The following is a 72,089-nucleotide window of genomic DNA, read 5'->3' as shown; positions in this document are numbered from 1 at the left end:
TTGGCTACCACAGCCAGACAACTGGCAGGATCTCAGCCCATCCCTTCCTTATATCTCTCTAGCTGTACCAGAGTAGGCAGAGGCTAGCCTTCTCTGTCTCATGTTTAATTTTTTCTAATCTCTGCTTCTGTCACCTGCAGTTGCCTCTCTCACCTTACTGATCCATTCAGCCTTTTCTGCGCAGACCTGTCCTGGGCACCTGCTGTTGCTGTTGCTGCCACTGCCACCTGCTCCTCCACCCCCAGATGCTACCAGATGCCCTGGTGCTGAACAAGCTTCCAGTGGGTCATGTTCTCAGAGGCACCAGCCACACCTTGAGCTCTGGTGCTTATCTCTCTGGCTGAATGAAAGGAACTCTCTTTCCCTTCACGTGTCTGCATGCTTGAGTGCTTGCATGGCCCCTTAGTGAAATATATTTCCCTTTTTAGCCTACATCTCCCTCATAAGCATGGTGCAGAGGAACCTACACTGGTTGGAGCTTTTACACTAAACCTAACACTTCTGCTCCCCTCTTGCAGCCCAGTTGAAGAGAATGACCAGTAATTTGTTTTTCTCTTATGGTAATTTTCCTTTCCCTTCTTGCCCCCAGTGACATTTTTGTAATCTGGCTTTAAATGTCCCACCCTTCAAATTTGTCTGTGGTATCCCCATACATCCAAAACTTGATTTTGATTCATAAATTCTTACTCCCTTTCTAGTGAGAATAAGATAGATCTATTTGACAGGTAGGTCTTAATAATACTGAAAATCTTTGTTGGAATATATATTCCAACAAAGAGACCATTACGACCGGTCGACCAGTTGTTATGATGTGCACTGACCACTAGGGGGCAGACACTCAACTCAGGAGCTGCCCGCTGGTGGTCAGTGTGCTCCCACAGCTAACCTCCCGTGGTCCCTCTTCCCTGGACTAGACGAGATGGCCCCAATCGCCCCAATCACCAGCCAGGCCGAGGGACCCTCCAGTGCACAAATTAGTGCACTGGGCCTCTATTATTTTATAAACTTAATGGCTTAAAGCAGTTGCATTGGGGTGATTTGTTACATAACAATAGCTAACTGATAGATCTTCTAAGAGTGAATTTACATTCTGATTTTTTGTTTCATTATCTTTTTAGCATTAAATTATTTCATGTATACGGGATTTGTAGCTTATAGGCTTATTTTAAATGGAAGATTCTCTCCCAATGCATACTAACTTCATTTTGTGTGTAACCCTTATTTAATATTTTTATAGCTGCCTTCACCTGGACCTCCACTCCCACAATTCAGAAATAGATCTCAGATGGTGGTACAAATTGAGTGGGGCTTGGCTCAGCTCTTGCCTCAAGCTGTGTCTGTTCCATCCACTTCATAGGGCCTACACATTCCAGGAGCTATAATGAGAAACAGTAGTAGGATGGGTCTTTTCCACCTTCTTTATGAGTTTGGGAAACCACTCCCAGCCTATGACTTCAGTCAGAGGGCTCTGCAGAACAACTCTCTCATGGAGCACTTATATCTTTCCATGACCTACTGCTTGTTTTGAGACCCTAAGACAGCAATGTTGGAACTGCTGTCACACTCACCGAGTGTGTGTGTGTGTGTGTGTGTGTGTGTGTGTGTGGTATGTTTTGTTCCATTTCCTTTTCCTGGACATGATTATTCTGTATTTAATCCTAGGTTTGTTTTTTCAATTTTTCACTTCTAATATATAACCTTCATTACTCTTTGTTTAAAGAATTGGAGGAGGAAATTGAAATATCAAAGTGTTCACTCACAGCACCACCCTGACCCAAAATTCTGATTTATGTTTTTGCAATATCTCCCTGGCTGTATCTGGAAAAAATAAAAAAAGGACTAGGTTTGAATGCAAAGAAATATGTTGGAGGCTATATCAGGCAAGAGACAATGGTGGTTAGGATTGGCATTTGGGTAGTAGAGTTGAGGAGAAATGAACAGATTGCAGGGGTCCTCAAACTTTTTAAACAGGGGGCCAGTTCACTGTCCCTCAGACCATTGGAGGGCCGGATTATAGTTTAAAAAAAAAACTATGAACAAATTCCTATGCACACAGCAGCGGAAAAAACACCCGGTGGGCCGGATGTTTTCAGTGGGCCTCATGTGGCCCGTGGGCCGTAGTTTGAGGACCCCTGGATTAGAGAATATTTTCAATGTCAAAACAGCAGGATTTGCTAATGGGTTAGATATGGGAAGCAATGGGAAGAGCAGCCAGGATGACTCTGTCTTAAGCATTTACATTGGAAGTTGTGACTTTTACTGAGATTGAGAAGATGAGCAAGTTTTTGTTTGTTTGTTTGTTTTTTGTTGGGAGGGGTGGTGGTAATCAAAACTTTCATTTTGGAAGTCAACATTGTGAGATGTCCACTTAGAAATCCAGGTGCATTCGTGAAAAGTCAGCTGAATAGACAAGCTTGGAGCTCAGGTCTGAACGGGAGGCATAAATGTAGAAGTCAATACACATCTTGCCCAAACATAGTGAACAATAATCATTTCACTCTGTCCACAGATTCTGTAGATCACTATTAGAAAAGGCCCAGTGAGCACCAACCCTCGCTGATTCCTGATGCCTGGGGCCTCAGTTGGAGGGGATATAAACAATGGGGGCTGGAATAGCTGGGCCTGGAGAAACCATTTCCATTCCCATGGCTGTGTCTGGGCTAAAGGACTGACTCAGCTGGGAATGTTGACCAGAACACCAACCTATGGCTTCAGGGTAGTCTCTTTCTTACATGACCATGTAGGGCTTCAGGAGTGAGCATTTCTAGTAACCAAATTCCTGACCTTTGATGACCTAGCCTTAGGAAGTCACACAGCATCACTTCCACTGGGCTCCGTGCACCACCCAAGTCCAAAGGAGTGGACATTGACCCTACCTTGGTTTAGATGGCGTACCAAAGAATTTAGGAACATGCTTAAAACTGCCACATCTTTCTCATCATCAGTCTCCCCACTTGAAAATAAGCTTTGTGACATAGGAATTTTTATCTCCTGTTTTGCCACTCCTGTATCCCTAGTACCTAGAAATGTGGATATTTGCTGAATGAATGAATGAATGAATGAATGAGGCATATAAAACCATGGAACCAAATGAGATCATTGAGGACAAACGCACTAAAGGAAAGATAACAGTGCTCAATACTGAGCCCTGGGGCACACTCCGAGCATGTAGGGACTAATTGAAGAGAAGGTGACAAAGTTCTTTCCCATGGATGCCCTTAAGCCCTTGTATATCAGTTAAGGAGACATGCCCACCTAGAACCCATGCTTCAATCTCAGCATGTGGTTCTTGGGATCCTGGAATTCTCTGTCCTCATGTCCTAAAGCCCACTTCCTCATGAGGAAAGGCCATGCCACCAAGAGTGGCCAAGCCCAAAGGTAACTCTTAGGTGTTGCATTGGGATGGACAGAGTTGAATGTATGGACTGAAGAGACATACAATCATGGGTTATAAGAGAAAGGGTATGAGCTATGGGCAGGGGCCCAGGAGCCAGGCACTACCTCTCCTCAGCCATCACATTCCCTGGTGAAGAACTCAGAGGGGCCAAGAATTTGATATTTGAACCTGGCCTTCCAAGTTGCTACAAAGTCATGTTTGTAAAAGTAGAAAGTTAGAACATATTTTATTGAGCAGTTTGTTAGCTTGACTTATAATGTTTACTATTTATACATATAGTACATAGGTAGGTAGTGTTTGGTACGATTGCTCTGGGTCCTGTAACTGTTAGGGTCAGGCATGGCTAAATGTCTGGTGTGGAGTGGACAGTGGTGCTGCTTCCAGAAGCCAGAATATCTGATTCAACTCCAGTTCGCATAAACCCTCACTGCACTTGCAATTAAAATTCGCTAAAATTAGATTATGTGGCCACCAGGGGAACTGTAAGAATGCCCTAATGAAATCATGATCTGAACATCCAGGCTTCTCCCAGATATAATTAACAAAGATCAAGAATTTAGAATGCTTTTCCCATTTAATTAGGAATTTTATGAAGTAGGAGTCTTCATTTAAGCAGCTAAGCAAAAATGTCAATCCCTGCATTACGAGGATGCATAATTTAAGCTTTAAAACCCAGAAGTCTAGCATTTGTGAAAACCTTAGTTTCTATTATATGATGCCAGAGGTGGGCTGATCCCAGAGAACTTTTTGTCCACATGTGTGTCTAAAACAGACCATTTTTATTTTCAAACATGTTTCCAGCTGTGAGTTATTGGAATGGGTCCTGCTTGCATTGCAAATTAAATTTAGGGGAAAACTGGTCTCTGCCTAGAAACTACATGACATGTATAAGCTCTTTGATCCAATTCCTACCACAATTTAAAGTAATTTTTATTATGGAAATTTTCAAACATACACAAACATAGGTTGTACAACGAGACTCATGTATCCATCATCCAGTTCAACAATTATCAACATTCCCTTCAGTTGTGTGTTTGGCGGTAATTCCACAATAGTCTCAAATCAAAACCACTTCTTGACTAAAGGCAATGGGTTTCTTCTTGGTTTGGGCTTGCTTTTATTTTCTTTATTGATCCTGCTACCTGAATGAAAGTCATTCTTCTTCTTTGTGTCATCCGGAAGGATGGGGACCTGCTGATAAATGAATGCCTTCATCCCAGTCAGGAGTTTTCACAGCATTCATGTTTGGCCACTCTTCTCCCCGATTATTGTGCAAATGTTTCCATTGTTACCCAGAAAGGGAAATACTTCTGGGATGAAATTGGAAAGATGACATCAATTTAACACTGCCTTTTGGGGTTAGCACTAAATGACAGGACAGCGGGAAGCAGTTAAAAAGCTTCCTCTGACAAGAGAAACTAAGTGATTCTGAGAGCTGCTCCCAGTCAGGCATGGTATTGACAAGAGACCTACTCTGATAATGACCTGGGAAAGACTGCATTCTGGCCGCACATGGCAATTTGATTTTCTAACCAGGATGTCTTAGTGGGAGTTTGGGAAGACTGCAATGCCCCTGTGTAAACGGCAGTCACATGGCAAATCCTGACAAAGGGGTTATTTTATTTAGGCTTAAGACACCCCTTGCCTTGTCTTTTCTTGTCTCTGGGTCAGGGGTCAGGAATCTGCTCACATTCACCAATTTGTTCCCACCCATCTTCATCACTGTGACCACATGGCATCCACAGGCTCGTCTCCCTGCTTCTCCCTCCCTGTTCTCGCACCTGTTGTGGTCTTCTAGTTGTGAGGTGAAGGCAGTTCTGCAAGAGAAAAGCTTCCTCACTTTTAGCATCTTTGCTGATGAATGTGGAGAAGGGGTGGTATAGGAAATGGGACGGATTGCCCAAGTCCAAGGGCTATTCCTGGAGGCCACTGAGCAGCAGTAGGATGACCCCACTGAGGCAGGGAGTGTGGAAAAGGAGTAAGTCATGCATGCAAGCCAAAAGGACCTCTGGCTCTCCATGCGAGGTTGGCCTCACCTAGCCTGAGGCATGGGCAAAGCAGCACAGTAAGAAAATGTTGACAGCATCCTCTGGGCTCCAAGTATGTTTGAGGCCACCATGAGCAAGACTTATTTTTTTCCTGGCAAAGGGCAGAGCTAGTTTATCTTTCAGCTGCAACAAGGCCTAAGGGCAATACTTTCTGGAGAAGACTCCTGGTTTCCTACCTCACTCCTCAAACCTGAGTGGCTAGTGGGTCTGGTCTGTACTCTGGGCTCTGTTTGGAGTCCCAGAACCTGAAAAGCTCCAGACCTGAGAAGGTCATTCATGGGGCTCGAGTAAAAGGCTTAGCAAACCTACAAAGGCTCTTACAGAGCACAAATGGCAGATCAGGGAGGTCTAACAGCCACTTTCCCTACCCCAGTGGCTTGTCACTATTGAACATCACTTCCTCACTCAAAGTTCCTTCTTCTAAAGACTTTGCATCTCAGACGGAATGGTGAGGCAGGCTCTCTCTCTCCCCTTTCCTTTCCTTCCCTGATTTATTTTGCCTGCACTATGCTATTTCTAGTCACCTTCATGCTCAGTTCTGAAGCTATCTTGAGTTGGAGTTGGAGGCCAAGGTGAGTTGCATATTTGGAAATTGGGTTTTGTCAATCTAATAAGTGAACATGAAAACATGGGTGTTTCTTTGCAAATACAGGGACGAACTCAGTTCATTTCCTTCCTGCCTTCTGAACTCTGCCTAAGTAAGTGTCACATTAAAGAATGGCAGTGAAACCCACCAAAAACATCTAAACCCCGAATAAAGTTTTCTTACACATACAGTCAGAATGTACCCTGGAGTCTTGTTAGAGATGGATGCTGTTCCTGGGCGTGGCTATGCTCTCCTGGGGAGCTGTCTGTACAGGGAGGTGGGAGGAAAGGGAGTGAGGAGCTTTCACATTCTGTACCTGGGAAAGGTCTGGCCTGGGAGATGCTCTCATTCAGCCCTGGGTTCTGGTTGGGGTGGATGACAGAGCCAATACCTAGGATGCCACCATGTCTCATGGCTCCCATGTACACTGAATGTTACCTCCAACCAAACTACACTTACAATCATGGAATGTTATTTTATTGTTGAAAGTATTACAGCTGTCCCCAATTTTGCCCCCCTCCAAGCAACCCCTCCCCAGGCCTTTACTGCACTGTTGTCTGAGCCCATGGGCTATGCATCTATGCACATGTCCTTTGGTTCATCTTTTCCATTCCCCTGGAATTTTTTTAAAGGAGTAACCACACTAATTGGTAAACAAGGACATATTTACAGTATATCACAACTGTTCTATTTTCGGTATTTAAGGAAAATAAATGTTGGAAGTGTGAGCAAATGAAGTGGCTTGGGCTGCTTTTTTCTTGATTCCCGATAAACCTACTGACAAGTAAGTGTGAACTTTGGGGAAGGAGTGGAGTGATTAAGCGTCTCTTTCAGCAGTCAGGATTCTGAAACAGTAAACAAGATTGATTCCTCGGAAAGGAATGCAGGATCCAGGACACTCCCGCAGTTAAAACTTTCTATACTGTGGGCGAAAAGCAGGACCCAGAGCACCGCCATGTTTCCCCAAAGACCAGGGAGTTCAGAGCTGCCGCACCAACGCATGTGTGAGGTCACAGAGCCGTGTTGGAAAGGTCACAAAAGAAACCTCGTGTTTCTGCTGAGGCCTCGATGGTACGGGCACAAAATACAGTCCCTGTCAAACTGACCTTAGGAGCACTGGTCCCAGGTCAGGGATTCCTGAAGAGCTGAGGAAGTGGGAGAGTAGCTCCCAGTAGACAAGCTGCGTGAGGTTTTCGGCTTACCTGACACCCCATCATTTCTCCCTGCTTTGGCCAACCCTCTTTCTTCACTGCCCCCTGGTCCAAGGTGTTGGCTGAGCTGTTATATCAAAGTCCATCTCCCTCTTCCCTTCCTGACACTCTGAGAGCCAACACTTAGTCTCTCCCTACCTTCCTGTACCTGGAAGCAGCTCATGGACCATCTCAGGCTTCCTAAGGGTGTTGCTTTTAATGATGATGCAGAAACACAGAGGGGGAGCTGCTTCCTACCTACTTCCAGCATCTTTCCCTGCTGCACTAGGGCCTGCTTTTCGGAGTGACACTGTATAAGCATGCTCTGTGAGAACGGGAGCCATGTAAATGACAAATGTAATAGAAGTGAAGGCTCCAGGGTGAGGAGCTGGAGCCGGGGGGCTGGGGGGGGGGGGTGCGGGGGGGATGTGGTCTGATGAGAAGATACAGCTGTGCCTAGGGGTTTGGAGCCAAGAAGAAACACTTGTTAGCAGAACAAACTAGTTACATAGGAAAAGGACCTGTTAGAAAGATATGTGGGCAGTTTATCCTGCATGAGAGATTCCTCCTCCTTTCCCCTATAAAAATCTTCAGTGAAATCTTCATGTTCACTGATGCCTTTGGGAGCAAGTAGATCCTCTGTGGTAACTTTAAGTGGCACTGAATGCAGGGTCCAGGTTCAGAAGGAACACAGTGTCTACTGGAGGCACCTCCAACACTCAGGTGAAATGCTGTGGCTTCCTGATGCCAAAAATGACGCCAATGCCACACCCCTCTTTGCCATGTGACTTTGCAGCGCTTCTCAGTAAACGGGCCCAGTTTCATTCCTCATCCCTTGCATCTGGGTGGCTTATGACTTGTTTTGGCCAATAGACTACAGCATAAGTGAGGGCGTGCAAGTTCTGAGCCCAAACCCCAAGAAGTCTTGCACGTTTCCTCCTGTGGCAGGTGCTTTTCTTGTGCCTTGACCATCACCATGAAACCATGCCTCATCTAGGATGAGACAATCAGAGCAAAGTCACCCAACCAAAGGCTGCCACCCCCCACACGTGAGTGAGCCTGGTCAGGTCCACAAGGCTGGCAAGACAAGCTCTAGCTGTTCCTAGATGTGGGAGCTTACATGTATTGCTGGGTGCTACTGAGGTTTTATGTGTTTGTTACATGGTATTTGGGCAACCGAGGGCTGTCACAAATGTATTTCATTCTGGAGATCAGGTCTGCGATAAGAAGAAAGAACAGGGAGTGGGGGCTATGAATAGGCTGGGCAGGAGGCTCCATCGAGACCAGTGGGCAGAAATTTCAGCCAGCGTTTGGAGGCTAAAAGAGGAGCCCCTGAAGGTCTATTGGACATGGTCAGTGCATATCTGAAGGAAGTAGAAGGGTTAGAGACAGGGCTCGGAATCAGTCCCAAACATGGGCAGGCACTGAGACCAGCTGATAGTGATTGGGACTTAAACATAGTCAAGCAGACTAGAGTTGGGAAGAGGACACTGCTGTAAGGACTGCATATATGGGCTTTTGAGGTGCAGATGGAGGACCAGGGTGCAGGGAGACTGACAAGGGCGAAATCCACAAGCAGGGGTCACATCAATAAGTTAGGGAGTTAAGGCTGGGTCTTCAGATACCCCTGGTTTATTTCATCCACTAATGCAGACTGTGATTTTGTCCAGGGCTCATGGGGTCAGGGCACAAGCCCCAGACCGATATCTGAGAGTGTGGAGCACCAGGGTCCACAACCAGGTGCTGAAGCTAGGTGTTCCCGTTGTATAAAGCTAGGTGTTCCTGGAGCCTTTACATTGTGAGTAAAGGCTCCAGGAGGTTTGCCTACACCAGCGGTTCTCAACCTTTCATGTGCATCAGAATCCCCAGGTACCCACTCTGGGCTTCATATAAAAGTGACTGCCCCTGAGTGAGGTTCTCTGGGGGGTGAGGCTCCTAAAAGCTTAGTTTGCAAAACAGAGCATTCAGAACACGGGACCAGAAATGAACTTCCAGTAAACCAGGGCCTTTGTCAAATGAGGCCCCAGCGCTGGCTCAGGACAAGGTGAGCCTGCAGATAAAGGACATTTGTGGGGAGGGCAGCAGAAGGGAGGTGAAGTGCCACCAAGAGTGGGACACACGGACTCAGAGTCACCAGTACCTCTGGCATACCTGTCTGCTTAGATAGAAACAACTGTCCATTTAATATTCACATCACTCCTAATAAGGTGCAAACCTGCTTTTCAGCCACAGACTGATTTTAATCCCAAACTATTTTGAGAAGGGTTTATATACAAAATTGTCTAAGACTTGGGCCAAGAAAAGGGAGCCTATTCAACGCTAGCAGAACTAGAGCTCGTAAAGGGGTCATTCTTTTACCTGCAAAATAGACTCTTCTTAGAAATGTCTTCAAAAGGCTTCTCAAAAACTAGTTATGTGCTCTCACAGTCAGCTTTTACAGAGCAATTTTCTGAGAAAAATCTAGGTAATATCCTAGCACAGAAGGCATCTGATATCCAGAATCCATCTACTTCATGTCTCTTATTAACATGACAGCACTGAAATACTTCTTAGGAATTCGGTTAAAATATAGGAATTTCCCAACAACACAGCTCTTTGTAGTTTTATATACTCCCTTGCTATTGACCATAGCGATTTAAAGGGACAGCAACAAAGCTACTTTTTTTAATTGTGTGCATTGACAATTTGTTAAAAGTGTGTGCAAGCTAAGAGTAAACTGGTTTTCATACGGGCATATATGAGGAAAGTGCAGGGTGGCCTTTTATATCATTTCACTTAACACTTACTTACATGGCACTTTCTGTTTGCCAGGTACTGTTAGAAGTGCTTTAGAAATGCTGATTTATTGAATTGTCAGAATAGGCCTGTGAGAAAGGCACAACTACTACTATTGTCTCTCTTGAGAGAACAGGCTCAGAGAGATTAAGCAACTTGCCCAACATCACACACAGCTAGAGCTGACCTTCAGATCCACGCTTCTCACTCCAGTCTTTTATTAACCAGTCCGCTCTGTCAACGCTCTCGTTTTTCCTTCTTCCTAAAAGAATCTTAAAATCAAGGCTGGGTACTTAGAAACCAATTATCTACAGAAGATGGTAGAGTAAAAATGTATTTTTCCCCCTCATAAATGTAAGGCAAGAGGTTTCACTCCAACTTGAGGAAGTCCCTTCTTAACTGGGTGTGACAGCCATGCAGCCTGGGTATTTCCCCTAATTTCTAGAACTTTCCTTCTTCTCTCTTCCCTCCATTCCCTGGCCCCTTTGGTCTTCGTCTGTGTTACTCACTGCCCTAACCTTTCCTCCTGCCTCAAGACTGATCCAGTCTATTCTTCTCAGAGTTCAAGAAAAATGTTTCTAAAACAGGAAACTGTCGTCTCATCTATCTCAAATCTCTTCAATGTCACCGTTTTATCCTGTGGATAAAAGCCAGATAATTTAGCCTAACAGATGAAGCGCTTCATGTTCCTACCCAGTTCATTATCTTGCTCCATACCTGACACACAGTAGGTAGCCTTGTTCTTCCTCATGTACCCTTGACTTGAGCCATATTGAGCTGAGCTGTTTGCCATTTTATCCGTCCAGCTGCTTGCCTTCTGAAATTCCCTTCATCCCTACCCCCCTCCCTCCAACTGACATAGCCAGTCTTTACTAGATAATTCTAATGCATCCTTCAAAACCCAGTCATTTTCCTCCTACCCAAGAACTGATCTAGTTGCCTCTTCTCTGTGTTCATGTAATAGCAAACGCATTTTTCTGTACTGCCCCTTAGCAGTACAGGCTCCTCCCCCCGACCCTCACCCCACCCCATTGAGATCCCAGGATTACACAAAGTGTGATCTGCAAACGGCAGCATCAGCATCATGTGGAAGCTCATTGGATATGTAACTTCTCAGGTCCCACACAAATCAGAATCCTGAGTGCTAAGAGCAGAGCAGCACTGCACTGGCCCATACGCTTCTGAAAGCACACAGCACGTCTTTCTGACTGGTCTCTGGCTCGCTAGCGCCTGTCTGTCTACCTGGGATAAAGCACAGGATCAATGAATAAACGTTGGGTAAATCTTTTGAGTGATTCAGTAGAGCATATGTTGTGGGTTTTTTTGGCGTTTTTTTTTTCATTTCCTTCCTGGGGAGGCTAAATTATCAAGTAAACACTAAATATTCTTTAGCCCATTAATACCTCCAAATATTCTCAGAAATGGATTTTTTCTTTAATTTTAAATTGGTTGAGACTCAAGTATACTCTTTGTTTCAGGACTGTTATATATAAGGAGTACTGCAATAATTTAAAGTTTAGAGGTGGTTAAGACAAGCACAAAAATGAAAATTCCGTAAGATGCACAGAATGTCTCTCAAAAGTACATTTTTATGTATTCTACTGTAGAGCAGAAAGTGATGGCCTCTGCTTCAGGCTTTCAAAGATTATTTGCAGTTTCTTTAAATAGTCATTTTCTTTCGACTATATCTTGAGTACAGTAGTTTAGGGAGGAAAATGCAAATTGCACAGCCACAGTAAAGACTGCTACATATCAAACTATTATCTCATAGACTTCACAAAAGCCTGTATGCTATATGCTGCTCATAAATATCTTCTGCAGCACTTCAAGTTAGAATTAACAAGACCATTAGTATGACTTATTTTACAAATATTCAGGTATAATTCCACTCCTCTAAAAGAAATCGATGTAAAAGAGATAGTCTATCAAATATAAACTACTCACCAAAGTCATAAAAACAAAAAGTATGCTTTAATTTTGAAATATTTTTATGTAGTCTTGTTACATGAAGTAAACAAGGACATCATCCTTGAAATCTAACACAGCCCCTCCTCCATACCACTTAGACTGGTTACTACCAAGAGCAGCTTAAAGAGAAGTCAGTAGGAATAAACTAATGTTTAAGTACTAGTAGTTTAATAGGAAACTTATCCTGTACACAGACTTAAAGTACAGATTTGACAAAGTAAAGAGTGGGTGTTGTGTTTAACTATGTATCATGAAGTTGGGGATTTTTTTAGATGATAGAATATAACATGGCAGCATCTGCTATGAAACTGCTGTCCAGTGGACACTTAATAGGCAAACAGAAAACAATTATAAAGATAGCTAGGGTCTGTGTAAGTGAAAATTACAACTCTTCCCAGCACCCTCCCTCAAAGCTCAGAATAGGCAAAAGAGGTGAGATGCCAAGTTGGGGAAATGCACCCAAAGATTCTTCAGAGGTGCATCTACAGCTGCTGGTGTCTTATATTGCTTGGTGTGTGCAAGCCAACCATTCATTATCATCATCTCTTCCTCACAGATATTTTCATCTCAATTACCTGACAATGTCTTGGTTGAGATGCTCTTTTCACTAATGCATATGTTGGTTATGGCTAAATAAACTAGGAAATTCTGTTTTTGAAATTTTGCCCTGGTTTTAGTTTTGTGGGATGATATATTCTAAAAAGGGGAGGATAATAGGAAGTGTTGAGCACAGGGAGTAGCTGGTCAATAAATATAAATGGCTCAGAAAAAAAGGTTGAAACGTAAGAATTAGAAATCAAAAGTGTAGTCATCTATTGAAGCATCTCAAAGGCAGGCAAAGCCCTACTCTACCACTCAAGATAACCGCAGGTTTTCAGGGCCACTTGCTCTTATTTTGGCCTCTAAGTTTCATACTATTTAGTTCACCAGGGATGTTTTCCTCCTTTCTGTCTCCCCCCACCCCCATGTAAGCCCTTGCCATAGAGTTAACTGAGTGCCAACAATAGAGGAAGATAATTTCCAACTGTTTGGGGATTTGGAAAACAAACATCTGTGGATTAAGTTTAAATAGCAATAGAGAAGAGAGAATGGCTAAGACTTTCCTGGATTAAAGATCTTTCCAATTCAGGCTGTATCTGTAATTAAGCTGATGAGAATGTGTACATCCAGTTCCCTTATTCTTGGAAATGATCCCAAAAGTCTTTTGAGCAGGTGTGCTGTAGAAACTGAAGTGGTTAGCAAATATACAAGGTTTCACAATACATTCTAGTATGAAAGCAACATAGAAATAATATATGTACATGTGTATATACTTATGTATAAATGTGTGCATATTAATGTACTTGGTATGGGGAAATATAAAACTAATTGAGCACATAAAATTATATTCAAAATTCTCATATGACTTCTTAAACAAATTCCTAGACTTAAACTATTATAACCCGGCAGCAACAAGCAGCACTGGTCACATCCAAAGCTGTAATGCAGTATTACCCCCTTAGTACAGTCAGATTCACAGACAATTGAGCAAATATAGTATCAGAATGCCAGCCAATCCCAAATTCCATCAGGGGAATATAAATGTATCCCATTGACTCCCTCTCATTAACTTAAGAGACAGGCTTGGAACAATGCAAATGATTAACATATGCATTGTTCTCTTATGCTTTAGCTTCAAATTTTTATTTCTTTAGGGATCAGAGATATCTTAGCAAACAAATGCTCCTGACAAACTACCTCTGTACAATGTAGTGGCACCAAGAGCGCCAGCATGAAGTATTTTACTATTTCAAGGGACCTGCAAAAATGCTAAGGAAAACCAATCTATGAATCAGTTTTATTTTTATTTGCATTTAACATGATTATACACATTCATGTGTCTAACAAGATCTGCACTGTTACATTAAAAATACAGTACAATAACATTCAACATGAGGTACTTCATATTTATATATTTTCCTTCATAAATAATGCTGTAAGCTACTAAATTCAAGCACTCTGATGCCCAAATGGCTAGTGACTTGAATTAGTCGAGCTTATTTCAACACTTAAAAAACAAAAAAGACAGTTCAGTGCAATAATTATATAGAAATGAGACCGTTTACTTAAATACTATATTAAGATATGCTTAAAGAATGTTACATTAGAGCTGCTAGCCTAGTTCCCCGTTATCCCCAGTATGAATAACAGCAAAGACTGCCAGATACATTGGAAAAAGCATTTACAGAATATTTTAATAAAATTGTGTTTATACACTAGAGTTGCCTGCCTTGTCGGAACAATAGTTTCTTTCTATGTTTAAAAGCTACAAAATTTAAGATTAACAAAGAAAATAAAGCAAGCACATTAGCCTTCATTCCATGTTGCTCAAAATGCAGAAGGGAGACTAGGATTTAAAATTTCTTATCCTGAATACAATTTTCAAATTTAACCCACAGCTCTCGTCACCAGCCAATCAGGTGGTGTGTCTTTTCTTTAGGTAACAGTAACGATCATACAGGTTCTTCTGCACTCAGTGTACAGGATCTCATGGGGCGTTCACATGGAGGGCAGCTAGCTAACAGGAGCATGGACAGTGAGTGTTATGGAATGAACAATCTTCACTTTAAGGTTGTCACACCCACCTCACAATCTGATATGATGAACTTAGTAATAAACAAAGTTTCTTCTCCTCTGGCTTAAAAATGAGTGCCTTGTTATCAGGTATATAGTCTACCAATTTGCATGGTAGCTATGAATTCCTGAAATGTTTAATCATAATTTAAAAACAAAATCATTTGTACGAGTATTTTTTAAATTGAAAATGTATGTTTATTTCATAGATCCTTTGCCAACACTACTATCTGTTATTTCTCTAATAAGAAATAATTGTTAGATAATTTTGGAAAGTTGTCCTGGGAGTACTCATTTATAATCACCAGTAACAGCTTTTGATCATCTATGCTAACAGATGTAGGTAATGGCAAAGACAATTAAAACATTTCCCATAATCCAGTGTTTTCCTCCATCAGGAAAGCTGGCCAAAAGCAGCAAGCCCTTGTCTACAGGGGAAGAAGCGGCCCAGAAACACAGTGACTTTGGTAAGGGCAGTCACTGACTGGGGCCTTGCTGGGGCCAGCAGGGGGAACATTTCTGTCCCACCTCTCACTGGCCAGGCAGGGAGGAGACAATTCCTGAGTCGGCAAACAACCTGCATGCACATGGGTGCCCACGCACACACACCCACCCCAGGACTAACCCCTGGCTCCAGACAAGCCAGCTTCAGGCTTGCAGAGCAGGAGAAGGAGGTGGCCAGGGACCACACTCTGGGTGGCAAAGGAAGCCATCTCAGGATCACACTGAGCAGAAAAGCTGCCCAGAAACACATAGATACTTCAACTGGAAGTGAACACACTGGATACTACCAGGGTCATGGGCACTCAACCATTATAAGCCATCACTGAAGGAGAATGTTTTGATGAGCTTTTCCCTCCTTTGTTTACATTACCCAGGGACAAATAAGAGAGCTGGATGTGATGATGACGCAGTGACTATTAGGTCTGATCAAGTGCATCGCTCCAGACCATTTTTTTAAAACCCTGCAGGAATATATTGGCACTTTAGGATGGCCAGAGGCCAGATTCTAGCAGTCCAGGAACAAGACAGAATTATAATTCACTAAGAAGACAGCATGTGGTCAAAGTAAAACAGGGAAAGTATATTTCAGATTTAAAAAAAAAAAAATCAATGAATAAAGGTATCATTATAGTAACACGTGGTGCTACAAAACTAATTGTTTTTCATTCATCAAAAGAACTGTTTGGTCCTCTTTTCATAAAAAAAGGGAATAGGAATATATACAGTACGACTTGGAAAACAAGCAAATGGTGGGGATCAGAAGCTAAGTGGGGAGAAAAGTGTTTGACTTTTTCAAACTGTGCATTTTATTGTGCCATCAATTAATCCATTTGTAGTATGGGACTTTTTTAGGTTTCCTTTCTAAAATGTTTTAGTTTAAAATAAATAGGCCTGCAACTTTTTTCTAATGACAAAACTTTATAATTTAGTTACTTCTAAAAAAGTGTCTATACTGCAATGCTTTGTCTTCTCATCTATAGAGAAAATCTGCTTGTGGCAGAAATCATGGTCTAAACAATCATCCAAATTCTTATTTTCACACCCTACACTGACACTTTGCAGTGTTTAATATGTATCAATCTTATGAATGTAGGATTTAAGAAAAAGCCATTCCAGAAGTAAAATGTTTAAAAGGAAAATAAAATAAGAGCTAAACATAATTACTGTCTACTTTCTAAATTATTACTTATTATGAAACAAAACTTCTTTCAAAATTGTACACTGAGGTTTATCTGTTTTTTTTTGGGGGGGGGGCGGTGTTCTGTTTAAAAATAACTCTTGTTATTATTATTTTAGACTATTTACTTCTATTTGTCAAAATAAAGCCCTGAAGGAAATCTGAGGTGATTAAAAAATTTTCTTAATAGGGACAGCACTGGGAGGTCAATGGGGCAGTTGGAAAAGAGCACACATTCTCCCCAGCTGCACAGACAAATGCAAATCTAAAAACCACAAAGCCCTAATAAGAACTTGGCTCTTTGAAGCATAGAGTAAAAGCCGAATGCTGCATTTTTGCCTGTACATAATTAAAAGGTTGAAAGAAATTAGAAACTGCCTACAACTTCATTCATTACAAATTACCTGCGCAGACCATATATCTGCAGATAAGCTAAGCATCAAGCAAGTAGGAACCAGATGTGCACCTCAGAGCCCACTCTGCTTCAGGAAGTGTTTTCAAGCATAGAATATAAGTTCAGGAATCTGCCCTCCCTGTACCCCAGTGCCATTGGTGCTATCTGAGGAGCACTGAAACTGGACAGTCACTTTGCCACACTGAACCTCTGTCATGCCTTCCTGTCCGAAGTAGCTGAGTTCATTGCCGTCCAGTATCACGCTGGCTGTGTAGAAGGTGTCTGGCTCGATCTGCACCGGATACTCAAACCACACAGGGAAGGTATTGCTGGAGCCATCGGAGAAGTACTTGCTCAAGTTCTGCCCCAGGACAACGCCCTGCCGTTTGAGTTCGATCTTGGCACTGTACTCCGCAGAGCCACAGCTGGAGCCATACAGCCCAAAGCCCGCGATGAACACTCTCTTATCCACCGCAAACTGAATGCTGTCACAGCGGCCCCGATAGCGCCACTGGTTGCTCCGATAAGCGCAGGACTGGAAACGGTGACAGCGCTGGGGGACAAGGCCCTTGCGGGCTTTACTCACAAACTGCAGCTCGGGCTTCTTGGCCGCAGTGTACCAGAGGAAGATATCATTGGTCTCATTGAGAGTTAGAACTCCGGACTGTGCAGCACCATTTGCAAAATCATCCAGAGCCATTGTAGGTATTCGGATCAAGTAAAGTGCCTTTCCGAGGACCTTGCGTTTATTTTCAATGCTCAGAGCTAGATCTTGCCGCTGGCATTCTACTTCAGCCCAGTTGAGAGCTGCCTCAAAAACGACGATTTCTTTGGCATTCAGAGTTTCCCTGCGGAGGATACTTTCCAGTGTCTGGAAGTCGATGTCACAGAATCCCTCAGACTTAAGAGCTAGCTCAGCCTGGGCGTCGATCACCTCCCAGCAACGCTGGGTCAGGTCTGGCTCCTCGAACAAGCAGCTCTGGGAGAGAAGCACACAGGCGTTCTTGGCACTCAGGCTGGTCTCCAGGAAATTAACGCAGGCTCTGGCAAGGTGAGGGACAATGTACTTTTTGGCAGCATAAAGAGTAGCCAGCACCGTGTCAGCAGCCAAGTCAATTTCATCACAATAGATATATCTGAAAGAAAAAGGACAAGCACGTAAATGGAATTTTCACAAAATGAGTGTGTCCAGCAAGAAAAGATGCAACTACTTTCAAGCTGGTTCAAAAAAAGTCATCTTAGGTGACAAAAAATGATTAGGGATTAAAAAAACATCTGAAATATGTCCTTAATTTAATATCTCAACTCGGGTTACATATTAAAGACATTAACTTTGTGTTATCATTCTAGCCTCTATGCATTTAATAAAAAAATAAAAGATATTAGAATGGCATATCAGAGATAGTTAATATTAAAAAACTAGCAAAATTCTATTACATGTACTTTTTTATATTTAATGAAAAAATAACTCCCCTGTGTTTTAGAAGCATTACATGTTTTACTTTAAAATTTTTCTGAACATACAGATGGAAACAAATGCTTTTAATACTATAATATTAGCAATGTTTCCATCTTGATACTTTTAATTATGACTTGGATTTCTCCTAAACACAAAATAAAACCTGAGATTAAATGAGATATTTTTCAAGTAGTTCCAAGTTCAATGGGTTATCAAATATGGACTTCAACACTCTTTTCTAGTTACCTTTACATAGAATCTAATGCAGGCTTTGTAATTGGCGTTATTTTTAAACTCTAAACTTTTTGTTTTCTCCCACACACTTTCCACCTTCAGAATTAAAGAATATATTTAATTAAAAGACAAAGTAAGAAAGCCTAAATATGCACTACTCCTGTGATTCTGTAATGCTTCGGGGGACACTGCAGTCTCCTACAGTGGTATGTAAAGGCAGAAATCACATGCTTCTTTTAGATTGCTATGGTTCACCAAGTGAGTCAGAGAGAACTACATATGGGTGAAAAATACATGCTGATAAAACTTCATTTTTAAATCTTTCTAGCTAAGGTACACATACAACGATGGCAATGGCAATAAGAAAAATGTCCACAATCACAAATGAAACCGGCATTTTTGATCCCAGAAAGCCCCTCCTCTTCTCTGATAGGCTAAGCCATCTACCACTGGCAAGACCTCCTGACAAAACCCTGCAGCTTACAGATGTTGTAGCCAGAGAACCAGGACCTTGGGGAGGCTTCTGAAGCAGAGTCACCACTCTGGCTCTTACCCTGAGCAGTCTTCCCTTTTCCTTGACAACCCATTGAAGGAATACTAGCTTACTCACCCAACATGCAGACATGAGGAAAACCTGGCCTCCTCTGTCCTTGAAACAATGCGTTACTGATCAACTACAGCATGACAGCAAATGGCATCTTACTACGTCTCTGATTTTTACCACTTTACATGGACAGCCTAATTTTAAAAAGCTACATCAAGACATATTCTAGGCAATCCATTTATGAGAAAAGATGCTTGTCAATTGACCAATCAAATTACTTAGGTGAAATGTAACTCTGTGATCCTCACTCATGTTTTCTAATTGTGTATATATCTGGAACGACACAACACTCTACTCCACTGTAGTGAAGTCAAAATGCCGAACCAGCAGCAATCCCCTCTGCAACAGATAATATACAAATGGCTTGACTTGCGAAAATAAAGAGAATCTTGCAAGTAAAATTGGTTCCTGTACTTATATCTCTAAAAGATTACAAAGCAGTTAGTTAAAAAGTGGTAGATTAGTTTACATTTTGGTACTTCACATGCTCACTTGCCTTTAACTTCCCTACCTTCCACTGTAAAAGTTTAAGTCAGCAGCAATTAGATTTCAAAATTATAATGCAAATAAATAATTAAATTCTTTTTAAGTTCTAGAATTCTAACAGTAAACTGCTTGGCCTCTCTGGCTATCGTGTTCAAGCCTACGTTGTTCCCATGGCCTTAAGGTTAACGGCTTCTGCTTAGTTTTACATACAGACATGCTCATCATTAGAGGAATTCTGCTTGTGACTTTAGTTGTGCAAAGAAAGCTCCTTGCCGTATACTGCCTCTCCCAAGGAGATGAAGTATGTACAAAAACAATATTTACCACAGATTTGCAGGAACCTAAACTTATGACAGACTCACATCAACTAGAGTCAACAAGACTAAGAACTAAGAAGTTTCACAATCTTTCTTGAACCCCTGCTGGTGCCCAATTGCCTCAGTCATCAATCACCTCTTGCCTCTCCTATTTCCCTCTTCCATAGAAATAAAAGAAGCCCGAATTCTGTGCTTTCTTAAAATGGTTCTTTAGGATGTTAGCATCTTCTTGGCTTTCTGAATGAAGTCACTGTCTTTGCCCCAACTCCTTGTCACTTAACTCACTGGCTGTCATGCACTGAGCTTGGACTCGGTTACAAAATTAACTATACTACTTATTTTTTACTAGGTCAGCAGAGATATATAGTAACATTTTAAACATTTGTGGGATTATTGTCCAACTTGTTGACCCACTTGAATAATTTTTTTCAACAAACATTATTATTTATTCTAGTGAGCTGAAATTCCTATAGCAGCTGATAAGTTTGAACTCCAATATACCTGGTGTGCTAAAGTACTTAACAAAGAATTATATAAATATGATTTAGAATAATTGAATTTTAGTAACATGGTAGGTTATCACTGCCTAGCACCAGTACATGTAAAGAAGTGGATTCTATTTACTTCATTAACATGGATTCTCAAAGACCCACCCATAAGATATAAAACTATTTTTAATTAATATATACCTTATAGCTTTATATTGCTATATTACCAATTAAAGTTATTCTATATAAATATATAGGGAACTATAGAAAACTATTCATCTCTCTCAAAAATTTCTCCTCTACTATCACATGCAAGCGCTTCTTATCTTTGAGAAAGGGTATCTGATTTTATGTAAGAGTATACGTATGTGTATGTGCAAATATCAGATAATATGTTTTATATTTGCGGGTAGGTAACAATAAGTCCTAAAAAACGGAGGAATCTCTTAACTGGTGGAGTTAAACAAGGTATATATTTCCAGAATTGTGAAGCAAAAATGTACTTTGCCTTTAAAGAGTTCTTCACACACAATGCTTTTAGAAAGGACATCCTCTATTAGATAATGCTTATGCCAGAAAGTTATTTTTCCTTAAATCAAATCACAAGCACTTGCCCCCAAATCCCATGCTATGGTGTGATTATAAACGACTGCATCACTCCTCGTTTTTCCAATGAAAGATGCAGTTTTCTCCAAAAACATTTACAAGGTAAGCAGCACCCTCTTTCTTCATCACTCTCCCTTTTCTGTTACACAGAACTTAAATTTAACTGTGAAACCAGCAGAGTACAAATACAGCATAAACAAACTCCCCAAACATACGAATGATGCTTACTTCAGCATAGCGAGAAAAGCAGCAGGTTCGACATCTGGTATACGGATTTCATCTTTGTCCTCAGCAAGTTCTCCGTAAAACATTGCATGGAACACAGAGCTCCCAACAGCCAAAACATACTGTGGAGAAAGGGAAATCTTATTTCATGCTCTAAATTGAAACATTTTCAGCAAATCAACCCAGAAAAACAACTCTAAGCAATCAGGTTTAGTGGACACGGAGCACCTCTACCTGCTCTTTTGTCAAAGCTGAGGTACAGTGTATCTTGCTGTGACAGTATAAGATAGATGTTCATGCAAATCAGTCTCTATGCTGCTAAATATCTCAAGGCTTTAACAGATTAATGCACAAGTTCCCTCATTACAAAATGAATACAAGAAAAGCTTATCTGACTGACTTCTAGGGGAAGAACAAACATATGACTTTCCTAACCTGTCACAACAAGTCCCCATGACTGGAGAGTTAAAAGGGCATGTTTTTTGTGCGCGCTATAAAGCAGGGTAAAAGGAACAAAGAAAAAAAATTAAGCGTGGCCAAAGCCCGTTGGAGAGGCTGAGCTTTCATAGTGATGGGGTGTAACATGCACTGCCTGCCATCAGCAAGCTGCCCACCCCAAATTCCAGGCTGGCAGACAGGGTCCCTCTTTGTGAATCTCAGAACTAAACTGGTAATGCAGCTGTTGCTTACTTTGTGTCCTGGCAACCGCTGAGTCCCACCTGGTGGCCCAACCACAAAATGTACATCTGCCATCAAATCATTATTGAACATCACCGCATTTCTATAAACAGAAGCAATTCATTAATTCACACAGCCAGCGTTTTTAATACCCCCTCCCCAATGTACAAAACCCACAAAAGATTCACAAGCTAAGCAACAATTTAAAAAGTTCGGGGTAAAACTACAAATAAAGGTTCCAACTAAACAACTGTGTTTGTAATCATTGCAAGCACATGGGAAGTAACTGAAGTTAAAAAAAAAAAAGTTATCCAAACTTTTCATCAGACTAAGGATAAATAAAGGGTTTCTGTCTTCTGTGGCCCACAGACATACCCCTGTCACTTAAATGTTACAGCTTGCAAAAACGTTTTTATCTAAGAGGAAAACAGCTGTACTGTTTTGGAAAAGGCACAGGGCAGTTTTCCATTACCAATAAAGCTGCTGGGAAAAGAGGAAACAGAGATTTATGTTAAAATACAGTATGGGTTGTGCAAAAGCAGAAACTTCAACACAGGAAAACTTTTAAAGTAAATATGCTGGCCCGGCACTTACCTTTCCCTGATGGTAGGATAAAGACCCTGCCAATTCGGGGCCGGAATAAGGTTGTTGTTACTGAGGTTCTGCTGGTGGTACTGCTGGACAGTGGTGCTGCTGGAGTTGGCTGGCTTTTTGCGGGGAAATATATCAGCAGCCATCTTCTTCTTTTTAGTCTTCAAGGTAATTATTTCATAACAAACTGGAGGCAACTTGCTGCTGCTGCTGCTGCTGCTGCTGCTGCTGCCGCTGCCGCTGCCGCTGCTGCTGCTGATGGTATTTGTTTTCTTCGAGCTTTTCTTGGACCTGTTCTTTACCGTCTCTGGAAGCATCAAGAAGAAGGTGAGACATTTCATGTTCTTTTCCTTGTCATCTACCATGAGTACAGGATGTCTCTTTAGAGTTAGATATCCCAAGATGGTACAAACATCAAGGAAAAGAGGCTGGCATGAGCTAAGATGTTAACAGAAACCAACAAGCTGATATTTTGCTTCTTTTCTCAGCCAGGCAAGGTGACCTTTCCACTATGTTGAATAGTAACTGGCTTTAAGTTTTATCCAGTACTCGGTCTGTTAAATACATGCCCGTCATGATTCCTGTTTCTCTTACTTGCTCATAAAAATAACCTAGTTTCCTGGATCACCTGAAACTGCTACAGTGAGCGGAGATGACAGGCAGAGAGCCTCAGCACTTGTTTTCTGAATTAGGTTAGCAAGACGTGCTGGAGCCGTGCGAGTCTGTTCAGCCGGCTGAAGTTGTGTGGTGAATGGATCTGAGGAGAGTAGGTATTACAGCCCTGCAGATGGAGTCAGACAGCCAGTGCTCGGAGCCAATAGCTGAAGTCACCAATCATGATTGGACCAAGCAAAACAGTGACACCTATTGTAACGTGCACAGTTCTGGTATTAAAGGAACAGCAGTTGCATTCTCTTGTCTACTGTATTATTGCATATTTAAATAAGATAAGCAACCCATGAAATACATTTGAAAACAGAAAGAGTTTGTGCTCACAGATTTCTCTTTAGTAGATGTACATTTTTATTTCCCCAGTTAAGCAGGATCAATTAACAAAGGGTAGGGACTCATGTCTACTCTATTATCACTAATAAAATCTTTATCCGGCAGCATTTAGTTTCAAATACTTCAAACAAAATTCTCTATCCTACCAGCTACGAAGAATTATTAACAGCAAAACCATACTAAACATACTTATCAGAGCTTAATGGAAAAAAATGTTATTTTTCTTTTTCCAGTCTCTGAATGTAAATTATAGTACAAAAGAGGGAGGGAGGGAGGGAGGGAGGGAGGGAGGGAGGGAGGGAGGGAGAGAGAGAGGGAGAGAGAGAGAGAGAGAGAGAGAGAGAGAGAGAGAGAGAGAGAGAGAGATGAGGTCATGTATTCATTTTACCTCCCAGTGTTTTCTAGCTCCTATGATGATTTTTGACAGGAGTCCCAGATCACAACATACTGTTAATTATACTAAGATTATACCAGTAAGCTTAACAGCACTGAAGCACAGACAAATTCTAGATGCAAAAATAAGATTCAAGTGAGACAAATCTAAATCTAGTAATCAGTGTTTCAAGGTTGTAATTCACTACAGTGTGGTGATTGCAGAGGGGGAGGGAGATGGTGGAGGTGGAAGAGAATATAGGGGGGGATAGATGGTGATGGGAAAAAAAAGAAGAAAAAAGAAAATGACAATAAATGGAGGAAAGGGGTTATAATTCACTAAAAATATGTCAGATGGTGCCCTGTTTAGAATTTCAAAATGCAACTGAAATACTATGGCTACATTTAGCCTTGTCATAATTTTAAAGATTATAACCCACAACTTCTAACACAAAGCAAGTAATATGGCTATTCAACATGATAAATGTTCTGATGCCACCTGGTTAAAAATGTAAACAGGTTCTCTCTACTTTGAATCAGAAGCCTATACACTACTATCTGTTTTTTATAGACAAGAATCCTCCAACAATGTCTAGCTTTAGTGGGCTAAGGAAAAACAAAAACACCTGCTATAGGTTCCACACATGCTTATTATTTCCCAAAGGGGGACTAATGAGGAGATTTAATCTCCCTCCTATCTATTTGTCCCCAGTGCAGCAGCCATTTCTACCCCCCAAGTGAATGCACCCTTTATGGCCACATCCCTGCTGGCTGCACAACATTCATCTGAATAAGGAGTTCAGGACAGAGTGATGGTTCAACAAATGGGGGCCTCGACTGTCATTATGACTGATAATCTACCAAGGATAACATACCAGAAATCAGACTTCAGATCCCTAGGACCCTAAGTCATTAATGGATCCAAGGAACATCATCTTTACTGTCATTGTTACTCTTAAAACTGTTAGCGAAGCCACTGCTACATAAAAGAACCACAGTCTTTATTTAGTAGGTTATTCATCCCCATTTTACACGGACCCTAAAAAGCTGCTTATTTATTACGATTTTCATGTTTCCAATTACATGGCTACCTACACTCATATACACAATTTCAAGTCACCTTCAAACACATTTTAACACACAATGTGTGTGTGTGTGTGTGTGTGTGTGTGTGTGTGAGAGAGAGAGAGAGAGAGAGAGAGAGAGAGAGAGAGAGAGATCTAGAAATTAGCTTTTCAAAGCATGAAAAAGAAACAAACGAGTTTCTATTTGAGCTAAGTGTTCAGGATATGGTTTTTTAAAATCAAAGGATTTCTCTCTTGCTTAACTGCTACTAACCTTTTGACACCACCCTCCTAGGAAGCCACCATGACAAGGAGCTGGTCCTTCTGACAGGTCAGACAGCAACCATTAGAATGGAAAGGGAAACAAGCTGCTTGAGACTAACATAGTATTAACTGGCAGCTGGACAGTCAAAATAGAAAAAGCATAAAAAGCAGACACAAGAACCTAGAAGACTCTGTGGCTTTTACTCATTTTGCAGATAGTTCAACACTCTTTACTAAAAAAGCCTCCAACAAACGCTGCTCTTACACCAATCAAATGAAGAAAAATGTGCACACAGCCCAGTTACGAAAGAAAATAATGTCTTTTAGAAAATGTTCTTTCTGAAAATTGGAAAATTAAGTTTTGTGGAAAATCCCAAATCTGCTAGTTAGATGAAGTAGTGCTAATTCTGAAGCACCTAGAACCGGGCTATGAAGAGGGGTTTATTACTTATAGATGTGGGGACTGACGAGCACGGTTGTTTACAAAGATAGGGTCCTGGCTACAAAAAGTAATCCAATTAAAAAATAAGAATGGCATTTAAATTCTTGCAGCCACTTTGAAAGCATGGAAATGTTAATAAAATCGAGACCATGGAAAACTTATGGAGAGCTACCTTTCCTCACCAAGGTCCTTGCTACGGAAAGTTGGGCCCAAGGAGCAGCAACAGGAGTACGGTCTGCAGGCCCGTTAGAACCCAGATCTCAGTCAGATTCTACATCAGAATCTGCATTTTACAAGACCCTTCAGGTGAGCTTATGACATTGAAGTTTGAGGAAACCTTTTTAGAAAACTAAGGAATGTTGTCAGGTCTACCCAATTATCCAGTATCAACCTCTGGCATCGCATTTTGCATTCAATTATCAAGTGAATGAAGAAATAATTCAAAATAATTTAATTTGGTTTGGACATGAAATTTAATAACCTTCATGTCTTGTTATGAAATTCTTCTGATTAAGCTCTAAGTGTAAACATTCAGGGGTGTAAAGAGCTAACTGAGAGCCCCCCCAAAATTTTTCAATTCTCTGGAAAAGAAACTCAAGTCCAGATTATTTTCAAGGACAAAAACAGAGATGATTTTAGGGGAAATAAAAGGGTCAAAAAATACCAATTGTGAAACAGATGCTACTTGATATTTTTAAATAACCTACTTCACAATTTTATTTTAAAAAATTAGTGCTGTGGCACATCAAAATTAGCAACCAAGTAATCTGGTTCAGCTCTAGCTCAGCCACTAAAAACTAAGGTTAAGTGTGTGTTGGGGACTGGGGGGTCCTGAACAAATCATTTAGCCTTTAAGCGCCTCAGTTTCCTCGGCTACAAAACAAAGAAGTTCATCAAGAATAGATGAGTATTTCTCAAACTCTACACTCAATCCACAGCAAGACATGCATTTTATATTTGGACTTAGGGACACACACAAACACAAATGGAAGGGCAGTTCACAAAATTAACTCTTAACCTGCTATGATATACTCGGAATTTTTCTGTTTTGCTATTTTTTCTTTTCCTTTGTTGGTCTTGGTTCATTCCATTGGTTTCATGGTCACAGTAGAGTCTAAGTAACAAACCAGATTATTTCTAAAGGCTTTTACAATTTAACATCCCAGGATCTTTTTCTATGAAGAATTTGGACTAGGGCCAACCAGTTGAGGAATAAGGCAAGACTGAATCAACTTCATGGAGCCCATGAAACCCCTCAGGTTGCATGCAAAATTGGGAGTGTTGCATTTATTTTTCTGGGGGGAAAAAAGCCATAGCTCTCATCTGTCTTTCAGAGTAATCCATGACCCAGAACACACACACAAAAAAATGTTATAAAAAACATCTAGGATTGATTTGAATACACAAAATATTCATGTCACTTTATTCTCTGCTTTAATTTCTATAGTTTATCTCATTAAACACAAATTATGACTTCTTCCCCCTCTCCTTGAAATTAAATATAAATAGTTAAAGCCTCATTTATTAAATTTGTAACCCAGAAATACCACACACTGGATTGAAGGGTAATAAAGGATACCAGCCATATTATCTATTGTCAAATCTCACCTCTAAAATTTCTTGCCAACTAACACTGTATCAGTTGTCCCTACACTTCCTAAATTTTAAGGCTATTATGAGAGAGCCATGGTTAATCTCCTCTAATGAAGTAAATAGGTCAAGAAGCCCATCAATCTTTTATGAGAGTATTCTCCAAATACAACATGCTGATCATGCAGTGTATTACGTGTTAGGTACACAATGGTGAGCAAATTAGGAATTAAGCTTAAAAGGTTATTAGCTAATAATAGTGTTTCAGATGATGTTTATAATTGACAGAGAATTCAATCACCTTTATCTCTTTTCAGTCAATTCCCAATAATAACAAAATTATAAATTTAAGCTCATTAAATCATCCTCTTCATCACTGGGAGGTTTGCCCAACATCCTACCTTTATTTAGTAGAATCTTGTATGCTCTGTTTGGGGACTTAAGTAAGGTTTGGAACTAAAAGGGACTCCAGAAATCATTTCATGCAAGCCTGCCCCACAAATAAGGTAACTGGATGTCCAAAGATTAAGAGATTTGTGAAAAGTCCACAGTTAAGTAGTGAGACCATGTCAAGACTAGAATGCAGATTTCCTGACTGCTTGCCCAATTTTGTCTGTTCCACTCACTCTAATGTTCACCCATAATCATTACCCTACATCTTTACATAATGCTGTATCTTTTTATTTCTAGTCTTCTTTAAAATAAAAATATATGTGCAAAATTTATAGACATGAAAGTCATGAACAAACTGCACCCTGCAGGAGGCACACTGTAGGAAGAAGGTTAGAAAGATACTTTCTGGAAAGAAATGGAGAGGAAGTGCAACAAGGACCATAAAAGCCCTGGTCCATGAGCAAGCTTCTCAAAAACAGAGGAGGCTCTCTACGTAAAATGAAAGTTTGAAAACCAGCTATTCCCAGTTAACACCAACAAATCCTATGTTGACAATGCTGGCTGCTCTTGTTTAACCAGTTCTAACTCTGGACTCTTTGTCTGGACTTGTATTTGGTTTATTACAAGACACCTCTGCAGCTACAGCAGTGAGGTTAACGAGGTTTAAACAAGGTAGTATGGACTGAAGAAATAAGTTATCACTCCCACAAATTATTAATAGAACATAACAGAGGAGAGAAATTTAACCTGATAAGTCATGATGGAATAGTGTTTTGTTTTTTGCTTCTTTTGTGCTTTAATAGTGCATAATAGTTATGCTTGTGATATGATAGGTAAAAAGGTAAGTGACAAAATGTTGGCAGTCCCTAAAGATAGCAGCTACTGGAAGAGACTGCATGTTTTCTAAATTTTAAAATAAATATGGAGTCGAGCACTGGCAACATGGTATAGTGAAAAGAGCAAGACCCAGTAACAAGTCACCTTACAGTTAGTTACTCAGTATCTGTGAGCCTCATTTTCTCATCTGCCAAATGGGGTAATTACACCCAGTTTATCCCTCTCGGGTTTGTTTTGAAGGCAAGATTACATGTTTGTGAAAGTGCTTTGATAAAAGTTTAAAACATTCTGCAAAGGTAAGCTTTCACTATTATCAACAATCGTACCCAAAGCAGGACAGTTTTGTGATACAATCTTACAAAACAAAACAAAAACCCCAATGATTAATCTGGCTTCTTGCCCTAGTAATCTTCCAGGCTTCACAGCTACTGACATTTCATCCCATTCCCAGGCTTGCTCCAGCCCCACCCAATGGCCAAACAGGTCCCAAGTTGCTTGGATTTGCAGGTGAGGTTCAATAATCAAGATTCGTATTGTACATGGTGATCAGGTTCCCACCCAACGGCTGAATCTGTACCTAGAACTCACACTCCAGGCTGTGTGTCTACTGGACTCCATTTGAACCTCCATGAGATCACCTGTTGACAGATGTCCCGCTGTCCCCACCTTCACAGAGAGCCTGAAGGTCAAGTAGTTCATTTAGCCACTCAGCAGCGTCTACACTAGCAACTCAATTAGGCCTCTCTCAACAATGACCCAGTTTGAATTCTAGCACCAAGGGCAATAACTAAGACAAGCGTTTGACCGAGGCACACCTCAGTGCTGGCCTCAAGGATGGGCTCATGTGCAGGTTCACTAAGTCATTTCCTTTTTACCACACAGATCTCCAGTGAACCTTGAATTGTACCTTAAATTGGGGGGGCAGGGGGGAATGCCCAAAGGTAGAATGTGATCTTCTTTAAAAGCAGGAATGATTCCATTTAAAATTCCATATGGCATTTAACATGATATTTGATTATTATAGCTGTGTCTGTGTGTACCTCTTTTGAAATACTCATCTAAATTCATCATTATCACATGTTAAATGGGGTGATCTTGAAAGGTAATACATAAAATTTATGAGATACTTTAAACATACCTATTTAAAGGAATTCTTTTGCAAAGTTTAAGACACTCTGGTAAACAAGATAATCAAAAAAATTTATATTCTCTAGAGCAGTGGTTCTCAACCTTCCTAATGCCACGACCCTTTGATACAGTTCCTCAATATGAGGTGACCCCCAATTTCATTGTTACAAATTGAACATAATTAAAGCATAGTGATTAATCACAAAAACAATATGTAATTATATATGTGTTTTCCGATGGTCTTAGGCGACCCCTGTGAAAGGGTCGTTACCCCAAGGGGTCGCGACCCACAGGTTGAGAACCGCTGCTCTAGAGGATCTCATAGTAAGTTTCCTGCTGTGTAAGTGTTGACTACATAATCTCTTTTCCAATTCTAGATTTCTAGGATTAGGAATTTATACAATGTTCAGCAGAAATAATAACTTATTTAAAATAGTTTTCTTTACATTTTAATACTATGATCATGTGCAAATATGTGCCATATTTATTGATTTAACACCCCCCCCCCCCATTTTTTAACATAGGTGAAATTGGGCTGCCTCTAAAATTAATGGTATCTCATGACTATAACTATTAGGCTTTTTTTCCTTTTTTGTTGGCACATAAAATAATGGCATGTCTTACAATTGATGGCACCTCACAGACAGTGACATATATAATTCAAGAGATAGAAAGGACTGTCTTCGTTAGGTTGGTTAATTATTCCTCTAACCAGGCCAGAGGATGGCTCAGAATTCCAACTGAACTGCATTAGAATAACTGAGCTTTCATCAAGTAGTCATTTAATAAATACATAATCACAATTCTCAATTGAGACTGCTACTATGACAACCAATGATATGGTAGAAAATCCAGAAGAAAATTCCAAAATGAGAATTACCATTGCCAGGATTGGTAGGAGTTCCAGCAATAATACAATGCATTTCTAGTATTTTCTCATGGCACACAACTATGCCTGTACAAAATCTGACTAATGAAAGCCTATTAACTCTCTGGGTAATATTGCTAAAGATATTTTATCAATCAATCAAAGGTTTATTGACTTGTAACAACATTATACATAGGTTAAACCTGGAGCTAAATGATTCCCTAGAAATTATTGTTTTCAAACAAATAGAATGTACATTAAAATGTTAGCTTAAGAGGAGATATAACAATTATTTTATATATATATGACTTTCTCCTGAAAACAGTTTGCCCAAAGAAAAGTAAAATCAAGCCTCAGAAGGTCTCTTCTGAGAAAACCTGAAGGGAGACTGTTCTGATCCAACAGGGGAGATTATTCTATTAGAAATGCCTGAACAAAACAACTTTGCCCAACAATTGCTGTGGCTTTCTTCTGGTTGTTTGTTGGCATTAGTTCATGGGGAAATAATGTGTTTCAGTCAAAGAAAATTGTTTTCATAAGTATTTTTTACTTTGGCTGGAGATATTTATTTTTTCTGATATTAGGAGGTAATAACTAAAAACATCTCTACAATCAGATCCTTAATATCCAAAGCTCCTCTTCACTTACATACTTAACTAAAGAATGTATTGCTTTATTTGAGAAAGGCACCCTTTTCCAATGAGCACACAGAATGGGAAGAAAAAATCCAGACAACTCTCAAACCACCAGATATTCTATATTAATCCTGATTATTAATGGGGTGTCACAGACCTATTTCCCCAACACCCACAACTCTTAGTGAAAAAGCTCCACAAGATAAAAAAATATATATCTCTAAATACAAGTTGTCTAAATGTGTTGTTTTCTTAGTCACGCCTTAGAAATAAATACTGTTCTCCTATCATTTAACTTAGTTCCACCCCCTAAAACACCTGAAGTTATGACATAAATTATTTTATTACTAGTAGCCCGGTGCACAAAAATTTGTGCACTTGGGGGGGGGGGGTCCCTCAGTTATTAAACATTTATCGGCAGAACACTGACCACATTGGTGGTGGTCTTGTCAGAATGTGTTATATTATGCAGATGAAAATCTATCTAAACAGATTTGATGTAGATATTTTCAAAGATGGAAGAATTGTCCCTGTCAACTATTTTAGTTGATTCATATCTTCACTAATTGTCATCACTGCCAAGTTTTCAGTCCCCATATGGATTGCTGGATATAATAGGTCATGTGCTGTCCCTGTCCTTTGTAGCCTTTGTTACCTTAAGGACTCTAGTTTTCCATTTATATGTTTAAGAACCAACCTTACCGGCTTAAAAATGTAAGCTTTTAACACTGCTCTCTCTGTTCCGTATTCTTCCGATGAAAAGTGGAGTTGAGTTGCAGCACAGGAGAGAAATTCAGAAGGGAAATATTGAAGCGATGACTGCAGTAGGAGAAGAGGGAACCTATTTCCCTGGACACAGGCGCTGGCACCTTGGACCACAGGGCTGGCAGCTTCTCCGGGTGGCTGCAGCCTGGGACCTCGGGCGGGTGGCTTGTCCAACTCCTGGGCTGCAGCCAGCTGCAGGCGCTGGCGCCTGGATCAAAGGTGGGCGGCTTCTTCTTCTGGCGGCTCCTTCTTCTTCTATGCTTCCAGGGAGGGCAGTCAGTTATGTGTATATGTGTGTGCATGCAAACATAGGCATGTACACGTGTGTATGTGGAAATTTGCTGGGCAAGTCAAAACCATAGAAGACTTGTCCCCTATCTCTTGAATCTTCCAGAGATATCCCCCACTTTTTTATTCTCTCACTACTGGAGAGTCAGTATTTGCAGCCAGCCAACCAGTGACTCTCTCTGTATCTATTTCTGACTTCTTTCCCTGTCTGTCATCCAACCCCTAATCATATTTCCACCTGGATGCATCATTTTTACTCCCAATATGCTGTACAGAGAAGGAGTCAGGATGCTGTCTTCACAAGAATAGTACTCAGTAACAAGCCAATTGCATTTTAGTTGGGCAATGCCCCTACCCACCCTTCAAATCCCTTCCACCATGCATTTCTGTTTCCCTTTTTGTTTGTTGGATTGTTCTGCTGCTCCTTCTCCTCACCCCACCACCCTTGGATCGTAATGTAAAATCATTTTACCATGTCAAGAAATTATTCAAAATACAGGTACTTAAAAAAAAAAATACGGGTACTTCTCTGAACACCGGCCCGGGGGGGCAGGGAAGAGGCGACTGCCTCTTCCCTGCCCCACCCAGCTTCTCCAATCACGGATCACCGGCCAGGCAGGGCAGGGAAGAGGCGGCTGCTGGCAGCCGCCTCTTCCCTGCCCGACCTGGCTTCTCCGATCACCGGCCGGGGGGTGGGCAAAGGCGGCCCCGGTTCTCCAATCACCTTTGCCCTGCCACCCGGCTCTTGCCTGCCGCCTGGGTTTCCGATCACCAGCAGGCGGCTTCTTCCGTCCTTCCCCTTTCACCTCCCAGCATTGCATATTGCCCTGATTAGCCAATGGGAAGCGTAGCAAAGGTACGGTCAATTACCATGTTTGTCTATTATTAGATAGGATTATTTTAATGTAGTCTTCCTTTCTTTCTTTTTTTTTATATTTTATTGATTTTTTACAGAGAGGAAGAGAGAGGGATAGAGAGTTAGAAACATCGGTGAGAGAGAAACACCAATCAGCTGCCTCCTGCACACTCCCCACTGGGGATGTGCCCGCAACCAAGGTACATGCCCTTTACCGGAATCAAACCTGGGACCCTTCAGTCCGTAGGCCAACACTCTATCTGCTGAGAAAAACCAGTCAGGGCAATTTCCTTCTTCTTTTGTTTCTTTCTTCATTTTTTCTATCTGAAAAAGTCTTTTTATTTTTATTGATTTTAGAGAGAAGAAGTTGGAAGGAGAGAGAAGCATGATGTAACAAAAAAGCACTGATCCGCTGCCTCCTACACGCATCCCAACCAGGGATTGAACCCACAACCTCTTGGTATAGGGAACAACACTCCAACCAACTGAGCCCCACCAGCCAGGGCACGACATAAATTACTTTAGATTTAAACATTTTAACACTATAGAATGAACAAAATAGGTTTGAAAAAAGCAAGGTCAGAGGGAAAAAAAACAACTTTCATTTCTTATTTTAGCAAAACTACATAGAAAAGATCAGTTACCAATTTTGTGATTTGACTACTATTATACACGTGTGTATTAAAAAGCCTCAATTAATTACTATTTAATGAAACTCCTTCCCTTATTTTTATCATGTCTGGGACTAGAATATGGTTAGTTTAAGCAAACAATACAAGATCTAAAAAATGAGATCTGCTACAGCAAGAAAAAATGTGCTGTAAGAAAAAACAAGCAAATGAAGTTACAGGCACCTTTATAAGATATGTGCAGTGTGCATAGAAATTTAAAGGCACCTTTATATCCAATTTCTAACATCTTTTTCTGAAGTCGAAAGCCATCAAATGAAAATGAAAAAGGCACATGCATTTATTTCCAAACCTAGTCATAAAAACATTGCCTAACAAAAAAATTCAACTAGAACTTAAAGCCAGTGACAGAGGGTTATTATAGAAACCAGCTTCTGGCAAAAATTCAAAGTAAAATCTGTTCTAAGTCTAAATTAAAAAGTATGTTTTATGCTACTTTTAATTACCTTTAAAGTATATAATTCCCCATGACTGTTGTGATAGACACAATATAAAGATGCATTGTCCTGTAAATGTTGGCCTAACCCTAACAATATCAACACCAAGTAACATGCAGAGACTGCCTCCATTTGCTGCAAAAAATAATTTGGCACTGATTAGTACTCCCTTGTTGCTTCCAACTCTCATGCTGGTGTAACTGGGATAAAAGTTGAGAGGCTTTTATACTTAGCTTCACTGAATGTGTCAGAACTAAGAAAATAAGGTATTTCAAATAAAAATTCAATTCGAACAATATATTCAGCAAGTCTTCTTTTTAATTAAAAGCTACTATATAAGTAGGTCGGCACTTGAACTGCCCAGAGGTACAGAATAAAAGACTTTAATTGCTCATAAAATAATGTTAAAATAAGTCTCACTTAGAAAGTCAAGACTATTCATGGAAATATGTTCTTAAATTTGGGTTACCCCAATCTGCGTCATATAACAAACAATAGGTATACAGTATTTACATGTGTATGTACTTTAACTATAATGAGCAGAATAAAAACATTCAAGTCAAAATATATCTTCAGCCCAGCCAGTGTGGCTCAGTGACCAGAAAGTCATAGTTTGATTCCTGGTCAGGGCACATACCCAGGTGTGGCCTTGATCCCCAGTAGGGGGGTGCAGGAAGCAGCCAGCCAACCAATGAGTCTCTCTTATCATTGATGTTTCTCTCTCCCTCTCCCTTCCTCTCTCTGAAATCAATTTGTGTGTGTGTGACGTCAAAAAGTGGCGACTGTTAGTATTTTTTTTTAATAACACACAGAGAAGCAACCATTTCATCATAGTTATGACCTACATGCACTCATACAAGATCCATTGTAATGATGATGGGTGGAAGAAGGCCAAGGAAGAACAGATAGTCTCTGAAAATGGTGATCAATATATAAGAATTTTTTGCTAGCCAGCAGTAAGGATGCCATCATCCACTAAAAAAGTTCATATGGGAGACCTGGTTGAGGTCAGTTTTCTTAAGGTAATACTCTTTCATAAAATTTAAAATACCACAAGAAGAAGAAAATGAAAAGGGATATTGATTAAGGGGCATGTGGTGAAGTCTTAACCAGCTCCTTATTCTATGCTGCTCTTCCCAGGTTACCATGTTAGGTGAGGACGGGTCTATCAGAATCTTGCCGGGACTGCAGACCAAGCATCTATCCAGGAGAAGAAATTCTGCTTCCCTTTCTCAGTGAGAGGAAGACACACGGTTTGTGATGCACCATGACCTTGCCTAGTCCTCGTCATCTACTCACAATGCAAACAAGGCTACAGTTGATCCTTGTACCACACAGGTTTGAAAAAGGTGGGCCCCCTTACATGTGGATTGTTTTCAATGACTACTGTAAATTACTTTTTTTTCTTGTGATTTTCTTAATACATTTTATTTTCTCTAGCTTACTTTATTGTAAGAATACAGTTTATAACAAATTTAACATACATTTATTAATTGACTGTTATTGGAAAGGCTTCCAGTCAACAGTAGTTAAGGTTTTGGGAATTCAAAGGTGATATCCAGATTTTCACTGCACAGGGGACAGGTGCCCAACCCCCATGTTGTTCAAAGGTCAATTATATTCCAATACCGTGAATGAGCTCACTGCCCCTTTTCCTCTACATCCCTTACCTATCAGAAGCCTATGCATCCTTCACAGTGCATTCCAAAGACACCTCAAGGAAGGTTTCCCTGCACTTCTAGACTTCTTGCAGCACTTTCCCACATTCATCTTGCCTAATGTCTGATTAGACTGATTTCTCTGAGGGCTGCATCTCCCAACAAGAGCTAACAGCACCACACCCACACTTGGCTTTCAATCAGTAAGTAACGGGAAGGATAAAGTCCAACACTGCCAAGTCTATCTAGAACCCCAGATTGCATTTGTGGAATACAACTTGTCCTGGGCTAAAATGGTCTGCAACTGAGGTCTATGATGTTTTCAGCTGTCTGAGATATAGGCCTATACAAGGTACAGTAGTAAAGAATCTAGACATTAAATGTGTCCTGAGGCTCTTCTGAACATGTCTAAACACAAATGTGGTTTTAAAATATTGTACTCAACTTGCAGCTAGACCAACTGAAAGTACTAAAGCAGGACTTAAAGCAAGTCTCCACATGTACTGAAAGCAAGGCTTTGCTTCATTAGAAGTCTAAAATTTAATGTAATATATTCACATATTCAAAGAGAAGTGTGGGTCAACCAGGAGCAAAAGACTCCATTACTAGGACAAAGCTGCCTTTATCAACTAGTCTCAATGCATGGTCTGGCATATTTATTTATAGCACCAGTAGAGAATTTTAGTGACTTAATGAACTGGAAAGAATAATAAATGCTCAGCAATTCATGTAAAAGGAGGAAAACAGTCATATGAATAATCTAAAAAATGGATAATTAAAGAGACTTTAATATGTGGCTTTGAAATATGTTTTGTCTGTACTTAACATTGAATGGATGAATTCCCACTACATTAGACACCCCCCTTCTTCAAACAAAGTAATAAAACAGGCTTTGTGTACAGGGCTGAGTATATGAACAGTCTAGAAACTCACACCTACACCACAAACAAGCCTCACTGCTAGGGACGGACAATGTCGCGTTTCCAATTACTGCAGAGCACAGTGCAAGTAGCCGAGCACACTCACACGTGTGTGTCTCCAGTGCTTTACTAAGAACCAGTGTTAAGTTTTTCCCCCTAAAAATTATATATTCTCTTACAATATTAGAGTGTAAGAATAAAAGGAGATGGTAAAACAATAGTGGGGTAGCTGTATGTCCCTAGCCATGGCTGCAAAATCTCTTGCTTGGCTGGTGTGTTTATGAAAGGAAAATTTTACCACCAGCAATAATTTTTAAAAAGTTTAGTAAGGTTCATAATGTAAACAAACTATTGTAAAGTAATGGCTTGAATTGTGTGTTGGCAAAAAATAAAAGACAGCTTGAATTTCCAAGTAAGCTCAACTGGTTTTTTATAAAAGTGTATGTTTTGGAAGGTGCAATGAGGTAAATACATCTGTTTTGCGCCTGTTGTTTAAACTGTGAATGATTTTAATTAGGTTTTGATCACAATAGGTAAGAAGGTATATGAAGCTGGTACAAGTGGCTGAAGCCCTCTGAAGCCTCAGGGCCTCCGGTAGTGGTGAAGCACAAGCAAAAGCCTCACAGGAAGAGCTCTCTCTGCTCCCACAGAAAAGGGAGGGCTTTCTCCAAGAGCACCACAGGCTGGCTCTGTGCTTTTTTCCTTTTTACTATTGATGCCACTGGTTCTTCGGCCACTTGAAAGTCACTCCAGTGGACTCTGAGCAGCCAAAGGGAACAGGCACTGAAGGACCAGTCAAGTCGCCTTTCCTTCCCCATTCACACCTGGGGGATTAGGAACAGTGGTGAAACAGCTTATGTGAGAACAGATTAGGTATTGTGCATTCCTGTCATAATCAATGTACTGTTTCATGGGAGATAAGCAGTGCAAATTATTGACCATCAAATCTCGATCCTTGAGTACACAAACTTTTTTAATGTTCTGTGTGATGAAATGGAAGTATATTTAAAGCGTTTCTGGTGAAACTGAAATACAATTATTGCCTTGAGAAAAAATACTTGTGGCAACTGTTTGTGTTAGAGCTGAACAAGCCACCTTTTTATTTTTTTCCATGAAACACTACTGTACTTGAGAAAACACGCAAAGTGTGTTATTCACACTTAGGTATTTAGCAGCCATTTTCTCAAAAGTGAATAAAGTGAGCCTGTCACTTTAAGGAAAACTATTGCCAATGAAAACATTCAAACCTTTACGCAAAAATTAGAATTTTGAAAATACTTATTAAGCCACCATGAGTTTCCCAATGGTTAAAGACTGTTTCTGATGAGACTGGTGATGATATTAAATAAATGTAATTTTTTATATTGTACTGGAGCAGCGGTTCTCAACCTGTGGGTCGCTACCCCTTTGGCGTCGAATGACCCTTTCACAGGGGTCGCCTAAGACCATTCTGCATGTCAGATATTTACATTACGATTCATAACAGTAGCAACATTACAGCTATGAAGTAGCAACGAAAATAATTTTATGGTTGGGTCACAACATGAGGAACTGTATTTAAAGGGCCAGAAGGTTGAGAACCACTGTACTAGAAGCTCAGTGCACAAAATTTGTGCATGGGTAGGGTCCCTAGCAGCTGCAGGCTACTGGCCGGGGCCTCCCTTCCCCAGATGCTGGCTGCCGGCCAGTGCCTTCCTTCATTCCGTGCCACCGCTGGTGGTCAGTGCAAGTCACAGCAAGCGATTGAACTCCCAGTCGGTCGAACTCCTAAAGGGACACTTTGCATATTAGATAGATATATATATATATATATATATAATCGAAACATGTCAGCATTTGAGAGTTCCATAACTCAGTGAACCAATGTGTTCCAATAACAATTACAGTGGGGCCTTGACTTACTAGTGTCCCAACTAACGAGTTTTTTGAGATACCAGCTGTCTCTTGGCCGATTTTTTGCATTGAGTTGATAGAGTAATTTGAGTTAACAAGCTCCTTAACCAGCTCCTTAACGAGCTCGGTCTCAGAATGAATTAAACTCGTAAGTCAAGGCCCCACTGTACATTATAGAATCATGCACACATGGGTAAAAGGTCCATTCAGAGTACAAGACAAACCAATGGATTCTAGTAAACAGGAGCAAAGTTCACCAATGGTTTTAGATTCCACATGGCAAGTAACCTTTAAGAAACTGCTATTCAAGTTTTGATGAAGTATCAAATAATAACCACAATTATCTGAAAAAGCTATTAAAATACCCCTTCCTTTTCCAGCTACTCATTTGGGTAAAGCCGAATTTTCTTCAAAACAATGTTTGTTTATTTTTAAACAAATAAGTAAATATTTAAAGTTTTTTTTTGTTTTCACTTCTATTCCAGTAAATAGCAATAGATATAATAAAAGCTCTCTGGGCTTCTCAAAATACTTAAAAGAGTATAAGAGTCCTGAGACCAAAAAATATGAGAACCACTGATATTATAGGAGGTTTTGAATTTCATTGTGTGATTGGTGGTAGACCACTAGACTTTTAAAAAATATAAAAAGTCGCCCTAACTGGTTTGGCTCAATGGATAGAGCGTCGGCCTGCGGACTCAAGGGTTCCAGGTTCGAGCCCGGTCAAGGGCATGTACCTTGGTTGCGGGCACATCCCCAGTCGCGAGTGTGCAGGAGGCAGCTGATCGATGTTTCTAACTCTCTATCCCTCTCCCTTCCTCTTTGAAAAAATCAATAAAATAGATATATAAAATTTTTTTAAAAAAAATATAAAAAGTGTAAGTGATCAAAATATCTGCTTTTTGGTTTTACTCTTCTAGTAAACAATAACTAATTCTCAAAGCATAATTCTCAACCATTCATTACAAAGAGTTTTGTGTACATTAGACAGACAGAATGGAGAAACATGACAATCTCTATCACAAAAATTAAATTCTATTTGTCCTATGACACTGTTTAATATCTTAGCTTTGCCCCAATCTCAGAAAATTCACAGAACACAGGTGTTAAGATATAGCAATGGATGACACCTTCTTTTGAAGATCTTGAGAAAAATTTAAATGGACATCGATAAGACAAATGTCCCTAGAAACGTCACATAAACCAGCAAAAAAGCAAATATTTCTCTTTGATAATTTACTTTCTCCTGTACCACATTTCCACAGCAACGTCTGCTGTTCCCCAAGCAGAGCTGCCAACATTTAAAGAATGTGTTGTTCACTTTTTCCTTCACTTAAGAGAGGCGTAGTAGGTAGAACCTATCCATATCATTTTAACACCTTCCTATATACTAGTTCTATATAGTACAGTGTTTGATATTATATAACATCAAAATCTTTCTACTAAGTACTAGAAAAGAGTTTGTTGGAAATAAAGTTTAGGTTAGGATTTTGCAGAAGTCCAGACAAAAGAAATATTTAATCTATCAACAGGAACTTTTCATTTTAATAAAGAGCTGGTGTTGAAACACATTCTCAGCTTCATTCTTAAAAAGATTTTAGGGGGTGTGCATGTCAACAGGATTGTTATCCTCATAATTACTTTACACTCAATAATTATGTATTATTTTAGAAAGACTGTAAAATCAAAATACAGGCTGTCCCCATTTTGAGCATCTGATTTTCCTAGAACCGAACCCAAACACCACTGTATGTTGGCATCCCTATCCAACACCCACCTGGTAAGAGTATATCATTGCCTGGTGATGATTTTAAGTACATGACAAGAGATATGCTAACCAAAATTTCAGGATCAATTCTGGCACTTTGAGGAATCTTTCATGGCACTGACAAGATTAATAAAGTAACCCAGACTTTCAGGTAAGTATGGGCTAATACCATAGGTCCCACAGAAATACTTGTTGAATAGCATTAAATTAGGTACGAAATCTAATTCACATAAAGAATTTCTACAGTGTTTATGAAAATGTGCTGAACCACCTGGAGGAGGGGTAGATGTAGGCATCAGAAATGACTGTACTTGTGTACTCTTCCTCCACAGCTGCTGCCCAGTCTCCAGCAGATGGGTGCCAGCTCCTAGCACTCACTCTGTCTCCGGAGGCCACAGGAGAGGGTAGAGGGAGGGAGCACTCTGGAGTGGGCGGAAGGCTGTGCAAGAGAAAGGGGTGTATGTAGCTAGCAACAGCTGTTTGGAGCCTAAACCTGCATCTTGAGCAGGAGGTGCTACTGAGTAGCTTCTCACCTTTTTAATGTTGACAATAAGGTTATTTGGGAAGAGATGCCTGTTGTAACCTTAGTTAAGAATTAGGACTGTAGATCATTTCTGAATAAGCCCTTCCAATAACATATCTGAATGTAGTTTGACAATTACAGCCAACTTTTCACTACATTTTCCATGAACAAAAGGTATGAAAATAGGTGCTAGTGAGCTAGTCTATATATATGGATATATATATATATATATATATATATATATATATATATATATATCTATCTATCCCTGGTCTATCCAGACACCTGAAGTATAATAATAGCTGAAGGCCAAAATTAGTCCCTCACGATAAAGCAGGCATATTTGCTGGTGCAGGGTAGGCAAGATAACTACTTACAAAAAACTGGATGAATATAAGAAAGATGTTAATTAAAAAAAAATCTACATACAAAACAAATACTTACACAGGTCCCCAAACCAGGTATAGAACTATAAAAACAAGGTGTGTATTCTAACTGGGCTATCCATTAATAGCCTAAACAGCAGCAGAAATGCAGGTCAGTGCTTTCCATTCAGCTTTGACCAATAGAACTGACTGTAAAGTGTTCAAATAAAATAGGTTGTAACAGTGATATTTGCAAAAGAGTCTTCACCATAACAAAACCCAGATACAATGCTAATCATTTCAAAGGCAAGGCAAACTCTAGTGTAATGCATTCAGAAGAGTGGTGCTGTATGGTAACCATGACTAAAATGTTTATACCTTCTAACTGAATGTAGGAACACTCTTGCTGATTCAGAAGAGTGGTGCTGTATGGTAACCATGACTAAAATGTTTATACCTTCTAACTGAATGTAGGAACACTCTTGCTGATACACAGGGTGGGTCAAAAGTAGGTTTACAGTTGTGAATATGCTAAATAGAGTTTATTCTTGTATTAGTTTTCCATATGAACTATAAATCTACTTTTTCCCCATTCGTGCTATTACTGAAAAATTAAGTAGATTAAAAAAAAAAAAAGGAAACTAGATATGACTTCAGAGGAAAAAAGTGGAAATTTTCATATTTTTGTGCTTTTACATAGCAGCTATTATTGGGTTTATGCATTTATAGAGGTACATCTTTGGTTTACCCTCTATGCTTACATGATCTCTAATAATCATCTTTTTCTTGCACACCAATACCACTTACTTGATCAGTGACTGTAACAGTACAAACTATGCAAACATTTCTTGCTCTATTAAAAGAGAAGGAAAGGAAGTCTGATGTTTTTGAGATATTCTGGGACCTGGACACAAAAGGAAACTCTAGAAACACTGTAAGCAAAACTTTAAAATGATTGCTATAGGGAGACTACAATGTACTCTTGTCTGGGAAATTGAAGGTAAAGAACTGAGAGTCTTAGATTTTGTGGATTTAGTTCCATGTACGGTTAGTTATATGATTCTCTGTGGCTCTAAAATGTTTCAAAATCAACTTAAAAGAACTTACTTCAGACTTTTTAAACAGGGGGCCAGTTCACTGTCCCTCAGACCGTTGGAGGGCCGGACTATAGTTTAAAAAAAAAACTATGAACAAATTCCTATGCACACAGCGGTGGCAAAAACACCCGGCGGGCCGTATAAATGTTTTCAGCGGGCCGCATGTGGCCCACGGGCCTTAGTTTGAGGACCCCTGAGCTAGAACCTCAGAAGAAAAAAAGGATTAAAGAGGACATGAGAGATGAAGAGATGTCCTGAACAGCAAGAAAGTACAAAAGGAGAAAACAAATGGTTACTACATTCCACTTTAACAGATTGGTTAAAGAATAAATATTGTATCAGTACATCACTGATATTTACCAGGGGGCTCAGCCATAAATTTGAAAAGTTCCCAATATGAGGCCACTGCCCACCCTTGATTAAAAACTGAAATCCAAAGAGAACATGTTCTACAATACAATTCATGCCATTCAGACGTGAATCAAGATAACTGGCTAGGCTTTTCTGACAGTTAAGTGACTTTCTCCTATACACTGGCACAGTTTAGCACTTTATAGACAGCATCTTATTCAATCCTCACAACCACTCTATGTATTATTTCCATTATAAATGTTACATGTTCTGGAATTTCTCCCTTGCTGGTGGGATGCTAAATAATCTATGTTGGATCCACAGATGCCAAAGCATTAGACTGCTTTATGAGAAATTCATGGGTCAGAGATGGGGAGAAGAAGGCAGCCTACATTTATTCATTCAAAAATATTTATTGAGCAACTTCTATGTACCAGACACTTGGAACACATTAATGAGCAGACATGGAACTTATAGCCTAGAAGAGGGAGAAAGAGACAACTCACCAGAAACAAACAAATAAGTCATATAGTAATTTAGAAAGTAATAGATGCCGTGGAAAAAGTGGAGTATTCCGAGGACACAAGGCGAAGCTTACAAGTTTTATCAGGACAGACATGGTGACATTTTAGTGCTATTTTAGTGAAGACTGACATGGTGCTATTTTAGTGAAGACTCAAAGGAGGTGAGAGAACTGGCCAAAAAATGTATCAGAGGAGAAGATATATGTTTTTGAAAATATGCAAATTGGAAAACCGAGCACAAAGATAAAACAATGGGAACATGACTGACCTGTTCCAAGATGAGCAAGGAGGTAAGTAAGGATGCCTGGAATGGAGAACATCTGAGAGGGAGGGAAAGAGGTCAGAATTACTGGTAACTGGATAGTATCTGCTCTGTGAACTTTTATGAAAAATCTGACTTTTATTCTTAGTGACATGGAACACCATTGAGGATTTTAAGTGTAATCTGATTTATGTTCTCTTTAAAAAAAAAAAAAAAAAGACACTCTGGTTGTTACACTGATAACAGATTAAAGGGAAGCCAGAAGAGGAGAAAGAAGAAGCCATGGCAGTAATCCAGGCAAGAGGTCCTGGAGACTAGGACAAAGGCACTAGCTAAGAGCAGAGGTGGGAAAAAGGTTGAACTCCTGAATTTATTTGAAGACAAGATTTTGGAAATATTTTGAAGATAAAACAGCAGGATTTGCTGACAGCCTGCATGTAGAGCGGGAGAGAAAAAGAATAATGGAGAGAAAAAGAAAAATCAGGAGAATTTCAAGGTTTTTGACTGAATAAGCTGAAAAAAATGGAGCCAAATTAGAGTAGGTCACAGGGAGAACAGGTTTACAGAGAAAGATCGGAACTTTCCAGGTTCAGTCTTATTAAAACTGAGGCATCTTTTATGTGCGCAAGTGAAGAAGCCAAAAAAGTAGTTAGGTATGTGCGCCTGGAGTTGGGAATACACATCTGGGAGTCTTAAGCAGCAACATACATTTTATGAAAGTCTTACAACTGGGACAACTGTTATGCAAGAACTGAGCCTTGAAGTATTCCCAAATAATAGGTTGGTGAGAAAAAAACAACACAAATTTTAAGAAACTCAGAACTGAAAAGAAACCAGTGGGCCAATGGTATAGGAGGAAAAGCAGGAAAGTTGTGGTATTCTCAAAATTGAATGAAGAAAGCATGTCATAAAGAAGAGGGAATGACCCATTATATCCAATGCTGCTAACAGGTACAGATAGAGAACTGACTGTTGAATTTAGCAACTTGGAGTATTTTCTTTTGAAAAAGCCCTGTGACTGTATCCCAGCATACCTTCACCTCAGAGAACATGATTATGCACTGAATGTGTTATCTTTCAACTTTCTCATGAACTGAATTTGTTTTTCTAAAGACTTATCCAAAAGGAAGGATTTACTCCAGTTTACTATTTGGGACTCAAATCAGCAGGAAATACAGGGATAAACTTCAGATGCTAAGAGCAATTTGCCAATATTCAATTCCTGTCCATTAAAAAATAAAAATACCTCTATGTAAACTGGAAATAAAAGGACAGATTTATTTGGTCCTCATGAGGTGTTATGATAAAACCAAGAGCCAATATTATACCACTGTTTTTCCTATTAAAATAAAGAACAACACAATTTGGTACATTATTGCCATTATTATTTGATTATGTTCCAAAATGCTAACACTAGTGCAGCCAGCCATGAAAACCAAAATAAAAGGTATAATTATTAGGAAGTAGACACAAGTGTCATTATCTGCAGTTGATTATATAACTAGAACCCCAAAAGAATAAACCACAAAGCTCTTAGAATAAGAGCCAGCTATAAAATAGATATACAAAAATCGACAACCATTGACACCAGCAAATAGCCAATATGAAGAATGCATTACAACAACAACAGAGTCATAAATACCTAAGAACCCTAACAGGGAATACTAGAACTTCGAAGGGGAAAAAAAAAAAAAAAGAGGTATCTATACCTCTGCTAGGAGAGACAAGTTGAATAAGCTTTTACGTCCCTTAACAGAAACACTGACTACACTACATGTAAGCGACAGTCCTTGCCAACGAGTAAAAATACAACATAATTGGGCATTTCTTAGTTCTAAGCATTTATCGGCAGTCTTCCAAATGAAATGGTAGGTATATCAATACATCCACTCTCTAAACTCCACTGAAATGGCAGTAAAGAGATCTTTCTAGAAGACAGAGACCCAAGGACTTAAAGAAACACAATCATGGAAGTGGAAAGCAAAGGACAAGTAGCAACTTAGCAGACCTGAAAGAGTGAATGAAACACTATACTGTCTGAGGAAAGCTGAGAAGCACTCCAGATTGCTCAAAAACTGGCGGTGAAAGGGTGGTGAGCTCATAAAAGGTTAGTAAAGGCTGTTTGAGAAGACCTACATCCCTGGATGCCCTGTCCAACTCATCACTGGTGAGCTCTGGCTGACAGTCCCAGGGCCCAGCCAGACTGAACATTGATTCTGGGGAGAGTAGATAAAACAGGTAAATCTTTGAACCATGAGAGCATGGGAACTTTCCCCAAAGTGACTATACAAAGGGACTCCTAACATTCCAGACTGATGCCTCTCTTTCAGTATTCTTAGATTTAAACTTCATGAATATATTCATGATAGCAAGACAATAATCTTAACTAAGGGCAGATGTATGTCATTATGATTTTTTAAAAAGAATAGTGTGATTTGCTCTACCAGGTATTTCTATATATTCTAAATCTACGTTAAAAAGATCTGGCATTGAGCATGTTTTCATGTCTCTTGGCCTTCTGTATGTCCTCTTTCAAAAAGTGTCTATTTAGGTCCTTTGCCCATTTTTTGATTGGATTGTTTATCTTCCTTTTGTTAAGTTGTATGAGTTCCTTATAAATTTTGGAGATGAAACCCTTATCGAAGATAACATTGGAAAGTATGTTCTCCCATGCAGTGGGCTTTCTTGTTGTTTTGTTGATGGTTTCTTTCGCTGTGCAGAAGCTTTTTATTTTGATGTAGTCCCATTTGTTTATTTTCTCCTTGGTTTCCATTGCCCTAGACCAGCCGTGGGCAAACTACGGCCCGCGGGCCGGATCTGGCCCGTTTGAAATGAATAAAACTAAAACAAAAAAAGACCGTACCCTTTTATGTAATGATGTTTACTTTGAATTTATATTAGTTCACACAAACACTCCATCCATGCTTTTGTTCCAGCCCTCCGGTCCAGTTTAAGAACCCATTGTGGCCCTCGAGTCAAAAAGTTTGCCCACCCCTGGTCTAGACAGTGATGGCGAACTATGAAACGCGTGTCAGAGGTGACACGCGAACTCATTTTTTTGGTTGATTTTTCTTTGTTAAATGGCATTTAAATATATAAAATAAATATCAAAAATATAAATCTTTGTTTTACTATGGTTGCAAATATCAAAAAATTTCTATATGTGACACGGCACCAGAGTTAAGTTAGGGTTTTTCAAAATGCTGACACGCCGAGCTCAAAAGGTTCGCCATCACTGCCCTAGGAGATGTATCGGCAAAAATATTGCTACAAGAAATGTCTGCTATTTTGGTGCCTATGGCTTCTTCTAAGATTTTTATGGTTTCCGCTCTTACGTTTATGTCCTTTATCCATTTTGAGTTTATTTTTGTGTATGGTGTAAGTTGGTGGTCTAGTTTCATTTTTTTTGCATGTATTTGTCCAATTTTCCCAACACCATTTATTGAAGAGACTGACTTGACTCCATGTCAATGTCATCCGAGAGAGGCAAATCAAAACAACGAGGTACCATCTCACACCTGTCAGAATGGCTATCATCAACAAATCAACAAACGACTACACGTGTTGGAGAGGATGCAGAGGCTAAGGAACCCTCTTGCACTGCTGGGAATGCAGACTGGTGCAGCTACTGTGGAGAACAGTATGGCGTTTTCTCAAAAAATTAAAAATGGAACTGCCATTTGGCCCAGTGATCCCACTTCTAGGAATATATATCAAGAAATCAGAAACACCAATTAGAAAGGATATATGCACCCCTATGTTCATAGCAGCACAATTCACCATAGCTAAGATCTGGAAACAGCCTAAGTGCCCATCAGCAGATGAATGGATTAGAAAACTTTGGTACATCTACACGATGGAATACTATGCTGCTCTAAAAAGGAAGGAACTCTTACCATTTGCAACAGCATGGATGGAACTGGAGAGCATTATGCTAAGTGAAATAAGCCAGTCAATGGAGGAAAAATACCACCACTCATTCATGGATAATAGAGACCATTATAAACTTTTGAACAATAATAGATACAGAGGCAGAGCTGCCTCAAACAGATTGTCAAACTGCAGCGGGAAGGCCGGGGAGGGTTGGGGGGCAGGAGGTAGGGGGGTAAGAGATCAACTAAAGGACTTGTATGCATGCATATAAGCATAACCAGTGGACATAAGACATTGGGGGATAGGGGAGGCTAGGGGACTGTCTAGGGCGGGGGGATAAAATGGACACATATGTAATACCCTTTGTAATACTTTAAGCAATAAATAAATGAAAAAAAAAAAAAAGATTTGGGAACAGCCTAAGTGCCCATCAGCAGATGAGTGAATTAAAAAACCGTGGTACAGCTACACAATGGAATACTACACTGCTATAAAAAAGAAGGAACCTTTACCATTTGCAACAGCATGGATGAACCTGGAGAGCATTATGCTAAGTGAAATAAGCCAGCGGGAGAAAGATAAATATCACATGATCTCACTCATATGTGGATATAATGATCAACATAAGCTGATGAACAAAAATAAATCCAGAGACAAGGTAGCACTGAACAGACAGTCTAACCTCAGAGAGCAGGCAGAGGAGGGGGATGGAGGGGGAGAAATCAACCGAAGGACTTGTATGCATGCGTATTAGCATAACCAATGGACACAGACATGGGCAGTGGGGGCTTGCCCTTGGGGGTGGGCATGTGCTGGGGGGGGCATGTGCTGGGGTGGGGGGCAGCCGGGGAGAGGTCAATGGGGGAAAAAGGAGACTTATGTAATACTTTAAACAATAAAGAATTTAAATTAAAAACAAACACACAAACAAAAAAAGATCTGGCATTGATTAAGATTAGAAATCAATGCATTGATGCATAAGGCATAAAACAGAATAGACTCCATAGCTAGTTAAGATCTTAAAATATAATTAAGGAAAGACTACTAACCAGTGAGGAAAGGATGGACTGTATGTAACAAAGGGTGCTGATAGAATTGGCTAGCTGGGGAAGGGGAGGGGGGAGGGGTAGAAGGTGGTGTAAGACAAATCATATCAATATACTAATATAGAATTAAATGTAAAAACTAATATATTTCCAAAATTTTGTTTCACTCACTTCACCTCTGGGTTTTCCAAACACAAACGTTCACAAGGAAAAATCATAAAGGACAAGATATAGAGAGCTGACTGTATAAAAATAAAAATATTATGTTGTTTGGAAAACACTATAAAGTAAAAGACAACTTATGACCCGGGGGGAAAGGGGGGTAATCACTTCAAATATGATAAAGGCACAATACTCTTTATATAAAACTACTTAAAATCATTTATAAAAGTCATCAGATAAGAGTAAAATGGGCAAAGTACGTGAATAAACTCTCAAAAGGTAAAACAAAAAACTAATTTCACTATCTACCAAAAAAAAAAGAAGACGACCACATATTTGATAGAAAATTAGGAAAGATTTAACATTGAGATGTGGGCATCACGGGAAGATCATTCTATGCTAAAGGAAATCAGTGTATCTACGCATAAGCAATTTGGCAACATGCCTCAAGCCATAAAAGACTTCACCTCTGCCTGAGGAATTCTTCTCTTTAAATCCAACCCAAACAAGTCAGACACACTGAGACTTTCAGACAAGGGCATTTAGCCCGGCTCTGCCTGCATGTCTATTACTTTCTGAGCCGACCTCCTGTGTCAGACTGTTGAGGACCTTCCTTCATTCCATTGTGGCCACCTTTATCACCTTCATTCTAAGCAATCATAAGGAAATGCAATACATAATTAAGGTCACTGCGATTGGAAGTAGTCGAGCTAGGATTTGCAACCAGTGTTTAATACCATATTCTCAAACTACTAAAAATGGATATATGTCAAACAACAGAAAGCAAGTTAAACTTGGGCATATCCATCATTAAAAATTGTATTTTCAAGTCAGAGTTAAAGGCATAGGAAATCTGTAAGATATTAAGTGAAGGGGCAATATTTAAAAATATGCCTGTGCAGACAAATAAAAAGGGACAGAAGGAAGAACTTCATCTAATGAGCAGTAGGTTTATTTCTGGGTAATGTGATTGTGGTTTTTACTTTCTTAATCTTTTGTGTGTGTGTGTGTGTGTGTGTGTGTGTGTGTGTGTGTGTGTTTTGGGGGGTGGGATATTTCTGGAAAATGTCTACAATACGGATAATTGCTTTTTACTTTAAAATGTTTAAAAGCAAAAGGACACATATGTAATACCCTTTGTAATACTTTAAGCAATAAAATAAAATAAAATAAAATAAAATAAAATGTTTAAAAGCATAGAAACAATAGAAATTTGTAACTGTGCCTGCTTAGAAGGTCTCAATTTTTAAACAAGCAATGAAAACAGGAAAGATCAGGTGAGAGGTAACTATCTTAGCAATTTGGCAATACTGCTGAACTACAGGGTCCAGCAAATAAGAGTATTTTCCATCATTATTCTTTCCTCAGAGTGAAATTGGAAAAATGAGCCTTATATAACTTGCTTGATAGCCGAGTTAACTGAAATTTAACTAGCACATAAAACAAGAGATATTAGCAAGAAACAAACTCTTCAACATCCCATACATGCTCCAAATCACTGGACTACCAAAAGCACTTGGGAATTCACTGACTGAATTGCGATCATTTACACAGTAAAGTTAAAAGGGTTTCAAAAAAACAAAAGAGCCTGACATGAGTGACATATTTTTATGCTATTTTGTTCAGAACAGTTTCTTGCAAGGCAAACTACAATTAGATGACTACCAAATATCTGTTTTGAGCATAAAAGAATTAATATTTTTAAAATGCATCTTTGTTTGGATGTGTGCGCCTTGGGGAAGAAAAGGAGTGGGAGATTTTGTAAACTGTGCCTTTCCTTTGTTACTTTAAAGTGTAACATGACAAGTGGTTTAACTTTTTGTAAAGAATCATGGCAAAGTACTTTCTAGGAACAAAACAAATTAAAGGCTGATATTGACATTTGACTATTTTTTTTTGGCCACAAATTATCAAAGGATTTTTTGCATGGCTGTAGGATTATATTTCACTTTTAAAAATTTCTTAACTGTAAGGTTTTAGGACTTTCGACAAATGATGATACAATTCTTAGGTTTGTGTGCCCCGCAGGAGGACTGGTTTGTGTGTGTCGTTTTGGTTTTGTTTTTCTTATTGTTCCCACTTTATTTTGGAACTTTGTTAAACAAGTTTTCAGAGCAAAGACGGGGGAGGGGGGGGACATGAATATTCAAAGGACAACACAGCCGCCAGCAGCATCACCTCATATGAGAGCATTATTAAATAATGCTGTAATTACTTAGGAGAAAAAAAACACACAAACAAACAAACCTGGAACTGTATCACTCACCCTTACCTGCGCTGAGACCAAGAACTGAAAATGGGGATTCAAAATCTTCAGAAAAGGTAGCCCTACTCAGGCACCCAAAGGCACGGACCCGCCCACTTCCCCTGGAGACCCCGTTGCTAGGAGAACCCCAAATAACCCTTTAAAGCCAGGACAGCCTGGGAGAGGATCCTCCCGGAGGCTGGGGATAGTAAAAAGAGGCGAGTGGGGGGAGGGAGAAGAGAAGGAGGTACAGAGAGGGTTAAAAGAAGAGGAAACCCTTTGGCTTTCGCAGGGGCCAGAGAGCGTGGGTTTGGTAACCCCACAGAAAATTCAAAACAGCAGTCAGAACAAAGTTCTGGACGCCGCCGGAGTCAGGTTGTAGTTCAGCTAAAGTTTGAAACAGTGGAGACGCTCCCCTCCATCCCTAGTGGGAAACAAACCGCCCTTTGTGAGTTTCTGTCCATGGAAAACGAAGCTATCGAGTTTCATCTCACCAACTACGAACTGAACACTTGGTGAAACTAACATCTTGATTTCCTTCTATGAAACCGGCGGTTCCCACACTGTGGCATCCAGGAGTTATCCGGGGATCTTTAAAATACACATCGAGTTTAATTAACGTGGGGCGTGATCTGAGCACGGAGTTTTAAAACTCCCAAGACATTCCCTTGTGGAGCCAGTTTTGGGGACTACTGGATTCCAGGATTTGGCGAGACGGCCGAGACTATTTTTAACAAGAAAAGAAAAAGAAAGCACAATTATCTCCCGTTGTCTTTTCAGGCTAATAATAGAATTCGCTGGCTTTTTCCAAGCACACAGGACAATAGGCTGCTTCATAAACAGGAGTCCCCAGCATGCCCTAACAATACTTTCTTTGAGATACAAAGACCGGACAGTTTCAGTCCTTTCTTCCCAAGAGAGCAAATATCCTTCTTACAAAAACACCAAACTCATTTTTTTTCCTATTTTAACAGCGAAATGGGCCATGAATGCCGCTAAGCGCCTGGTGGGCCAGCTCCAGGACCAGAAAGACACGAAGCCCCAGGATCCCACCAGCATGAGCCTGGGCGCTGCGACGACCGGGACTGGGCGTCGGTCCCTGCAACTCGCTCCATAAAGTTACTGGAGGGAAGTTTGCTCACTTTCCCTCCCGGGCTAGGGTCGCGGCCCCCGCCACCTGCTCGGCGCCCAGGCTACCCGGCCGCGCCCCCTCGCTGGACCGCCGCCACCTCGGGGACGGCGCGCTCCCCGGGAGCCCGGCCGGCCGGAGCCGGGGGCTCGCCTCTCCCCTCCCCGGGGCGCCCGGGCTGCCGCTGGCCCAGCGCCTGGAGCTGGGCGCCGGACCCCCGCTCGGGGCCCGCACTGTCCCGCCGGAAAGCCTTAGGGAAGCAGGCGCACGCGCGCGCGCGGCCGGAGCCTCGAAAGCCCGGGCAGGTCTTCCAGGCGCCCCCGGACCCCCGAGCCCATCGCCGGCCGCAGCCGCGTCCCGACCCAACCGCGCTTGGCCCCTCCGGCCGAGGCCGGGAGCGCGCCCCGAGCCGGGCGGTCCGGCGCCGCGCACGCGCGGAGGTACCCGCCCGCTCGCCGGCGGCGCCCTGACTCACCATTCGCGTTTCTCTTCGCCTCCGGCGCCGCCGCCTGCACTGCTCGCTGCGGGCCGCTCCGGCCCGGTGCCCACTCCTGAGGCCCTGGCCCGGGCACTCGGGAATCTAGCGCCCGGCGGGCTCAGCGGGCACCCGCACGCAGGGCACGCTCCGCGGGGCCGCGCGCGCGCGCTCGAGCGCGGGGTCGGGGCGGAGCCAAGCGGGCGGTGTTCCCAAAGGCGGCTATGGATACAGGGCATGCGCACTGCCTGTCCCTTGGGAGAAGTGGGGGTGCAAAATGGGCTTGGACCCTCAACCAATAAAAAGGATGAAGGTAGAAAGGGCCAGGAGTCTCTCCTCACTAAGAGGCAAGTTTGCCCTTGTCCCACCAACTGAAGTTTCCTAATCTGGTTCATTCATTAATGTGTTGAACATTTATTGAGCATCTACTTTGGCAGGATACAGGGCATCCTCTGATATTGGGGAACCCATTACATTTGGGTTAGGGATTACATTTCCGGAACTGATTCCAGCCCTCCCTTTGCACAGGTAAGGAGAGTGCATAGATAGTAATAACCCCATACCCCAAACTGCAAACCTTAACTACACTCCTGAGCAATTGAGGGACAGGGTATTGCTTCTGGCTGGGGTGAAGAGAAAAACTTATTTGAGAAGCCTGGAAGTATAAGAGCTAGAGACAGAAGATAAGATCACCTGGCAAGGAAGGGGAATACAAAGACATAAGTAGCAAACAATTAAAAATTTAAAAAATATATCAAATAATATGTGAGCTCATGAACCCTGTTGTGAACAAGTTTAACCGTGAGTGTATTGTTCATAGTGAATAGTGCAAATGACAGTTGGAAGAGTAGTTGAAGTTCAACATCATTTTTAATGTTTAATTTCAAAATTTTAGCATTTCTTTAATGGATAATTGAGAAATACTAAAGTTTGGTGGAGAGGGACCTGTGGTAGTCAGAATTTAGGCTTATAAAGACTACAGACCGGAAATGCTCTACCTAGTCCTAGTATATACTCTAGGTAAGAAGTAGTAGGGTTCTAAATTTAAGTAATGGCAGCAGGAATGGAAAGATTTTAGTGATTTTGAAGAACACGAGGATTTCCTAGCTTGATGACAGACTCTATTTCTCAGTCATCATCCTTGATAAATATTTATTAGTGGATAAATTAGACCTCTAAAATATACTGCTACAGTCACTAAATAATTCTTTTAAAATGAATTGGGCCCTGGAAGAACTTATTTCTACTCTATCAATAAACTTAATTTGAGAAGTAGTATACATAGTGAAAGACACATGGACTTTGAAAGACAGAAACCCTTTTCATAAAGTCCATATGCTCCAAAATAAACTGATATTGTGCAATTTACTTAGTATCTCTGGGCCTTACTGTGCTCATCTATTACATAGAATTATAATGTTTACCTTGTTGGTGGTTAATTTTATGTGTCAATTTAGCTGGCCACAGTACTCAGATATTTGGTCAAACATATTCTAGACGTTACTAGGCATGTAGTTTTTTTTTTAAGGTGAGGTTAACATTTAAATCAGTGGACTTTGGGTCAATGAAGGCCCTGATAGAAAAAGACTTACCTAACATGAATAAAAAGGAATTGTGCTGCCCTCGCTGGTTTGGCTCAGTGGATCGAGCATCAGCCTGCTGACCTAAGGGTCCCAGGTTGATTCTGATGAAGGGCACAGACCTTGGTTGCAGGCTCCTCCGCTGCCTAGGCCCTGGTCAGGAAGCATGCAGGAGGCAATCAATCGATGTGTTTCTCTCACATCGATATTTCTTTCTGCCTTTCCCTCTTGCTTCCACTCTCTCTAAAAATCAATGGAAAAATATCCTCAGGTGAAGATTTAAAAAAAAAAAAAAAAAAAAGGAATTGTGCTAACGGACTGCTTTTGGACTTGAACTGCAACTCTTCCCTGGGTCTCCAGCCTACCAGCCCACCCTTCAGATTTTGGACTTGCCAGCCTCCATAATCATGTGAGTCAATTCCTTAAAATAATTGTCTTTTCTCTATGTACAGATGGATGGATGATAGATAGATAGATAGATAGATAGATAGATAGATAGATAGGTAGATGTTAGTTCTGTTTCTCTGGAGAACCCTGACAAATATATCTTGCAAGATCATGAAGATTATATAAATTAATTATCATCTGAACCTGAAAAATTGGGATTATGGTCTTTAACTTGTAAGGTTATGAAAAACTAAATAAAACTGGGTAAAGCATCCAACACATGGTAGGGTCTTAATAAATGGCAGCTACTATTATGTATGAGGCAATACCAAAGGCAAAAACAAGAGGGTGGATATTAGCACTATAAAAGCATTTTCTCAGATTACTAGGTAATAACATTAAATTTAAAAAGTAGTTTTAAGAGATAACAGAAAATTTTTGTCTCAGCTCTGATGTGCTAAAAATGTAATAACATGAATATTTTAATTATTTGGAAATTAAATGGCAAATGAGCCATTAAGTAAATACAGACTCTATCTGTACTCTTAAAACACATCTTTTTATTCACATCTGAACATTTTATTCCAATATAGATGCCAATTCAATTCACTTTACTTGCTACTAGGAAAGAGAAACCTAGGAAAATTTACCTTTGAAATAATTCCCCGTCTCAGAGTAAGTGCATAATATAGCACTCAATCAGTGTGTTTATTTAATTCCTTCTGGGGCATGCCTATGGCTTTTGGGAGCATGTAAAAATGGGGAAAATATTCCATTTAATCTACAAATATTGCCATTTATTATGTCCTAGGCAGCATCCCTGCCCTCAGGGAATTTATCAAATAGCCTAGAATAAAATGAATAACCATAACTATAACTTAAGGCAGAATGTGGCAAGTGCTGGAGGAGGAACATAAATGATTGGGCCAATTGTATCTTGTTCAGGAAGTTGGTGATGGGGGCTCACTCTCCCAATCCTGCCTCTATTATTGCCCCCAGCTTTGCACAGTTTAGTATAGTGCAAAATAGTGGAACAGAGTAGCATTAAAGACATTTTGAGCAAAGTTGGTAAATATCAATGAAAATAACACTCTCACTCCTTGGACTCACTTGCTTTACTGTTTATAAGATACAGGAAGAGAGGGACAGGAGAGGCATTTACAGCCCACTCAGATGTAAATGCTCCTTTGTTCTTTGTTTTCTCTTTATTGTCCTGGCTGGGTTTTTTTGTTTTATTTTGTTTAAAGGAAAATTTAACTTTAGCTTTAGAGAAAAAAAATGAGATAAATTTCCCTGACCTAATTGAGATTTATGTGGAAAGTACATAAAAAGTAACATCAAAATAACAAAAGGGGGGGGGTGGGTTTATAAAAGGACAAGGAATGATTGAGTTGGAAACCATTAACCAGGTGGAGAAAAATGACCATCATGTTTGTCCTGTGCCCGTGTTGCCATGTGGTGACCTTTTACCTTTTGGCTGAGAATGAAATATTCCACTATGGATGAGAGTAAACCAACTCCAGGATTGACAAAAGCAAGTGATTTGGGGAAAATACATAGCATTTTAGTAATCTTTAAATAATCAGGATATTTTATCATGAGAATTTGTGAAGATATTAATTTCAGAAGCTTTGGCACAATGACTGGGAAATAAATTAATCTGAGATGAAAGCAAACTCAATACCAGAAAAGGAAAAATTTTTTATAAAATCAAAAGAAATGGCCTCTAGCTATGGATGTTAATTATCATCTGATGAATAATAATGCTGATAATAGAAGATGTGAAATAAGTTAAAATACATCCTAGGCCAGATTTTTTTTTTAATTACAAACCCTGGAATAATGCCTTGTAAATTTAACCAATGTACTTGCATGAAATGGGTTAAAATCAAACTTACAACATAATTAGCTCTACACTATTCATATGCAGCATTCTTTTCTCCATGATTTTTTAATTAATACTATTCAAGAGAATTCATCCTGAACAGTATCAGATAGAATATTGCCCACTCAGTAAAAAGAATGGCAATGTAAGTGTTTCTTATTATAAGAATATTTTATCATAAAAATGAAAATTTAATAAGATGGTTAGCAGGCACAATATCAGTTATTCTTTACAGGTTTTTACCTCCCTCTCCCCTTTAATTTTTTTTTTTCCCACTGACAAAATGTGATTAATTGACATTTTCAATAAACTGACTTTTGCACAATTTAGTTGTACCTGTAATTTTGAATTCTAAAGAAACTACATCAGTATGACATTTAAAATAGAAAATAGAATATAATCATAAAATTAAATACATACACATTATTCTGCATACGCAATGGCAAAAATAGCGCAACAAAATACCACGTGCGAGCGCGCATGTACAGTGCTGCGATTGAAACTTCGTGGCCCATGCGCAGAAGTCGGTATTTTGTGGAAGAGCCACACTCAAGGGGCCAAAGAGCTGCATGTGGCTCGCGAGCCACAGTTTGCTGACCATGGGTCTAGGGTGGTGTATTGGTCAATAGCAGAGCAGATTTTCTGGACACCTTTGGAAAATCCAATATTGAGTCACTGTTAGCCATGGCACTTATGTAAGTGTGATATGCCCAAGACTGAGGTAATGGAGGAACCCTGAATGCCCAAAACCACAAGGCTGGACACTCAGATAAGAACTTCATCCAGAGCCACCCACTGTGGGCTATGAGAAATCAGAGCTCCAACCATTGGATGCTCAAGTTTAGCTGTACCACAGGTCACTCTCATAGCCCAACAGGACATCAATTCCACAGGACGTGTCCCACCACTGTAGCCACCTGGCTTGAGACTGACGCCTACCCCTCCACTTGTAACCCAGGAGTTGGCGCCCATTGCTGGCTCTACTTGCTCTATCACATAGGCTGTCCCTCTCTGTGTGTAACTTGCATTTAACTCTATTGACTTATTAGAGGTCACCCCTAATAAACCTGGCATTGCGGAAAGACACAAACATGTGTGAGTGGCTTCTTTCAGGGATGGTTCCTTGCTCTTGACATATGGTCTCACCTGGAACAACTCAGCTCTGTTCCTTGTGATCTCTTAACCTCTAGCAAGCTAGCCTAGATTTGTTCTCAAGAGCAGTGGTGGCCTTTCAGAGGTGATATAAAAATATGAAAGCACATATTCAAGATTCCTGAGTGCATGAAGTTGACACAGTTTCATTGGCCAAAGCAAGCCACATGGGCAAGCCTGGAGTCAGTGCAGGAAGCATTACCAAAGGGCATGGATACAGGCATGAGTGCATTCAATCTGCCATGCACCATGTTTTATTTGACTCATCTGCTCATATTCTATTCTTTTTGTTTTCCAGTTGTTTCTACTCTGCCATCTTTTTTTTTTTTTTTTTTTTTTTTTAATCTCTCTCTTGACTATTGCAGTACTCCCCACGGGGCCTAACCCTGCAGTCAGACATCCCCCGGGGGGGGGGGGGGGGGGGTCCTTAGCTCTGCCTCAGAGGCAGAGGAGCCTCCTGCCACTCCTGCCGCTGTGCTAGCCAGCCGTGGGCCCGGCTTCTGGCTGAGCAGTGCTTCCCCTGTGGGAGCACACTGACCACCAGGGGGCAGCTCCTGCATTTAGCGTCTGCCCCCAAATGGTCAGTGTGCATCATAGTGACAGGTTTTTCTGCAGTTCGATCAATTTGCATATTAGGATTTTATTATATAGGATTGAATATCTCTCCCTATTGTAAATGAGATCTCTAAATTTTATTAGAATCCTGTTTTTTAGATTTTTTCTTTGTGGTTTAGTCATTTTATGTTTTTAAACTTCTTTTTAAACTTGATTATATGGATAATAAAAATTTATATAATTTGTGATTGTAAACAGATACAATGAGTTTAAAAGACTATGCTTTGTCTTGGGTTCCAAAAGGTTTTAAATACTATATATTCTGTCAAAATTCTAAATTTGGTTTTTTAAAAAATCAAGTAAATAAGTGTTTATATGCATGCAATATTGATAAACACTTCCTGCTTGTCCATTGTCCATTGAACATTTGTAGTTCACACTTGTGTTTTTCACTACATTCGTTCACAATTGATGGCTCATTTCATCATGTCAAACCATTCCCTGTTGAATTTTGAGGAAAACATAGAAAAATGTTATATATGGAGGATTCTTAAACCCAGACATTTAAAGTAAAAGGCATTGTATTTTATCAATTGAGTATATGACTAATCTATGTGATCAGAGATAAAACAAGTACAATTTCTTCTCTGAGGTTACTTATTTGACATCTGTGGAGGTTCAGAGTCCTATAGAGACATATTTTTTCTTTTTCCCTTTAAACAAGCATTGTAAATTGTTTGTTACTAGATTATAACCTTACAAGAGTAAATTACAGTTCATAGAGCTTTGAACTACCATGCAACACTTTGTGCCTACATGAGTAAATGACAAAAAATAGACTGAAAAACACTACCTACTTATATTATGCTGTTTGCCCTTTTAAAAAGGGTTGTTACTGTGTAACTCCCCAGAAAGCTGGAGAAGGTATTCTTCCTGAGTAAATAACTCAGACCAGCAGAAGGCTTGTGGGTTCTGATTCTCCCAAGGTTAGTTTTGTGGATTTGCAATGTTCTGGAACTTAAAGTGACAGCATAGAGCCTTATCCCACCAGCCCCTCTTGCTTTTCTTCAGAAGCAAACCTGCAAACAGAATCCAAGTATGAGTAGTTTAGTTGGTAGTGACCCGAGGAGGAAACACTGGTGGGGAAGCAGGGAAGTGAAACCATGAAGGGAGGCAGCCGAGTTACCAGAGGGTGCTCAGTCCTGAAGGGGAGCTCCGGGAGCCAGTGCAGAAGGCACAGCTCAGGGATATCCCAATGGAGGGTCCAGGGAGCTGGGATCATTATCCACTCACGCCCATTCATCAAGAGACTAGAGCACTGGGATCATTATCCACCAATTCCTCTCCAGTCTATCAGAGACTGAGGGCTGCTCCCAGGGAAACTTAATTTCCCGAGTCTTGCATTCAGTCCTTGCTTGTGAGCTGAATGTAGTTCTGAGACCACAAAGAGAGTCAAAGAATCTCAACTGCTGGCAATAGGAAGGCAGGCATCTGGCACTAGTAAGTATAAGGGAATATGAGCTGGGCAGCAAAAGTCTATACCAGGTACACAGGGGCACGAAGTAACGTCAGAAAGTCCCTTCTCAGGCAGACCTGAATATTATACTCATTCCCCTTAATGATGGCCACTTTTTACATGTTACAGTCAGATAAGTGATTCCACTAGGGCCATGGAAAATTCAGTGGAAATCTATGTACCCTTACATGGTGCGTTAACTCACAGCATTTATCTGTTTGGGCAGGTTGTCAGAACTTCACAGGACATTAAAGAAAAAATAATTTTCCGAAATAAAATGTCTAAAGAGAGTGATAAACTTATTTTTTGTCTCTTTCAAATATAATTGAAATGCTAATCAGAGTCCATAATAACTTTTCATTTCTTTCCCCTAGTAATATAAATTAAAAAGGAAACTCAAGATTGGTTTATTTTCTTGAACAAAAGGCAGGCAAGCAATATAAGTGAATAAAGAAGGTGAGGTAGATACTATGAAGTTTGCCCCTTTATAAGGAAGCAGCTACTTTCCAGTCCCTGTCTATAGTTGCCATGTAGAAATGAAGGTCGAGTGTTATCACTAGAGAACACAAGACCTTACCCTGACTGTGTAGACCAGTTGGTTGGAGTGTTGTCTGGATATGCCAAGGTTACAGACAAGGAATCTCCCTCTCCCCCTCCCCTCACCTCCCCCCTCCTCTCCCCCTCCCTCTCCCTCTCCCCCTCCTCTCCCTCTCCCTCTCCCCTTCTCTCTCTCAAATCAATAAATTAAAAAACAAACAAACAAATAAAAAAACCTCACCCGTTAATTAGTATCTATTAATCTTAGAAGCATCCTTAGCACACAGGGGTGTTCATGTGGACCACTATATGAACATCTAAGTATCTGTGCTGAACAAGCCAGTGAAAAGAACAATAAACAGAATCCCAAACTTGTATTCTGTTTCTGTGTAACCTACATTTTCTAGTTTGTGAAGATGGAGGTAACATTGATTACTAAGAAACAACAGTTAAGGGTTTTGGAAAACTACAAAAAGTTTCTTTTGAATATGACTATCTCTAAACTTTCTGACCTAAAGTTTTATTCTTTTTAATGTGAAATAGAAATTTGCCATGGTCTCTTATTTTGTACCAATACAAATTCAATTCAGTTACAGTATTTAACAAAAACATACAAATGAGTATTTTATTTATTGGATTAGCAAAGTTTAGAAAGATTAAAAATACCCACTTTTAATGTGGATCTGAGTATTGGGTTCTCTTTCACTCGCCGAGGAAGTGTAAATTGGTGTAACTTTCAGAAACTCAGTTCAGTAATATGTTATCCAATTAAAATATGCACACAAGTACTCTTTTATTTAGCAATTCTACTTTTAGGAAGTGCATTGTAGCGTTGTTCATGCCATAAAGAAAAAGCAACAACTTAAATTTGTTTTTTTAAATATGAATCATTGTATAAATGTTGACACAGCCAGTCAGTGGAATATTTTGCATTCACTAAAGGCAAAGTGGTGTGTATTTATGTTTGTTGACATGGAAATAATATATCATATGTGAAAGTAGGACTCAAAACAACATTTCTATTATGGTACCACTAGTAGCCCTGCACACGAATCCGTGCACCAGTAGCTCACTGCTGCCCTCTTGTAGCTCCCCCCGCCCCCTCATAGCTTGCTGCCCTGCCCCCTCCTGTAGTTCTCCACCACCTGCTTGTAGCTAGCTGCTCCACCCTCCTGCTGATTCGGTCGTGACGCAGTGGTCGTTATATAGTGAAGTGTAACAACCATTTGCATATTACATCTTTATTATGTAGGATTTTTATTCAAGTGCAAGTGATGATAAGAGATAGAGAAGAGAGAGAATGAACGGGAGAGAAATACAGTCAGCCCTTCCTTTCCATGCTAGTGTGGAACTATGAAACTGACTGTGTGAGTTGTTTCTTCCTATCTGTAACAGGTGATACAGAAATGAAAAAAAATAGTAAAATTCATGTAAAACATTAGAAGCATTGGAAATTAAAGTGTTTTGTTTCTCAATACAAAAGTATCAGGAGTAGTTTGAATAGTGCTTGCCTTCTTCTTGTCGTATAATATATGATATGGAGGAAGGCGTCTTTTCTATGCCTTGGCAAGTTATCATCTTCCTTGTTAACTTTGGGTCATCTTCTAACAGTTTATTCTTTGCACTGTCATACTAATGAAATATCTCTGAGGGTTTCTTTCATGGGAAGATCCTTTCATCACAACTGCATTCCTCATGTATGTGTGTGTTTGCCTTCACCAAGTTCCTCTCCAATGGCAGCACTGTCAACATTGCAAAGGCCAGCTCTTTCTTCTATAACCCCACTTACATTCTGTTTGAATTTCACTTCTAGCATTCTCACTTCTTTTTATGCTGAACTTTCATTTGGTGGGCCAATTTCATCTTTCAATGATTCATTTTGCTAAATTGTCACATAGGTTTATCACTGGGAAACACAGCCACAAGCTTTGCTGTCTGTGAACAGAATAAATGCACAGTGTCCAATCACTGACAGACTTGGAAAGAGGTAATTCCATTGGTCACTGGTCATGATGTACTGCTGTTATTTGCAAAGTGATTGGTGGACCAAAGATTTAGAAGCAAAGTTGGTACTTTATGCAGTTACTTACAGTTAATATAACATAGAAACCAAAATTTGAACCATGGTAACTGAGTGTTTGCATATCAGCACCGTGCAGATCAAGAACTGCAAACAGAAAAAGCCTTGAAGAGCATGCAAAAAAATATGAACTGAGTGGCTGTCCTGGGTCTTGCATTTGCAGATAGTTTTACTTTATTAAATTAAAAAAGTCCTTATGCATATTCTATGTATTCTTGCTATTAACATATAGTTGACCTTTGGACAACATGGGTTTGAACTGTGCAGGTCCACTTATACATGGATTTCTCCCCCCTGAGCAATAAATTCATGTACAGTTTTTGATCCACAGTTGGGAGTGCAGCATATGCATTGCTCTATGCCACTTTATGTAGGGAACTTGAGCATCTCTGGACTTTGGTCCCTGCTGTCCTGGAAACAATCCCCCATGGATACCAGGACAACTTAAGTTTTGGGGGAATCAAAAGTCATGCATAGATTTTCGACTGCATGGTGGTCAATACTCCTAGCCCCATGTTGTTCAAGGGTTAGCTGTATATTGTTTGTATAATACAAAAATAAACAAGAAAAAATGTAATACTTAATATTTACTCCTATAAATCCTATTAGGTTTTTATGTGAATCAAATCAATTTGTTTCAGATAACTTAAGGATATTTCAGTTAATAAAAATGTTTTAAATCTTTTAAATTCCTTCTTTCTGAAATTGGTTTTGATTTGAATGAATAAATTTGATTGAATTAATTTGAGGAGAAAATACTCTATTGCAATATTTAGTCTTTCTTCCCAAGAACATTGATTGGTATGTCTCTCCATGAATTCTTTTCTGTTTTTATGCCTTTCTGTAACATTTTATAGTGTTTTTCATAAAAGCCCTTCATATATTGTGTCTATTTCTATCTTGATGTATTTTTCCTATTGGTACTGAGAATGGTGGTTTTCCTTATAATTTTTTTTTTTTAAATAGGACAGCTAATGATTTTGTATATTTAATTATGTAAGTTGTTATAATGCTGAACTCTCTTGTTAATCAAATATATAACAAAGATAGGCATATTTATTATGTCACTCAGCAATCATACTCACTCATATGATGGGTGCACTTCCCATATTCCCATGTTCAATTCTGTGCTGAATCTCATTCTTCTTTCCCACTTAAATATCCCTTTCTCTTCTGCGTCATTAAATTTTCTGTTCTTAATGATTATCCTCTTTAGCATTGAAGCATCCTGTAATCTCACATATGAAAAATAAAATAAAAACCTTTGATATTCTATATTCCCTTCAGCTGCCAGCTGCTGGATCTTCTCCTCTTTTCAGCAAATTCATGAAAGGAATAACATCTACTTGCTGAGTCTCTCTCCTCGTGAAGAAGAGTGTGAAAGTAGCAGGCCTGCCTTTAAGAGGCCTGTTTACAAGGGAGCTTGGTTCTTGGAGGGTTACTACCACCATTAATTATAAGAGTGGCTCACTGTTTGCATAAACAATATGTTTTACACCAAATACCTGCGGAAGTCTGGAATTTTGGTGCATTCCAGGCAGAGACTGCTACATGATCAGCCTCCAATGAAAGCTGTGGTTGTGTTTCTAATGAGCTTCTCTGGTTGGCACAGTTTCACACATGTTGTCACAACCCCCTTGATGGGGGAACTAAACATGGTTCTATGTGACTCTCCTTGGAGAGGACTCTTGGAAGCTTGTGCCTAGTTTCACCCAGACTTCACCACTTTTCCCTTTGTTGATTTTTGTATCCTTTCACAGCCATGAATCATAGATGAGAGTACAGCTGTGCTGAATTCTATGAATATTTTCAGCAAATGGTTGAAACAGTGGGTGGTCTTGGAGACTCTTTGTCATTCTCCTCACTTTCCATTCTCATTTGAACCACCTCCATAAAGTTTGTCATTCCATTGTCTCCATGGAAACCACTCTTGTCAGAGTCCTCCATGACTTCCAAACAGCACCATCCAAAGGTCATTCCTGCCTCTCAGCAGCTTTTGAGTCAAGTCATCATATTCCTCCTTTTGAATTACTTTCTTTTCTTGGTCTCTAGGACAGCACATGGTCCCGCTTCTTCCCCTACTTTACTGGCATGTCCTTTTCATTCTCCTTTGCTGAATGTTGTTCTGTTTCCTAAACTTTACATTACAGGTGACTTTTGTAATACCAGTATTTTTGGTCCTTGCGTGAGTGTCTAATTCTGATGGTTCAAGAGATAAAGGAGAAATTGGAGGCAATATAAAGGAAGAGTAGAGAGTTTTTTTCATATAGTTTTGCTATAAAGGGGAACAAAACTGAGGTGCTATATGGAGAGAGAAATGGGACCAAGAAAAGTTTTTAAGGTGGAAAAAATTGCATGTTTGAATGCTGAAGAGAGTGATTCAATAAAGAGGAGGAAAAAGACAGGATTCAGGTGAGAGAGTGAAAATTATGGGCACCCAGTGTACAAGCAGAAGGTCTACCATAAATAAAAGTAAGAGAATTGTCATCTATAATTAACAGAAAGGAAAGCAGGGTACATGGACCCCTTTGCTTCTAGATTTGTTGATAATGGTGGGAACTTGAAGAGTGGTTCAGGGTGCTTTGATTTTGTCACTGAAAGAATTGAATTATGGACTGTAGATTTGAGGAGATGATGAAAATAGAACAAGCTATAGAAGTTGGTGACAGATGAAACATGGGGAGTGAGGTTTTTACTGACCTTTACATGCTCCCAAACTTGATGTCAGTGGTATCTTCTTTGTTACCAAGAAGTCTGTTAACACTAGTTTATCAGTCCTACTTAATCAGTTCAATTTTCCCTAATTGCTGGTGTATAATCTGCAATATGCAGTGTGCAGTATTTTGCAGGCAAATTTCAATATACTCTGAGAAGGGTTAGGCTATTCCACTTTTACTATATATTATCTCATTTAGAACTGATGTGGCTAAGACAAAATTCTCAAAGGTTTTAGAGTTTGAGGAGATTGGGAGATATCCAGGTGGGCAAGGAAGGAGGAAGTTACTGGCATATTCAGGTCTGGGAGTCAGAGAGATGACCTGAGCTGATACTAAAATGCTCTGTGAGTCACTTACTTGTAGGTAGTTATTGAAACTGTGACTGTAAGGCTTGAGTAAGACTGCAGTGGACTGGCTAAAGCATTGTGATCGCTAGTCACATGCACTGACTGAGGAGAAAGGAATGAACCCGTAATGAAGTCAAAAAAGGAGAATCTGAAGTGGTAAGTAGAAACCCAGAAAAGTGCAGGGAGGATAGTATTTTAAGAAGGAGGAAATAGTCAGGAGATTGTGGAATAGGTTGAGGGTTATGTTTGATGAGGTGTTAAAAAAAGTTATTGGATTTGAGCTCAAGTAGGCCATTCCTTTTTTTAAACAATATTTTTTTATTGGTTTCAGAGCAGGAGGGAGAGGGAGAGAGAGATAGAAACATCAATAATGAGAGAGAATCATTATCAGCTGCCTTCTGCACACCCCCTACTGGGGATCGAGCCCTCAACCCAAGCATGTGCCCTTGACTGGACTTGAACCTGGGACCCTTCAGTCCGTAGGCTGATGCTGTATCCACTGAGCCAAACCAGCTAGGGCAAGTAGGCCATTCCTGACACAAGAACAATATGAGCAAAGTCATGGTGAAGAAAGCCAAACTGCAGTGGGTAACAGCTGTGATCTTCAAAATGAGATGCTAGCTAGTACCACTTGGGTTGATGGAGATTCTCCTGAGCATCTGGAGGCAAATGTAAGCAATTCTGTAAGAATTTTTTGAAGCAGACAAGAGGGAGAAAGATGGAAGCTGGAGAGGAAATGTCGGTTTAAGGAGAGTTATGTTTTGAATGGGAGAGATGAGAACTATTCAAAGCTATTTGGGAGAATATGGTTTGTAGTATGAGTAATGTAAAAAAAAGGTAAATGAAAAACTGGCTGGGGATAGGAATTCAAGCATTGGTTGAAAGCTTGGTCTTGGTTGGGAAAAGGGACACTGCTGGCAATGAATTGGAAGAGAGGGAGCGAGAATGAGTGCAGATGGGTGTAGAAGTGTATAGTAGCACCCCTTATCTGCAGGGGATATGTTCTAAGACCCACAGTGGATACCTTAAACAGAGGGTAGAACTGATCCTACATATACTGTTGTTTTTTTTCCTGTACATATATACCTATGATGAAGTTTAAGTTATATATTAGGTACAGTAAGAGATTAACAACAACTAATAATAAAATGGAAGAATTATAATAATATAATGTAATAAAAGGTATTTTTAAGTAAAATAAGGTCACTTGAACACAAGAATTGCAATACTGAAAAAGTCCACCTGATAACTGAGTTGACTGCTGAGTAACTAAGGGGCATGTTATGCACAATTTTATTTTATTTTCAAAATATATTTTATTGATTTTTTACAGAGAGGAAGGGAAAGGGATAGAGAGTTAGAAACATCGATGAGAGAGAGAGACATCGATCAGCTGCCTCCTGCACACTCCCTCCTGGGGATGTGCCCACAACCAAGGTACATGCCCTTGACCGGAATCGAACCTGGGACCCTTGAGTCCCCAGGCTGACTCTCTATCCACTGAGCCAAACCAGTTAGGGCTCATGCACAATTTTAAAGTGGGAAGGCATGAGATTTCATCACAGAACTCAGAATGGGAGACAATTCAAAACTTATGAATTGTTTATTTCTGGGATTTCCTATGTAATATTTTCAGATTGTGGTTGACTGCTGGTAACAGAAACTTAGAAGATGGGGATAAAGGGAGACTAGTGTATATCTTCACACATTTGCTCCTCAAATGTGTTTCGAGCAATGGTTTTGATCAGAGTCTTTGTTCAGCCATGTTCAGTCATGAGCACATCAAAGGCATTCATTCTTCATTTCTGTTAGAGTATTTTGATTTATATCATTGCTTTCTTATTCTTTCTTATAATTTTCATTTCTCTACAGTATTACCCATTTTTCTTCTCATACTGTCCACTTTTTTTTCCATGAGAGGCCTTAAAGATATTAATCAGTTATTTTAAATTGCTATTCTGGTAATTCCAATACTCCTGGCATATCTGACTCTGGTTCTGATGCTTGTTCTGTCTCTTCAAACTTGAGGGGGATTTTTGTATTGTTTTTTTTTTTCGTCCCTTAACATGCCTTGTCATTTTTGTTCAAAGCTGGACATAATGCACTGGGTAAAAGGAACAGCAGGAAATAGACCTTTGTAATGTGGCGATGAGGAGGGAAAATGTCCTGTGGACCTATGATAGGTCTCAGTCTTTCAGTGAGCCTGTGCCCCTGGACTGTGATCTTCCCAAGTGCTTCTCACTTGTTCCCTCATGTAGATGGGACAGGATGACTAGAGGGGCCAGGAGATGGGTATTTCTTTCCTCCAGTTCAGTTAGGTGCAGATGAAATCCTAATGGGTTAGATAACTTCTCCTTAGGGTAGGCTTATTAAGCACAGACTGCTTTGGTGTATTTCAAAATGGCTACTTTTTCTCTCCCTCTGCTGCAAGTAAAAGGACATTTTTTCTCTCATCTTCACTGTAAGAATGAGTAGAGTTCCAGGAGGTGAAACTCACAGAAGTGTGGCGTCCCTCTCACCCTCACCCCCGCCAAGACTGCGTGTCTCTGGAGTTTTTAATTCTTAGTTTTCTCTACACTTAGCCTCCTACAATTCATCAATTTCAGTTGAGGTTTCCTACCATTGAACTGGTTCCCGTGAAAGTTTCTGCTCCTGTAAGTTGTGACTCTCTCTACCTACCCGTCTCTCCAATAGTTAGAGCAGCAGTTTGTCCTATGACCTCAATTCTCTGATGAATGATAAACAATTATTGATTTTTAGTTTATTCAATTTTTACTTATTGGTAGAACAGAGTAATGTTTTCAAGCTCCTTACATGCTAGACCAGAAACCAGATTCTTTTAATCTGTCAATATAATGAATAGTATGAATATAATTCAATGTAGTTAAATTATATAATATATATAAAATTATATATATATGTATATACTAACCTCACATTCCTAGAAGAATCCAACTTGGTCATGATGTGTTATCTTTTCTACACTCTGCTCAATTCAGTTTGCTAAAGTTTTCTTTCAGATTTTTATACATATGTTCATGAGTGAGAATATCCTATCAATTTTCATTCCCTGAGCATCTTGTTTGATTTTGTGACGTGATTTATGCTCACCTCATAAACTGTTAAAAATATTCTTTCTTTTGCTGTTTTTTTTAGAAGAGTATGAGCAATGTTTAAATTATCATTTTTTCAAATGTTTGTTAGAACTTGCCCACATACCTGTCAGGATCTGGAATTTTCTTTGTGGAGAAGTTTTTAAGTGCAGATTCCTTATCTTTATGATTGCAGGGTCAGTGTTGATGCGTCATATTTTGAGGAATTTATTGGTTTATTTTCCTTTTTTTGTGCAGAAAAATCCTCTTACATTCTTTTTAAATAACTGTAATAGCTAGAGTTATTCTCTTTCTTCATCTTTAGGCTTATTTAGAACTTTTTTCCCCCTAGTTATTTGAAGCCTGGAGTAAAGGTAAATTTCTTCAGACACTATCTCTTTCTGCCTATTCTAAGTGCTTGGAAACAATGAAATAAGGACCAGTTTTGTGGTAGGAACTGGCTAATTGTTCACCAAAGCATATTATTTGTCATCCTGGGTACTTAGGTAGATTCTATTGCCCAGCTGTCCTTAGAGTTGTGTGTGGCCTTGAGCCTCAGTTCTTGCCCATGGAATGTGAGTAGAATCAGGTACCCTGGCCCATAAAAACCTTGCCACTGAATGAACACCCAATTGCTGTGTTATAAACAACCACTGATATGTAGAGCCTTAAAACATTAACCAGTTCTTCATGAAACGGTCAGTTGACTGGGCAGTATTTTGCCAGTCTTGCCTGTGCTCAGTTACGTGCCTGACTGCATTTAGCTTGTAAACTGGAAAGCCCAAGATGGTCTCTCTCACGTATCAGGGGCCTTGTTACTCACTGAGAGATGGAATGCCATTATTCTCCCCAATGTGGCCACAATGCTGACCTTCAACCATAGAACCAGGATGACTCACACCATACCATTACTTGACCAGTTTTAAGATTTTTATCAGAATGGCTTGCACTGGCCTGCACGTAGAGAGCTTTTCAACCCTCTCCCCTTGATTTATTTGTTCTGATTTCCATCTCCCTTCTTATAAAAATCTCTGCCTGCACTGAGATGAAAAAATGATGGGAGGACAAGAGTCCCCCATCTTCTCAGGCGACTGGCACTTGAACAGATCTCTTTCCTTTTTCACTGGCACCTGTCTCACGAGTTTGGCTTTCTTTATGGCAGGCAGTCAAACCTTGATTTGGTTACACAAGGAGTCTGGAAGTAGATTCCACCTTTTCATAGAAGGAACTTCAAAGTCACAGTGCAAAGGGGCATGAACACAGAGAGACATAATTCATTGGGGGCCATTTTTAATATTCTTCCACATCAGCCCTGAACGTACTCATACAGAATCCTCTTTCTATTCCACTGATAGGTAGATTCAGATGCTCCAGAAGGCCTTCTGAGCCGTGTAGAGAGCTCCTCACCTCCAGGTTCTGCCCTCTGACAAGTGGATGAAGTGTAAGCAAGAAATAAATGTGGTTGTGCTAAGGTTTATTTATTAAAGCAGCTAATCTTACCCTAAAAATACAACTTTAAGCTGAATTCTTAGCTTGAGGCTATTCAATATGAATTGGATTGTAAAACTGTGACAGGAACATCTTGTGACTATTGCCTCTCAGGGGATTTTTTTTCTTTTTCAGCCAATACCAAGGTCTGAGATGATCGCTTTCCTTGCTGATTCACGTCATGTGAAGCATGGGAGGGTTTAGAAATGTTAGACAGTAAGGACTTTTTTAAAATGTATCTTTACCTTGAATGTGGTCCTTTGCAGACTCTCCTTTATATGGGTGAGCTCTAGCATTGTCTCCTAACGCCAGGTAACCCTATCCCTAAAGTGAGCGGTGAAAGTCACCCCCAACTCTCAAGTTCCTGTGGACTTGCAAACACCCTTAACATGAGCTTGTCTAGATTCCTGCTCTCAATTAGTGTTTAGCCTCTGAGAATGCCGCACTTTCTCACCCACTCATACAAATATGTTATTTATATTTTAGCTAGCATTTTAAATTGTTTTTGTTCAGGTCAGCCTGGTTTTATAAATTTCAATACTGCCAGAAAAAGAATTAGGCATTTGTTTTTAAAAGGCATTTAAATTTATGATAAATGTATATTATCTCATGACTTCAACAGATGAACTTATCTCATTCTGCTTTTATGAATTTCCTATTTCCTAGTCACATTCCCTGGTTTTTTTTTTTTTTTTTTTTTTTTTTTTGTAACTGGACAACAGTACCAAGTGTACTCTGAGAAAAATCCTGATGATATTTCCACTCACTCTGATCTCTGGCGGATAGTTTACATGTCTGAACTACTTGTAAGATCAAAATTGACACCACCCCCACCCTTCCCTGCGCACACGAACTTACTGAACAGGCCCATTCTTGCCTTCAAGTTCTGTTTTTCAAATTAACTAAGGTCTGTTTCATTCCAGTGAACTCTCTTCTATTTTCTCAACTATGAATTTTAGGTTTTTCTGTGTTTCCTTCAATTTAGCATTCTCAGGTTTAAATATATGACTCAATCTGCGATCTCCCAGAAGCAGACCCTGAGACAAGGATTCAAAAGTATGTATTTATTTAGGAGGTGATTCCAGAAAGCTGGGTCATTCATCAAACCGAATGCTGTACTGTGAAAAGAATATTAATGTGAATGTCCAGGAGGCAGACAACATAGTAAATAAGATTTGGGTTCTACATTATAATAAGATATATGCCAAGGACAAAGAGGATTAAACGTATAGCATCCTGATTTGTAATCAGCAAAGTAACAAAAATGGTGATGATGATAATTAATACTGTTCAAGCATTTTCCATGAGTTTTCATTTAATTTAGTCCTTTTAATACTTCTTTTATTCCTACTTTACAGAGTGACAAATCAAGGCCTGGATAGATTACATAGCTACCTAGTGTGGCACAACTATTAAGCAGTGGAGCAAAACTGATCCTAGGTGCTCTGAAGCAGACCATACTCCTAAATGCTATACTAGATATTGCTTCTCAAGTTTATTCTAGAAATGCATGTCCATTGTAGAAAATTTGAAAAATGTAGAAAAGTAGGAAAAAATTGTTTAAGTCAAACTGTGGTCCCAATGGAACTTTCAAAATTTTTCTGGTAGGAATTGTCTTTTTTTTTTTTTTTTGGTTAATCCTCACCCAAGGATATTTTTCCATTGATTTTTAGAGAAATTAGAAGAGAGAAAGACAGAGAGAAACATCAATGTGAGAGAAACACATCAATTGGTTGCCTCCTGCACGAGCCCTGACCAGGGCCAAGGCTGGGGAGGAGCCTGCAACCAAGATACGTGCCCTTGATCAGAACTGAACCTGGGACCCTTTGGTCCACAGGCCAACACTCTATCCACTGAGCCAAACCAGCTAGGGCTCTCTGGTAGGAATTTTCAATCTCTGTTTTAAAATTGAAAAACTGCCCTGACTGGTTTGGCTCATTGGTTAGAGCATTGGCCCAAGGACCCTAAGGTCACAGGTTCAATTCCAGGTCAAGGGCATGTAAGTCATTTGCAGGCTCAATCCAGCCCCAGTCAAGGCACATGCTGGAGGCAACCAATCCATGTGTCTGTCTCACTTCAATGTTCTCTCTCTCTCTCTCTCTCTCTCTCTCTCTCTCTCTCTCTTTCTCCCTCCTTCTCCCCCTTTCCTTCACATTCTCTAAAATAAAAAATAAAAAAAAATCAATGAAAAAATATCCTCAGGTGAGGATTTTAAAAAAGAAAGAAAGAAAAGAAAGAACTATGACTCTAATAAATTGGGAAAGCTACTCATGGAATTGCACCAAAGACAAATAAAAGAAAGAAGGAAAGGACAGAAGGAGAAAGGAAGAGAGGGAAGGAAGAAAGAAAGAATGAGGCAGAATCAGGATGTAAACCAGATTTTTGTACATCCAAAGCACTTCATTATTCTAACTAGAGGCCTGGCACATGAAAATCATGTGTGGGTACAGTCCCTAGGCTTGGCCTGCGATCAGGGCCATCTTCCCCAG

At 40.0% G+C, this 72,089-nt stretch overlaps 1 protein-coding gene across 3 annotated transcripts; it reads right to left on the bottom strand.

Moving 5' to 3' along the window:
* Positions 1-13,787: 13,787 nt before the first annotated feature.
* On the bottom strand, positions 13,788-52,406 carry BTBD3 (BTB domain containing 3). 3 transcript variants are annotated; one of them, XM_036321899.1, is made up of 5 exons: positions 52,265-52,406; positions 22,344-22,647; positions 21,762-21,852; positions 21,075-21,193; positions 13,788-17,788 (listed from the first exon to the last, which is right to left on the bottom strand). In XM_036321899.1, the coding sequence occupies exons 2-5, from the start codon at positions 22,484-22,486 to the stop codon at positions 16,756-16,758; spliced, it is 1,386 nt and encodes a 461-aa protein (XP_036177792.1). In that variant the 5' UTR covers positions 22,487-22,647; positions 52,265-52,406; the 3' UTR covers positions 13,788-16,755. The 3 variants fall into 3 exon arrangements, with proteins under 3 accessions (XP_036177792.1, XP_036177791.1, XP_036177793.1); XM_036321898.1 differs by lacking the exon at positions 52,265-52,406 and having other exon boundaries at positions 22,344-23,153; XM_036321900.1 differs by lacking the exons at positions 21,762-21,852; positions 52,265-52,406 and having other exon boundaries at positions 22,344-22,483.
* Between the last annotated feature and the right edge of the window lie 19,683 nt (positions 52,407-72,089).

This window comes from Myotis myotis, unplaced genomic scaffold (assembly GCF_014108235.1).
Source record: "Myotis myotis isolate mMyoMyo1 unplaced genomic scaffold, mMyoMyo1.p scaffold_m19_p_9, whole genome shotgun sequence".
NCBI lineage: Eukaryota > Metazoa > Chordata > Mammalia > Chiroptera > Vespertilionidae > Myotis > Myotis myotis.
Note: the sequence above shows the minus strand (reverse complement) of the source record. Positions and strands in the feature narration are given on the sequence as shown.

Bases quoted from the DNA above. Each gene is read 5' to 3' on its own strand.
- BTBD3 (XM_036321898.1), bottom strand. From the start codon at position 22,705: ATGGTAGATGACAAGGAAAAGAACATGAAATGTCTCACCTTCTTCTTG. The intron at 21,853-22,343 runs GTAAGTGCCGGG...TTCTGTTTATAG, and splicing joins TATCCTACCATCAGGGAAAG to AAATGCGGTGATGTTCAATA. The intron at 17,789-21,074 runs GTAAGCATCATT...TTTTTCTTTCAG, and splicing joins GCTTTTCTCGCTATGCTGAA to ATATATCTATTGTGATGAAA.